We start from the raw sequence: 72,089 nt of genomic DNA, 5'->3' as shown, positions 1-72,089 counted from the left end.
AACAGTGAGGCAGCATTCAGGTCTCAGAGGGTGTGTAACATTGAGTCCATTGTAGTAGCAGCTAGAGAGCATATTCGCCCTTACCTATCTTACTTGCCAGGGCTGACAGACCTACTCGGATGGATAGGCTTATATGTTCCATCTTAGGTCCAGGAGTTCTATGCTACACTTTGGATTGACCCACAACACAGATTTATACACTTTGCATTTAGAGGCAGAGATTACAGGCTGATGAGTTTCAGGGTCAGGGAGATTCTCAGGCTTTAGGAGCAGCTTGTCCAGCTAAATGAGGTTTGCTATGGACAGACAACGCCTCCTAGATGCCCTCATGGTGGTATGGTTCCTCCTATAGATTTGATCCACCATTGCTTCATAGAGCCATTCGGCGAGGGGTCGAGCAGGACACCCAGTGACCTCACTCCTACAGCTAGAGTGTTTGATGCTATCATGAGGACCCTGCTTCCTAGGATGGGATATCGTGAGGGCTTGACTCGCATATAGTTATGGCTACTGAACTCTCTGATGCAGCAGACTGTATTTGATATTTGGGATCTCCTACTATCAGAGATGGAGGATACTATTGCAGAGGGGTTCAGAGGTCACCGATAGTTGCCCTATGCCCACTGGATTACTTTTTTGATTCATAGGGCAGTTACTGTGAGGCCACCTGAGATGCTGGCAGAGTATAGTGGTGCTACTACAGAGTTCCCTACATACAACAGGACTCAGATGCTCCATCATAGTGCACCAAGGGCACCTAGCTAGCCACGCCATCGTCCAGAGGTGCCTGAGACTACAGCCCAGTAGGATGAGACCATTAGGGGTATAGCATCTATAGAGGAGGAGCAGCTTGATGCTCAACAGGAGGGGATGGTCGAGAGCGACCCTAGTGACAGTACTGATGATGACTACCAGGACATTCCTCAGATGCCTCCACGATGACATGATCATGCACCCGGTAGCTCGGGTTCAGCTCCACCTGCACCACAGACAGACCCCGCTCTACTTGTTATCCTTGAGCGGATGAGGCAGGATCAGGCTCGCCAAGCCCAGGAGACCGCTGCTACATTTGCACAGTTTCAGACCAGGCAGGATGAGTTTCAGCGACAATAGCAGGCGTTCCAACAGCAGCAGCAGGCTATACAGTAGCAGCAGCAGGCCATGCATCAGCAGTAGCTCCTCATGCAGCACTAGCTCCTTGGATTTATGCAGCATGTAGTTACTGCTATTGGGGCTCCACCGCCACAGCCTTCACCCTAGATTGGCCAGCCTGCCACCACATCTATGACTCTAGTGTTACAGCCCAGTGGGCTTCAGAGTCAGGGACAGCCAGCGATACAGTTTCCTTCACCTACAGAGTAGGTGTCCCAGTGGTTTGCCTCACCAGTGCTAGCCCCGCAGTTCACACCTCTACAGATGGGCTTCACACCGGCTCAGACTTCCTCGCTGCTAGCACCAGATACCACAGTCTCCAGGAGCCTTGGTGCTACCTTCAGTGAGTTGATAGGGCAGCCTACTCCACCATATCTACATGTCCCTAGTCCTTCCACAGTTGCACCTATTACTAGGACTATAGAGATGCTCCCTTCCTCAGTTGCATCATCAGAGCCGCTTGCTACAGTCGTACCTACAGAGTCTTAGGCCGCACATGTTCCTGATCTAACCCAGACCGCTTCAGCGTCGCTTCCAGCTATAGAGGGTCATACAGCTAAGAGCTCAGGATCAGATGATGATGGCATATAGTTCCAGCTCGCTCCTCGTACCTTAGCGCCTGACTCAACCGACCCTTGGGTTTTGGTGTTTGATGCCAAAGGGAGAGAGAGAGATCAAGTATGTTAGACTTAGGGGGAGTGACTTATCTAGGGGGAGCTTATCTATTACATTTGGTTTTTATGTGTGATACACTATTATGCATTCATGTGTTTACTTTCATGCATAGAACTATATTTATGTGATAGTGATATCTACGTGATCATGATATTTATGTGATATGTGACATGTGTGCTCTCTACTTTGAATGTGTTTACTTTCATGCATCGAACTATATTTATGTGATAGTGATATCTACGTGATCGTGATATTTATGTGATATGTGACATGTGTGCTCTCTACTTTGAATTATTTATATGTCATATCACTTGGTTATGCTCATTTGCTTTGCTTCCGCGTTTTACTCTGATGCAAATGAGCTTTATTTCTTATACCCATGCTTATTTCATATCTTTTGAGTACATTATGTTAGCTTGGGTCATATAAGCTTTCCTAACTCTTTTGTTCTTATTGTCAAAAGCTTATATGAACCAAGCATGTTAAAAACCTTATCTCTTTCATATACTCAAGGTGGTATTGTCATCAATCACCAAAAGGGGGAGATTGAAAGCATCTAGGCCCCTAGTTGGGTTTCGGTGATTAATGACAATACGAGATTACTGTGACTAACATGTGTTTTGCAGATGCAATTAAGTTAGGTCATGGTAATGGCAATTGATTGGGCAATCATAGTTGTCATGCCCCTACGATGAAAATCATTTCGGTTTTCAAAGGATGAACAACAAGGTTAAGGATGGGCTAGTTCTAAGTGTTGTTTGGTGTTGAAGAGACACTTAGAGTAGTTTAGGACTTTGTTTTTTCTTTGGCCATACTATTAAGGGGGTATAGACGGGTAGCTTGACCTAGGTGAGTCTAGTGGGTTAGGTGTGGTGCACACTTGTCAAATCTAGCACTAGGTAGCTCCTAAAAAGCCCTTAGATCAATTGGAGCAAACTTCATTCACATATGATTGTGAGTTGAAAGTGAATGGAGGGTCAAATGTTGACCGAACGCTAACGTAGAGTCTGGTCAGTTCATTTGATCAAGGTGAAATCGTCTGGATATGACTGGACGCTGAGAGGTGAGTGACCAGACGTTGGGTGCCAGAGTCCGGTCGACTCCAGTAAGGTTCCAGAGAGGGAAAATCATGACCAGACGCGTCCGATCAGTGCTGACCAGACGTTGTCCTGCGTCCGGTCACAACTTAAACACTCGGTTTCGGGGAGAACTGACCGGAGCGTCCGGTCAACTTGACCGGAGTGTCCAATCACCCCGCAGAGGCACATAACGGTTCATTTTGAATGAGGGGTTATAAATACTTCCTCTATTCACTCAAGGCATCACTTTTGCTCATTTCAACAGCTGAGAAATACCCTTGAGAGTGCCAAGAAGATCAAGGTCCTAGTGAGGTGATTGAGATTTGAGAATCCAAGAGAGAGACCTCATTAGTGAAAGCAAGAGTAGCAAAGTGTGCATCCACCCTTCTCATTAGGCTTGTTGTGGTCAAGTGAGAGTTCGTGCTTGTTACTCTTGGTGATCGCCATCACCTAGACGGCTTGGTGGTGATTGGGAGCTTGGTGATCATCCGACGGAGCTTGTGGATGACCCAACTCAAGTTGTGAGCGGTTGTGGGTGATTCACCACGATGGAGTGTCAAAGAATCAACCCGTAGAGAGCACTTGATCCTTGCACGGATCAAGGGGGAGCTACACCCTTGCGCGGATGCTCCAACGAGGACTAGTGGGGAGTGGCGACTCTCCGATACCTCGGCAAAACATCGCCGCGTTCCTCCTTCTCTCTTTACTTTGAGCATTTACTTTGAGTAATTCAATTCTTGTCTTTACATTCATAGAATTGCCATGCTAGAGTAGGATTGAAACTTAGGTTGTAAGACTTTTTGTGCGGTAGAATATTAGAAACACTTTTCTAGGCACAAAGGGGTGAAGTGGGCTAAGCATAGGGTTTAATTATTGCAAAGAAATTTAGAATTAGCCTAATTCACCCCCTCTTGGGCATCTTGATCCTTTCATGGATGAATATGGAATTACTACACCGGCTATGGTTACTATTGTATGCTACTAAATGATATACTATATGTTTGGCATAGGTTAATTACTAATCTAGAGATGAATAACTATAATTAACTTGATGACCGAATTATAATTGTATAACTGAGTTAATCGCTTTTTATGCATAATGTTGTCTAAGCTACCTCCACTTATAAAGCCTTACATAATCCTTGGAGTCACTTTATTTTTGGTTTATAACGGGTAAGTCTAGCTGAGTACCTTCTCGTACTCAGGGTTTTATTCCCATTGTTGCAGATGGTACAGTTTATCACGGCTATTGCAAGAACTGCTTCTGTCCCGCCGTGGATGAGGAGTGGGCCCTAGGCAGGCATCTATTATTTAATCCATCTTATATGCTTTTGTGGGAATATGATCACGAACTGGGACTATGTATTTGAACTATGATGGCAGATGTTAGTTTTAAACTTTAATTTGCTTTCGCTACTATTTTATTGAACTTGGTTTGTAATAACCTTAATTGTACTCTGATGAATGAACTGTGTATGTGAACTTTATGTAACATGTGACATGTATGTTGAATCATGTACGATCTTGGTTGTATGTTGATGGATAATCGAGACCCGTCGTGGTACTCGACGGACTACCGAGTTTATATGGGCTCAAGAGACCCATCGTGGTACTCGACGGACTACCGAGTTTATATGGGCTCAAGTACGACAGTGCGACCGCTTGCGAGCTGCCATTGTACTTGTGCTCTTATAAATTGGTCGATTCTGCTACATACACAGGCAAACATGCAAATTCATGGTTTAATATAGAGTGTGTGAGTGGGAGTGATAAAACCTAGATCCACTATTGGAATAGGTAGTAGTAACATGGACTAAGGCTAAAGCTACTACACAATTTTGTACACCTCATATTCACCCGCCCGAACAAATGCTATTTAATATATTATCGAGTCAAACTGTCTTAAATTTAATCGAGTATATAAAAAATATCAACATTTTGTGATAAGAAATAAATGTTATTAGAATCATCATGAAATATTTTTATATTATATCTTTTTTGTGCTATATATATTTATACTTTTTTATAAATTTGATGAAACTTACTAAATATCAGTGCTCCGCCAAACTCTTTTTCTATAACCGCTCGTAGTATTTTACCTATTAAACTAGTAGAGTTTCATTGCTTCGGTTCTTTTTCTTTTTAGTAAAATACCCCGCGTTCCACGGTTTCTAAAGGTTATTTTCTACATACACGTCGCCTATTCGTTCCAAGTTCTCGCATACATTTAGATTTCTCTCTTTTTCTATGAGAGCGTCTATTTTGATTTCTCCTATTTTGTCCAATTATTTCTTCTATTCCAAATCCGTTGAGAACCACCACCGCCGTTCCGATTTCTCATTTTATTTCTTTTCTTTTTTCTTGGAAGCACCAATTCTGATTTCTCTTTGTTCAAATTGTTTTTTATTTATTCCAAATCCGTCGAGCACCATCACCACCATTCTGATTTCTCTTTCTTCATATTTCGCCATATTTAGATAAATAAATCTAGAAATAAAAATAGGAAGGTGAATATTAAAAATAAAGTAAATAATAAAGCCATATCATCACGGGTCTTTGAACTCTAGAATACTTCTATTTCACTTATCTCTAATATAATAAACAAAAAATTCCTACTACCAAGTCATTGATGCAGTTCTATTTTGATTAGAAACAAAACTTATATGTTAGCACTTGATTCAGCCGATAGTTCAACTAATTAAACTATGACATGAGATCTTAAATAGTTTGTGGTGCAGTCTAGTTTAAATAAACATGACTCCAAGCTGCACATGCACCAATGTAACCCCCAAGGAGCACGCACCATGCAAAATCAAAAGAGGTCTCCCGTCATAGCGGACTAATCAATCCTTGATGCATTGGCAACTAACACTTGACGGCTTAAATTAGACATTAGAATTACATATTTTTATTGGGTTTCATAGGAATTTAGAAAACTTGATATTTAACTCTATCAAGTCTTGGAGAATATAAAAACTAAAGTTTCATATATATTGCAAGCAAATATTTCAGTGCTTTGCACCGGGATAATAACAATGAATGTGGTCTGGCCTGAATGCCTGGTGCACAAGGTTGCCGGCCTACTGCTCCAAGCATGATGGTCCTGAGAGTGACAGGGACCGTACGTCATCTTCTGTAGTCGCTGAGCGGCTGATGAAAAACTGCGCTTTGCTGCTACTGGTAGTCATCGCCGGTGGCGGGCTAGTGGCTACAGCAGTCTACAGTCGATCCACTCCTGGTTACCATCAGAGATCACAGTTGTTGCTTGTTTGGATAACTACTATAGGAGAATTGGTCTGAATATGGTAACCGCTGCGCTTATGTCTTGTAAGTCTAGATTATTGAATTGCTGTTGCTTTCGATTGAACGATGACATGGCACTTGCCTCCAGAAGAACTTCTATCGCGGCCTATTTCAGGCCATTATTATTGGAGTGGAAAGAGGATTCATCGTTGTCCATTCTGACAAGTAATAATCGTTAGATCGAGACAGGCTTAGCTGGCCAAGCTCCCCCAAAGAACTTTGAGACAAGTAATAATCGTTAGTTTGGCTTTTTGCAGCCGGCCAAACCAGGCTCACCGGATGCAAGCAGCTCTAGTTTGGTTGCCTGGTTCTTCCAGCAAGCCATGCTGCGGACGTGCAAAACACCTCCCACAACCAGACTCTGGGGAAACGTGACAATCGGCTATTTCTGGCGGGCCTGGATCATCACGTGGTGCGAGTGAGCGATGGAGCAGCGCACGAAGCGTGAGATAGGAGCCGTGGACGCAGTTATTTGCTGGTAACCAAACGGCAGTTCCATGTAGCCAGGCTAAAATGACTCACTGAACCAAACAACAGCTTTCTACATGCGCTGGGCCCGGCCCTAGGTAGCCTTACTCTAGGATACGAGCCTGCCTCCGTCCATACGAGAACCAAACGTGCCCCTAACAATTCTAAGTGCAGGGCCTTTGTGGGCGCTATGGTAATCAAGAAATGACGCGGTCTTCAACAACAAACTCCAGGCGTCCCGGACAACAGCAATACGCAAGACACTAATGCTGCTCAAATTTTGGCGGGTGGCTGCTGTTCAAGCCGACGAGATGGTGGACATGCTAGAGCAGGGTTTATCCTAAACATAGGAGTACTGTTGACATCCAAAAGTTTCCATTGTGTATAATGCTCTCCGCCATCATGTTTCTATCGCCACGACAGTCACATAACTTACTTGGATCATCTCAATTGGAGCCTGGACGAAGAAAACAGCTTTCCAGGGGACTGACCTAGCTGAAACCGGCCAGGCCTGTTTTTCCAACTGTCGACAAAAGATGATCGGCAGTCCACCGAGGGAGCAACCCACGATGGTGATTGATCGGCAGAGGTGCGTGTGATCAGGAACTAGATGGTGACACAAGGCGCAGAGACAGCGATTTAGACAGGTTCAGGCTGTCTGATCGACGTAATACCCTACGTCCTGTGTCTTTGTTGGATTGTATTGATCTGGATGACCATGTACCTGTCGACTAGGGAACCATGCCCCTCCTTATATGTTCTGGAAGGGATAGGGTAACAAGGAAAGTATCCTATTTGATATTATACAATATCACATCTTGTAGCCTTACGGTACAAGCCGACCAGTGCCGAGCACCGCACGCCTTGATCTTGTGGGCTGGACCTCCCCTGGTGGTGTGGCCCATGTCTTGTCCTATGGATACCGGGGATCATATCCCCCACAGCTAGTCCCCGAGCGCCTTGTATCATTTGAGTAACGCTGTCTTCAACAAGTCCGAGCAGTTTGACGTGAAGCCGACCAGTTTAACTGGTGATCCAAGCGGTGGAAGTCGGAGTCGACCAGTTAAACTGGTGTCCTGGGCGGTGAAAGTTGTAGCCGACCAGTTAAACTGGTGACCTGGGCGGTGAAAGTCGTAGACGACCAGTTAAACTGGTGACCTAGGCAGTGAAAGTCGTAGCCGGCCAGTTAAACTGGTGACCTGTGACTTAGCCAAGTAAGGCTTGCCAAAAGGATGTAAGGGGCTCAAGATAAAAATTGAAAAATTCTCCAAGCGAAGTGTAGCCACTTAGACTCCGTTTGCGAGGAATCATCCATGACTTAGTCAATAACGAGGGTAAATCAAGAAAAGAGCACTACATTCACCGCTAGGTGAAGTGTAGCCACTTAGTCCCCGAACCTGCTGGAAGATGAAAAATGAATCTTGTAGCAGGGTCAAAGAAAATAAATTTGAAAGCTTTCCAACGTCATATGTCATGTGCCTATCAAGTCCCCAGACGTGCTACCCAATATCAGCACCCTGTTCTGAACAGCATGGAGCAAGTTGATAGCACACCGATGAGACATAGCAAGCTTCGACCACCAAGGGAGTCCCCAGCTTAGCTGGTGACACTTGCACAAAGAATCCGAACGCCGAGGAGTCCCCAGCGTGGCTGGCGACGCTTGCATAAAGAATCTGAACGCCAAGGAGTCCCCAGCATGGCTGGCGATAAAGCGACGGACAATCCGACCAGTAGGTTGTCGAAGAATCATGCACCGAGCAGCCCAACCAACTGGTCGGCGGCGAAGAATCGGAACGCCGAGGAGTCCCCAGCTTAGCTGGCGAGCCCCAGCGTAGCTAATGATGAAGCGACGGATAATCTAACTAGGTGGTTGGCGAAGAACCGTGCACCGAGCAGCCCAACAAACTGGCCGGCGGCAAAGAATCGGAACGCCGAGGAGTCCCCAGCTTCGCTGGTGAGCCCCAGCGTAGCTGACGATGAAACGACGAACAATTCGACTAGTTGGTTGGCGAAGAACCGTGCACCGAGTAGCCCAACCAACTGGTCGACGGCGAAGAATCGGTACGTCGAGGAATCCTCAGCTTAGCAGGTGAGCCCCAGCGTAGCTGGCGATGAAGCGACGGACAATCCGACCAGTTGGTTGGTGAAGAACCATGCACCAAGCAGCCCAACCAACTGGTCGGCGGCAAAGTGAGCGCTGAGTAGAAGTGAACGCCGAACAGTCTGATCATCTGGTCAGCGACGAAGTCCATGAACCTAGCGGTCCGACCAGTTGATCGGTGGAGAAGTCCGAACACCGAGAAGTCCCCAGCGTGGCTGGCGACGAAGCCCATGCGATGGGCAGTCCAACCAACTGGTCGGCGGCGAAGTGAACGCCGAGCAGGAGTGAGTGCCCGACCAGTTGGTTAGCGGTGAAGTTCGTCCGATAGGTGGTCTGACCACTCAGGCGATGATCATCTTGTCCAGTCCCTGAGCGTAAGCTGGTTGATGTGGCAGAACCGCCCAAAATGACGCACTTACAGAGGCGCTCGTCTTCCACCAGACACTAAGCACCCCGAAAGCAAGCTATATCGGGTGAGTTCCGTCGGGCACACCCCAAGGGAGAGCCCGAAAGACCCACATTTTCCCCAAGGATCCAATAATGAGAACGAGTTACAATACTTAATCCATTTCATACATCTAGAGTTCTTAGAAATCCATTATTACATTGCCAAATTCAGAGTGCGGAATATTAAACAGCAGAATAAAAATAAAACTCGAAAACATCTATCGATACAAAGCAAGGATCCGTCTGTGCCCACCAGAAGAATCCTTCACACAATGGCTACTATTCATGTAGTACCTGCAACAGGGATAAATAAACCCTGAGTATACAATATACTCGCAAGACTTATCCAACTAGTGGGAATACTTTTCCGACTCCAAGGGAGATGATAAGCTTTATGGTTTGTTGGTTTTCCTTTTTGCAGAAAGCAATTCTAATAGTGAGTCCTTATTGTAACAAACCGGATTTTTGGAGAAGCCAAAAATACGAACTTTTTAACACTTTTCATGCAAATGTGTGAAGCATATAGATACTAGGTCAAACAAACAATAATTTATAAATAAATTGTTGCATACATATAGTGTTGCTTGTAGGAGTTTGTTGGGGTTTCTTAGTTGGTTTAGGGTTTTGTGTTGGAGAGCACAAGTCCGTAGCCAATCCTTTTGACTCCTTCTGGAATCTCTCATGAATCCCTTGACCTAATTTCTATAATCAACCAACTATCTTTATCAACTCAATGCCCGTGAGTTGCCAACCCTTGACATGGACCCCACTACCCCTAGTTGACCTCTAGTGGACCCCACTAGGAGGTGTACATGTTGGCGACACATGTATACAATATAGGAGCCTTGGTTTATTTAGAAAATAGGAAATAGAAATAGAAAAAGAAAGGAAATGGAAGAGGAAAATGGAAAAGCCATCTGGCCCAGCTTGTGGCCTGTCCATCTTCTTGGCCCACCAGCGCGCAGCAGGCCTAGCTCGCTTCCCCGTCCTCCTTGGCCTAGCTCGCCAACAGCAATAGCAGCCCAACAACCCCGATTCGCCTCGTGCCCTCCTCTGCTGGCCCACGCGTAGCCGCAAGCAGGCCTGGCCCGACCGCGCGCGGCCCACGTAGCCAGCCCGTATGCCACCACGCCGTCGTCTTTCCCTATTTCGCTGATGGATGGACCCCCGATGTCATCCCCCTCCTTCGGTCCCCCCCCCCTCTCCTCTGTTTTGCGCCCAAAAGCAGAGCATCGGCACATGGGAAGGATCCCAGGCCCCAGCGCCACTCCCCACCGTCCGTGCCAAGCCACCAACCCCGCACACCCCTGGATGGCCGCCACGATAGCGATCGAAGCCACCAACCTCCCCAGCTAGCATCCACCTACTGCCATGATGTGAGCGCAATGGCCCGTGCGCTCTGCAGCGCCCCTGCCACTACCGTGCCTTCCCATGACCGGCCCGATCAAAAACGGGGGCGCCAAGGCACCTTCACGCCCCACCATACCCAAAACCCTAGCTGGAGCCCCCTAATCGCCCTACACGTGTCCTTGCCCTGTTCCCCGCCGTCCGCCGCTTGCCATGATCGTCGCTCCACTATAAAAAACTAGCCCTAGAACCCTAGAGCTCTCCCATCGCCCCGCCGCCACCTTGTGGCCATCCACTGCACACCCGAGCCAAGAGAGAGAGGGGGAAAAGGAAGGGAAGGAGTATGGAGGAAGAAGCAGGGGAAATCGGAGCCGTCGGAGTTGCCAAGCCGCCGAAGAAGAAGACGGCGTGGCACCCATCTTCTTCGTCGTCACGCTCGACCCGGCACTGCGACATCCCGTAGCGGCCTCGCCAACCCCAAGACCAAGCCGAGATAGGAAAAGGAAGAAGAGGAAGAAGAAGAAGCGCTGAAGTCACCCGACATCGCCGGTGTCGCCGAAGCGGAGGACGTTGCCTCGATCAACCACGTCGACGCTGCTGCTCGGCACGGCACGGCATCGTCTCGACATGGCCACGACACTCCACCGCGCCACTAGCCCATCCACCCCACCACCACGGTGAGCCCTGCCTTTTCTGCCATGTTCCGCCCTCGCCATTGAGTGCGTCACGATCGCCGACGCCGCATTCCCGCACCTGGGGGATGCATGGTCGGAACTCTAGCCCCATGGCACACTAATGCACACACGTACAAAGTACCAGAGCCAAGCCAGCCCCCTTTCCTAGCCCTAACGTTCGAGAACGCTAGCATGTCCTTGCCCCGTGCCCGCACGGCCACCATGGCCAAGACCACCCTTGGCCCTACGTCGTTCTAGTCATCTCGGGCCAGTAGAGTTTCTCCAAACTCCACCGACGGACTCGCGTGGCCAGAGAACGTTCCAAGCACCTACCATTTGGTCAAGGAATCCCAAGATGCCCTGGCCCGTGCCCACCTCGCTGCCATGGTCGCTCGTCGGAGCGCAGTCGCGATGTGGCCATTCTCGCTGACCTTGGATACCTCGCATATCGAGGAGTGGCCGCAGAGTTTCGCCCTGTCCACGCACACTTGGTAGTGAAGTTGGATGAGCCCCGGACCAGTGATGCCCCTGTTTTACCATAGCCGTGCGCTGCCGGAGCGCCGCCGCGAGCTGGTGCCGCGGTTGGACTCCGTCGTGCCCCTTTCAGGCACTGCGGTCGAGTCTTTTGACTCGCCTGAAAACCCAATCGAAGGATTAAGGCCTCCTTTGGCCTCAATTGCGGGCGCAAGCACCTCGCCGTCGCTGCCTGGCCGCCGCCGCCATGGCCGACCATGCCACGGCCCCGCCGCTGCCTCCATTGCGATAACCGTGCTCGGCCGAGAACCGGGAAGTCACCCCTGGAGTCTCGCTGGCGACCCGCTGCCACCTCACTGTCTCCCGCCGAGCGCCCTCGGGGCCGCTAACTCGCCCCCGCGCGCGTGAGCCCGTCACCAGCGACGGCCTCCACCATGGGAAGAGGAAGCAGGGGAGCCAAAGTACCCCGTCACCACATGCGCTGGGTGCACGATGCACCGCACTCAGCTGCGCCCGCATGGACGTGGTCCACCACGGACCCGCTCTGCGGTCCATAGACCCACACCGCGTGGTCCACCATGGACCAGCACCACGTGGACCGACCCGCTAAGGGCCCAGACCGAGCCACGTGGCCTCCCTGCGCAACACGTGTCCGGGCCGGCCCAGCCCAGACCGGCCCGTGACCCGGCCCATAAAGCCTGATAAGAGCCCAACCGGCGTTGACCGTTCACCGGTCAACGTTGACCGTTGATCGAGCCCCACATGTCAGTGACCAGTGCCGAGGGCCCACCCGTCAGCCACTGTTACGCTGGACCAATCCTGCGCTGCCACGTGTCAAGCCCTGGTTCACCCCCTTCCTTTTTCTTTTTCAGAAAATGGATTTAACTTCGGAAAATCATAGAAAATTCATACGACCTCAGAAAAATGTGAAACCAGTTCCCACATTTTTCTAAAATCAAGCTCTACGCCATGGACATGTCCTTGTCCACCCGTTTTACGCCGCGCAATGCGAGGCCGATACCCGCCTCTCTTTTAGGCCTACGGTCTGGCCCTACCGTCTTGCGAAACGCCTTCGTCGCCAACCCTAGCTGTGTTTGACAGCAGTAGGCACATCTTAGCCAGCCGCTACCATGCCCGGCCAGCCATAGCCAGCCTTTGGCCAACCATAGCCACTTGTAGCCAGCCGCAGCCAGCCACAGCAAGCCGTAGCAAGCCACAGCTAGCCACAGCAGGCCGTAGCTGACCTCAGCTGGCCAGAAGAAGCCACAACCCTTCAGGATAGGTTACAACCGCCCCTAGCCATCCTCACCTTTGCTGCAAGGACGAATCCTAGTTGGACGCCATTCTCGATGCCGATGAAAGCCCTCCCTTTGCTCTTTCATACACTCGATCTTACACCTGTCATTCATGATCTATGCCTATCTAAATCCACATATGCCATACCCTTATGCAGGTTCCCTCGTTGCTACGGAGATGTGCTACTCCATCCGTGTGGTCGTGTCTTAGCTCTTATGTTGGGTTGTCAGGATTCTTGTTCTTATGTTGTGTTTGTTTGCCTAAGGACCGTGCCTTCAAGCCGATCGAGGGATAGTACCTCGTTCGACCATTTCGGTCGTGGGTTCGCCCCACCGTGGCCGTAATGGCGAGCATAACTCGCTCCCTCGCTTTTAGTTGTCTCCGACGTACTACAATTCTTAGTAATCCAATTCGGCCCTAGGACCTGGCCATTGTGGACTGAACATTGGTGCGGATATCACCCGCACACAATGAGCCCTTTGTGGCCTAACTTAGTGGATGAGTCGGGATATGATGATTGTAGAAGACGGATGCCAACTCGTGTAGGATGAGCTCATGGCCGCGAGTCCCCTCGCCATGACCATCGGGCTCTACCTCTTTTCGCCTGTATTTATCCTAGCCACCTTATATGATTGCACCACCTTGACCATAGCATTCCTTCGGATCTAAGTGGTGACAACCGCACTGCTGCGAACTGAGGGAATAGCATTGTGCCATTAGTTGCATGGCCGTGATGCCCTATGAGTTGGTTTGGATCGTGGGACTGTATCTCTTCTCTCCAACCTTCGTCTGTTCCATGACAAGTTGGTCAAAAGAGTACAGATTCCATTCTTCTCTCTCTTTGGTTCTCAATCCTCGTCAATCCAGTAAGATGTGGATTGAGCCCCTTGCTTGTTTGGTGTTTATTGCGCTCTTGATTCCATTCCTTTGATTCCCGTCGGCTTCTAGGGCGAGTGGATCAAAGGAAGGCAAAACTCGTGTTCTTCTCTTTTGGTTCTTTCGTGCTTAAGCCCTTGTATGTTTGTACCCAATTGGACCGTAGCATTTCTATGGTTCTTGCGGTGACAACCGCACCGCTAAGAACCCTAGGGTGTCTTAGTGCATTTAGTGCACCTAGGTCTTGGTACCCTACCAGTGGATTGGGCACTCGTGTCCTTTTGTGTGTCGCTCCTTTCCGATGCCTTGTCCTTTGCCATGGCGTGTGTATAGGAAGGAGTAGACCTTTGCCATACCTTTCTCTCTTGCCCCACCCTTTCTTGGTCCTCGTCAATTACAATGGCGTACGGATTGAGAGAGACTGGAATTGTATAGCCGCTCCTTTCGATTCACGTCAATCTCTATGACGCCCGGATCGAAAGACCGCGAGCCGTGGTGTTTGCTTAGGATGAGCTGAGGTCTTGGCCATTTATCTTGAAGCTGTACAGTTGGCCCAGGAAGTATAGGCTAGGCCTTGACTTAAGCCCGTGCTTAGTGAACAACCACTCCTGTTTCTTCGGCCCATGGATCGGACATCAGCCGAGAGGGCCAAGTCATTTCCTCTTTGTGTTCCTTCTGGGTCTTGTCGCCTTTTTAGAATATTGTTTGTTCTCTTGCCTTGAGTGTGTTTTGGAGGTAATTGCCTCAAGGACAACATTGGATCGGAACCCGATGGAGAAGGAGAACGTGATCGACGATAGGACCCTAGGAAGAGGAGACCATGCTGATCGACTACATCAACTAACGAAGATTTGTACCACTACTACCTCGACATCACAGGTGTCATGGCAGCACCTTTCTCATATAGAATCCTATTAGGCATCGCAAAGTAGAATTGCTAGCGCTTTACTTATTACAAATGAACTATGATAGGTTGCATGGTAGAATTGCTTGAAAGCCATTACCTTGATTGCAACCCTTACCCCTGCACACCTGCTGATAGGCTAGACTCGCTTGCCTCATGCTACTTACTGCTTACTTCTACTACGCATTATATCTGTGATGTGATGCATGGTGGAGGACTGTTTGTGAGTGGCTATGGAACTTGGTGCCGATAATATGATAAAATGTGATGATAACCGGGGAGAGTGATGTGTGTGTCTTGGGTGTGTGGTGAGGGTTGAGTCAACCGAATAGGAATGCACGACGAGTCTTGGGACGAGTCTTGCCGGGGAATGCGGCCTAGGCATTCCCAACTTGAGATACCTGTGGCGGGCAAATGTGACGTGAGGAGATCCCAGGTTGTGAGCTCTATGGGTGGAGCCCCGGGAAGGAGGTGTTGTGGTGGCATGTACAATGGAAACACTTATGAGAAGATTCCTGTTTGGTCAAACCTAGGAACTGATGGGCTGGTAAACCAGACCATAGGAATCCTTTGCTTTCCACTCGCTCTCTAATGGGGGGAGACGACCTAACTCTTGGTAGAATGGTACCATTACTGCTAGGTTGTAAGCGGACAGTGTAGGGAGGTACGGGCGAGGCACCTAGACCCTCCCGAGACAACATAGTAGCCCTCTTGGCCTAGTGCTATGTCTCACATTCTCGATGGCCGGGGTCGAGAGGCAGGATGGTATCATTCTAGGCTTGTGGCGGTCGGCATCTGCCTAGGTGATCTAGAGCACTGAGGATGGCTATCTAGTGGAATAGTGAAACCTCTGCAGAGTGTTTGGTTGATCGATCGATACATATGCCGACTTGTCGGCTATGGACCTTTCCTGTGTTCTGCTGCACCGGACTAGTGAGATGAGTCTTCTATCTCCCTCTGGGTGTTATTACCTTCCGGTCGTGGGCCGTTGAGACAGGCTCGAGAGGGAGTTGAGCCTACCGACTTGTTTGGTTTAGGAGGTGTTCCTACACTCGAGTTTGGTTCAGGAGATGAAGTCTACGCCCGCTAACATTCTACGCCAACTTTGATGGTACCCGTGAAGGAGGAGCCTTCACCTCGAAGACATCTTGTATACGTTTCCGCTAGATTAACCATGTATTAGGTATGATGTCAAGTGTTGTAAAACCTTGTAAATTGTAATCTCTCGATGTATGACTGTAATATCAACTGATATATGATAATGTGATGGAATGATCTCTTGGGACTATCACATTATAACTCGAATCCGTGGATTTTCCCTTCGTGGAAAATCGGGGTCCTTTCAGCTGGTATTAGAGCCATACTTGACCTTAGGACGAGACCTTTAGGACCAAACACTAGTATAATAGCTAACCATCATGTCTGTTGTAGAGTTATAGTTGCTAACACTTGTTTCCCCTTCTATGCCTTGAATTCTGAAGCTAACTGACCTTCCCTTTTCTGAAAAGTTGACCTTAGGTAATATACCACTTTTTCCGCCCACATTAGAACGATAGATGTGTGAGACTTGAAGGCTTAGGAGTCGCCTCAAGTCAACACTATGCATATAGGAGTTGTAATGCTGCCTGATTGCCTGGATCTTATGTTGTTGAGTTTCTTGTGCTTCTTGCGAATTTTATTATCTGAGTGTAGATTATAGAAGCTATTTTATTTACGTATGACTCCAGGACCCTGGCTAACCTAGCAGGCTATGAACCCAGACCGCCATATGACTAGACAAATGACCTTGACTACCAATTGGGGCTATGAAATCGATGCATCATAACTTCACCAGTCCATTTCAAAATTGTTTTTGGATTTTAACTCAAATGCATTTTTCAAAACGTCCCTCCCCGTTTTTGGTTGAAAAGTCCCCTCTTGAACAAGAGAAATTTCATTTCAAAGTAAAACAATTCCAAAAACTCTTTAAAAGATCTTCCCTTTTACAAAGGAAATAAACTCCTTTTCAACCTGTTTTGAATTCAAATGCTATCTACAAAATGATTTGAAAACCAGCTTCCTTTCAAAATGGACTGCAACTCATTTACCAAACAAAACATTTGTAAAAGGTTTGTTCGCAACTTTTTCCAAGAAAACTTAGCAAAACCAAATAGAGCTTTCCAACACCAAGTTTCAAAAGTGTTTCTTTGAAAAAGGAGGGTTTCAAAAATGATTGCAGAAGCCATACCTTTCAAAATAAGAAATGATTTTAAAACCATTTGAGAACCAACTTTGTTCGATTTTAACAAAAAGGTAATAATGTTTTGTTTTGAAAGCTAAACCAAGATTCAAACCTCTTGATTTGAAATCACCTTAAAAGAAACTTTGTTTTGTGTTTGAAAATGAAGACGTTCAAAAGATTTTGATTTCCAAAATTACAGTGAGCACATAATAATCTAATGAGCCTACTGTAAAAAATTTATGGCTAAAGCTATCACTGATTTGCCACAAAAATTTCTACAAATATTAAGCTAAATAATACTAAGCTTTCTAAATTGAATTTATGAATCTATCATTATCATAGCTCTCTATAAACTAACTACACCAACAGATAGATAGCATTTTTATGAACCTAACAAATTTTGTTTCACTATTTTTGGACACCTATAGATTTTACTACAATTTTACAAAGATCGGCTCCAAACTAAATTGAATAAACATTTATTAATTCACTAGAAAAAGGAAAACCAAATCCACCCACGTGGCCCACTACGCGAGCGGCTCGGCCCACTCCGGTGCCTCGCTCATGCGCACGCACAGCACTCCGGCATGGCCCATGCGGCTCGGCCCACGCACGACAGTGGCCCACGGAGGGGAGACCCGCACGCACACAGTCCTTTCTACCAAGCAAAAGAGACCCCGGCTTTCAACCAAATGAACCCATAGTCCTTTCTATTGTTTCCCTCTCTCTCTGATGCTTTCACTAACCCCCCTGACTTGCTTTGAATTCCTATTCCCAAGTCCCAACCAGAACTAAATAAGGCCACGGCATCACCGGCCAAACACTGGCGAGCACAGACCTCCCCGTCATCAACCATCACCTCCATAGCACTCTATGAGCGAAGCGCAACCGATTGAGGTATCAAACACCAAAAACGGTGCAGTGCGTAGATGTGGCCATGCGTCGTGGCGGGGTCTAGCCGAGGCAACACTGGCGCTGACAAAATCACCTAGCCTAATGCCTCTACCATGACCCTTTTATCCATCTATAGACTACAAGCAGCATGATAGAAGCCCTATTTGAACCACTACTACACCCAAACGCGCTGGCCACGGGAACAGCATCAAACCTAGTTCACCGGTGGTAGCGAACATGTCCCGACGATCCTAGACCTCAACCGGTTCAACCGTCTACCCTAGGAGCGGAGGTGCCTCACCAGAGACATGAAGGACAGCCTAGACGAAGTCACGGGAATCGGCATGGTGGTTGGCCACGAGCGCGGGGTGGCTCTGGTTCACGGCAAGCGTGGCAACGACGTCCCCGATGACCTGTTGCTCCAGCGGTGAAACTGCTACATGGGCGAGGCAACCAAGTCAACATGACACAAAAGCATTGCTCAATTGAAACAACGGAGCATAGAGCGACGCCCTGGCCTAGCACCCGCCTCAACGGCCATGGTGGACCGTCACGAGGAAAATGCCCCGTATTACCTCACTGGAGGATGAAAGCTCATCGGGTTGACTCCAATCACGAGCTAACTACCAGAGCTAGTTGGGTGCATGGTTAATTAGACGGAGGTGGACGGAGCGAGGCCAATTGAGTGGACGATGTCGTTTGGTCTTAAGGGGGTCGACGGCAGGGGAAAAACTCAAATTGATGCCCCGACCTCGTACGGCTGTAATAGTGGCAAGCTTGGCATGAAGCTAGACTCCAAATCAAGCTCCAAACATGCGCAATTACAAGGATGGGGCCAGCTCTACGGGTTGGCGTTGGCGTGGCTCGGCCGGCCGACGCGACGCCAATCAAGGCGATGTGATGGGGAGCATGTGAAAGCTCTAGTTTGGTTTTGGTTAATTGATGAAACCCTAAGTGCTAACCTAGTTTATCAAAGTGATTATGAGATAGGTAGCACTACTCCAAGTGATGAAGCAATGGCGAAGATCATGACGATGGTGATGGCATGGTGATGATCAAATGCTTGAACTTGGAAAAGAAGAAAGAGAAAAACAAAAGGCTCAAGGCAAAGGTATAAATAGTAGGAGCCATTTTGTTTTGGTGATCAAAACACTTAGCGAGTGTGATCACATTTAGGTTAGATAGTCGTACTATTAAGAGGGGTGAAACTCATATTGAAATGTGGTTATCAAAGTGCCACTAGATGCTCTAACTCATTGCATATGCATTCAGGATCTAGTGGAGTGCTAACACCCTTGAAAATGTTTGTGAAAATATGCCAACACATGTGCACAAGGTGATACACTTGGTGGTTGGCACATTTGAGCAAGGGTTAGAAACTTCACCGGTGGAGGAGCGCGGACAGTCCGACGGTGCCACCGGCGCCCTAGACAGAAAAGACAGGGGTTCACAGAGTGACCGGACGCTGGGTTTAGAGTCCGGTCAGTAGCAGCAGTGAGCATGTGTCTCGGTCTTGTGACCGGACGCTGGCACAAAGAGTGACCGGACGCTGGTAGGGTGCGTCCGGTCAGTGCTGACGTACGCTGACATGAGGCACACAGAGGAAATGTTGAGTGACCGAACGCTGGGTGTGTTTGTTCAAGCATGATCGGACGCGTTCGGTCGTGAAACTTTGTGTTTGGAACCTTACTAGAAACGACCAGACGTTGGGGTCCTGCGTCCGGTCACTTTCTAACCGATGCGTCCGGTCATCACTTGACCGTTGAGATCGGGCGATTAGCATTTGAAGCCGATGACACGTGACAAGCATCGGGTGACTGGACGCTGGGGTCCTGCATTCGGTCGATCTGATCGGAGCGTCCAGTCACCCCGTGTTGTGCTCAGTGAAGGGTACAATGGCTCTATTTCGTGGGGCTTCTATTTAAGCCTCATGGCCAGCTCAAGCTCACTCTCTTGGCCATTTGCATTGACATAGCAACCTTGTGAGCTTAGTCAAAGCCCTCCCACTCATCTCCATCATTGTTTCATCATCATTGTGAGATTGGGAGAGAATCCAAGTGCATTGCTTGAGTGATTACATCTAGAGGCACTTGGCATTCGTGTTTCGCTGTGGGATTCACTTGTTACTCTTGGTGGTTGCCGACACCTAGATGGCTTGGAGCATCGAGGATCGTTGAGCGGAGGTTGGTGATTGTCTCCAGCTCCGATCGTGGTGATTGTGAGGGGTCTTGTGCCTTCCCCGGTGGAGAGCCAAAAGGTAACTCTAGTGGATTGCTCGTGTCATTGAGTTACCTCACTTGTGGGTAGGTTCTTGCGGTGTCCAATTGTGTGGACGAGGTTTGTGCAACACCTCTTAGCCATCGAACCACCAAGTGTTGGTCGACACAACGGGGACTAGCGTGCTGGCAAGCACGTGAACCTCGGGAGAAAAATTGGTTGTCTCTTGTCCTTTGGTATTCTCCCGATGATTGATTTAGTATTCATCTTGTGATTGGTTCACTCCTCTACACGGCGGTATAATCACCCTACTCACTCATTTATATTCTTGCAAACTAGTTGTGGTAAGCTCTTTAGTGTAATTAGAATTGAGAGCTTGCTTTGTTATTTTAAGTTCATCTAGTGGAGCTCTTTAGAGTAGCAAGATTGAGAGCTCTTAGTGAGTAGTAACTTTGCAAGTTGTGTGCCTAGTAATCATTGCAACTAGAATTGTTGGATAGGTGGCTTGCAACCCTTGTAGAGCTAGAGCAAGTTTGCATTTCACTATTTGTCATACTAATCAAATTGCTCTAGTTGATTTGTAGATTTTTTAAATAGGCTATTCACCCCCCCTCTAGCCATATTAGAACCTTTCAGCGTGGCGTGGCGCAGTCACTAAATGGGAGAGGATGGCAGCGCAACGGGTGATGGCTCCACGTGCACGTATGAGACCGGCACCACAACATGCGACCACAGCGCCTTGACTCGCAAGACAATGACGGCCATGCCACGTGACAACGCAAGTGACGCGAGCGCAAGCGAGGTGACAACGCGATGCAGAGGCACGCGCGCATGCCAGCGACGATGGCAGCGGACCTACCAGGGCACTGGGCCCACGACAATAGTGGTGCAGGCAGGGCGGCCAGGCGGACGCGACGGTGGTGGCAGGTCGGCTAGGCCCACCGGGCGCGGCATGCGCGTGCGTGCGTCTCATGCCCAAGCATGGCAATGGCGGTGCGGGTGCGCGCCTGGGCAAGCCAGGGCTATGGCACCGAGCCGAACCAAGGCATGGTGACCATGTCCAGACACAGTAGCCGACGGTAATGTGCCAGGGCTTTAGGAAAACGAAGGTCTTTTTTATTATGATTTCTTCTACTTTCTCTGTTGTGACTTCCGCTTGGTCCAAGTCTCTCGAAGGCGGACTTCCTTTGATTTTGATCTTCCTGTTCATGAGATGTTGACCTGTCTGGTAGTCTTGAGCGGGCCCTTCCGTCGTGCGTCCTTAGGACTGTTGATCGGAGGAAGTCCTGAAGCTGTTCTTGTTTTTCATTGGGATGTGAAGTCACCCTGAGTTCTTCTAGTGCTTCTCGGATCTTATCGTAGGGTGTATTCGTTGCTCGTCCTTCTTCGACCTCTCGCTCTGATTCTCTTCTGTTGTACTCGGCTAGATCTGACTCATATTTGATCCAAGTGTCCTTTCGTTGCTTAGCACGGCGTTGACGTCCTTGTTTTAATTTGTTCTTTCTTTCTCTTGCTTGCCTCTGACTCTTAGTCTCACCATCATGCCCCTGGATAAATGGTGATATGTTGGATTCGGATTCATCTGAAGACCTAACATCAGGTACTTCTGGGGGGATCAATGGTGATCGAGGACAGCGAATCATGAGTACTTCTCTAGCATGAGTTGTTCTGTCATCGTCGTTGATTTCCGTACTGCCAGAGCTGTTGATAACTTCAGTAGAGGTTTCAAGGTCACAGATCGAGTCTCCTTCTTGGTAGGGTAGAGATGTTGTTGTCGTATCGTCGACTAGTTGGGTGCCGTCATCCTTGGGAACGGTACCTGGCCAGTGAACGATGCAGTCTTGAGATGTTATAGTTAAAACGAGACCTTCCTAGGCTCCCTTCAGCGGCATTCTAAGCATGGGATAGGTGGATCCTTTGGGCCATGTCTGATAAGATGTTGCCATGTTGTGGAGTCCGAACGGAAGAGGACCCGACTTCTTTGAAGTACTCTGAGTGTACTTCGAGTAGTATTCTTGATAGGTTGACGTCATGTTTCGGAGCTTTGTCAGAAAAGAACTTTGTTTTCCTAAAGAACTCGGATAAGACTTTGTCTCGGAAGCGGAACTTGAGTTTGAATCGGATGCGTGAAGCCACGGAATCCGAGTTGGATTGGACATTACAAGCTGCGTGAATCTTCCGGCAAGCTGATCTGTCGTTGTCGCCAAAATGGAAAAGTCCTGATGATGATCTGAATCTTCGAGGAGACGGCCTTGGAGCTTGCCGTCGTCGCCTACCTCGTAGATCCATGAACCGAAGATGAAGGTTGATCCTATCGAGAAGATCATGTTGTCGAGGTCCATCGAGCTCTCAGATGCAAAGTCGCCGAAAGCCCCTACCTGGTGCGCCAGCTGTCGATGTTTGACCACCGATAGCCTGCCACGGGGGTCCCCAGGGCAGTATGTTTGGGCTTCAGTGTATGCAGAACTCGACGGTAAACACAAGAGACAGTTGCTTTATCCTGGTTCGGACCCTCGATCTCTGATCGAGTAATAGCCCTATGTCCAGTCGGCATTAGCATTTGCGTTGGTTTGATTGTAAAGTGTTGTGTTGTACAATTGTTCTCTCAACCTCCGATCCAAGGAGCCTTGCCCTCCTTTATATAGTGAGGAGGCCAGAGTCCTAGTCGGTTTACAATGAGTTCCTAGTAGGATTATGGAGTAATACTACTACTAAGATTACATGGGAAGAATCCTAGTTAGACTAGTTCTCCCTTCCATGCGGGGTATCCCATGGGTCCCACACCGACAGTCTCCAAGTTTCCATTCTCCAATTATCAGCCGCTACCTTATATTTCTTTTCTTCTCAAACTTATTTCGTCCGATTTCTTAGGAAATGAGGAACGAAATCTTGATTCCATCAGCCGTTTCCTCCAATATCTATTTTCTTGGGCCTATGGGTGATCCCGATCCATCTGATTTCATTCGCCAAGAAACCAACCAAATCCCCTTCAAACAATTTGCAGTGGATTTGTCCTCTTGGAATACCAAAACTCTCTTCAGAAATTGACCAAAGATACCTAAGGGATGGAGAAATTGGTTCCGTAGGATGTCCGAGAAAAAGGGTGGAGATTAGAAACTTTATGATCTAAATCAATGCTTGACTCTTTCATTCTCCGAGATGGAGAGGAACGACTCACTTCTGATTGCTACATCTTATTTCTGGTCCAATGCCCTGAATGCTTTCATCTTTGGTCATGGCCCAATGACCATCACCCTAGCCGATGTTGACATGTTGACTGACCTCAAAATAACTAGATCAATGTAGCCTTATGAGTACTTAAGTGCTGGCTCCAAGAAATTAGCCAAAATAGCAGACTACACAGGATGGGTCGGTTACATTCGGAACCACATTGAAGATGGATCAGCTGTCAGCGAAATGGAATACATGGCTTTTTTGAACATGTGGTTGGAAAATTTTATTTTCTATGGGTCATCTTGTGGTCCAACCTACAATCACAAACTCATGGTGGAGCACCTAGCATTAGGCAAGGATATCCCTCTTGGATAATATCTGCTAGGAGCTGCTTATCATCTAATGTACCAGGTGGCTGCTCAATTACTGAAGAATGAACCAGTGCATACTGTCAGTGGCCCTCGATGGCTAATACAACTGTGGCTTAACTTGTATATGTATAAGTTTGTGAGGTCTGATCTCAAAAGCCTAAGTTTCCCTTCTTCCAATTTTGATGAAGAATATAGAGGTGAAGAAGGAGGAACTCGGTAGTGCATGAGCTATGGTGAGGCTGCATCGGCCATAATAATTGATTTCGATATTGGCCATCTCTTCAAGAAGTTTTACAGAGGATTTGGTGTAGACTTCTTGACTTGGTTACCATATGATGATGAGAATGATGAGCTGGCCTTCCCATTCAAGTTTTGATTTGAGTCGGGTTGTTCGGACAATGTTGCAGCTGCAATCTTTAATTCTTTTGTCAAGCCATGTGTTCTTCCAGCTGAGTTTCATCATGGCCATGGCAAAATGGCCATAGGCTCTTTTATTCTAAGCAATCTTCCAACGTATGAGTTTTACAACCCATCCTTTGTAGCTTGTCAGTTTGGTTTTGGTCAATTGCCTCCTTAGCTATTCTTCAAGGACATACTGAAGTATCGGGAAGATATCAGTGAAGTGCTGGAAGCTGACAGAGTTTTTCAACTAGGATCAGATCTTCCTTCCCTCTGTTTGCATGATTGGATTAGAGTCATCCTTTCTTCTACTCCCTTCGACTCTTGGTGGCAAGAATGGCGCTCGCATCTTTTCTGTGGATCGGTCCATCCTTTGTGTATATCCCTGGATGGAAAATTTACTTCTAATGGAGAGGTAATTTGCTATTTCTCTTCAAGAAAACTACTTGACGAATTCCTCTATTAACCGTCCTAATCGACCTTTTCAGGATGTTGAATTCGATCCTCCGAGCTTGGATAGGAAGGGGCATCCTATAGATTACCAGCCACCGTGCCCGGTTTCGAGAATGGGATCGGCTGCACCTTCACTGAAGAAATTGAAGAAAACCCCTGCTGCCTCGATAATTGTGACATATCAATCTTCAAAGCGCAAGGTGGTCCAAGGGACAACCTAGAAAACCACTATTGGGAAGAGACTCCATAGAACGAGACCATCAGCTGCTCAGGTAAACAATTCATCTCCTTCTCAAAATGATATTCACTTGCTGACTTCGTCCCTTCACAGCTATCGAGCATTGCATCCCAACCTATTCTGGGTGCAGAACTGCCATCCTAGGTGTTCGACTTAGCACCAACTGAACTCCTATCGACTATTCCATGAAGGGAGCTGATCTCAGTTGAAATAACCGATACTTCCACAACAGCAGAAAATGTGAGTTTTATCTTCGATGCTTACCGGGGTATTTTCTTTAACTTCTTTCATTCAGTCTTTTACCCTTCATCTGACTTCCTACTGCGCCAGATACTTCCTGACAAAACACCTATATAAGATCGGGAGCCTGATAGTCTGCTCATCGATCCTGTCGACATTGAAGGTGGTCTTGTTGCCGCCAACACTCAGACTATTGATTCCCCAGTCCGGCAAACAACTGATGGTGAGGAAGTTATTTCTTCAATTTATCTCTCTGCAGTAAACATGAACTAAAAATCTTCTGATGCTTGCAGATGCCGCTGTTGAGATTTTCGAGCCAATTCAACTAGATATTACTAGAGTATCGTCAGCTGTTCCTTCCCTTCAAATAGAGGCTACCACAGAAAAGGTGTTGTACCTCATTTTACTTGTTCATTCTATTATAAATTGATCTAATCCTTCTAATCAAGTTTTCTCTACATAGGCACTCGCTCCTCCAGCCTAGAGCTACTCTTTCAATCTTGAGGAATATTTTGATGAAGATGAGATCAGATCGTCAACCACTTCCTCTAGTGAAGCTCTGCCAGAGGAGACCAGAAATCGGCTAAGAAATATACTACCAATATTTGAGAGGAATATAGCCGATTTGGTCTAAGATATTGATTCAACGCAGAGAGTCTTCTTGGCTATTAAGGGTGATCCATCCCTAGCTCTCAACAGAGTCTTGTCATCTTTGTCTATCATTGAAGATCAGGCTTTGAAGGTGAAAAAGACTCAGAGAAAGTTATCCAACTGCAAAGCTCTATTGCCCAGGGGAACTCCAACAGGCAAGAGGCTAAAGAGCTGGCACAATTGATTGATGACTTGAAGAACTCCTCCCTCAAGACCGATCTAGAGTTGTCCCAATTGGAAATCAAGCGTGCAGAACTTGAGAAGGAGCTGGAAAACATGAAGGCTGCTATTGATCATCGCAAGTCCACTCTAGCCCAAATACCTGATGCAATCAAGCAGAAGAAATAGGCACTGTTGGCCAAGGTGAAAGAAGGCAGAGACATCCAAAGCAACCTTGAGAGCACTCCTAGAACAGCCAAAGAATACGAGCAAACGATTATAGAAGCTGATGCTATCCGGCTAGAAGTACTAAAAGTCATCCAAGATGTCCTAAATCTATAATATGTATGTTAACACGTGTCTCATGTAGGATCAATGAGAACTATATATTTGTTGCCTTGTTGTATTTCTTGTTTTGGCTAAAGAGCCAATTTGAAAACAGCTGACTTCATATTTCCAATCTCAATCCAATTAAGTTTGAAAACATGGCTTTACCAAGAGAGCCCTTTGATTATTTCTACCCTTAGTCGCCCAACGCCGTATTCTCATTAGCATCAGTGAAGTGGCGCTTCGCCTTCTATTAATTGCGGTTGCCTTTTGTGCACCCCAAGGCATCCGCCTCTTCACTTCAGGTCTTCAAATAACAGCCGATGGCCTCGGCCTCAAACACATCTCCACTCGCAACTGTTCCTTTGCTCCTCTCTGCCTGCCAAAACCCTGTAGCAGTTTTCTTTCTCCCTTCCATAGATCCAATCATTCTTCATGATCAGCGAGGACAACCGAGGCAAGCGTGCGGCGGAGGAAATCCCAGAGGAGAACATGCCGATGAACCAGCGTCTCTGACACATGAGGTGAGATTGACATTTCTTGTTTATGATGATGAACTGCTCTGACTCGCCTACAGGTTTGTTGTGAATGATAGTCTCTGTCCTTTTCCTAGGGCCGGTGGGGCCTCTGACACTGCATCTTTCACGCTGGCCTCATCGACGGACTCCTCCGATTCATATAACGGCAACGACGCCCGGCGCTTTCTCCGAGAGTGGAGGGCGGCCTAGAACCGCTGCTCCGAAGCGACTCAGGAGAATGGCCAGCTTGAGATCCGTCTCAGGGTCTCCCAAGCGGTCCTTCACGCTGCCAAAGAGGAGGCCAGTGCCGTTCGGGCACGGCTAGCCGAATCCAACGCCATGGTGGTGGGTAAGATGAACTCCATGAATGCTTTTACTCTGATTTCCACTGTTTTTTATGTTGACATTCCTTCTGTCTTCTGTGATCATCAGCCCTGACAGTGCAGTTGGACTCTCTCCAACTGGCGGTGAACGCGTCCGTGGACGCCGTCAATGCTCGGGGTCCCCTCATTGACGCTTGCCTCCATGACGTTCTGGCCCGCGTTTAGGAGATCGCCCTTCACGGCATTCGTCATGGTGCGGCGGTGGCGCTGACCGTGATGCAGGTCTATACTGGGTACGAGCTCCACTCCATGGAGACTGGCTTCCCAATGGCCAACGGCCATGAGGGACATGAAGACCTGCTCGAAGAATTCATCATGGCAGCAGAAGCCATAGTGGATATCACATCCGCTCAGGATGTGGTGAACAAGGTCTTCGATTAGGTTGTATTTAGGGCAAACTGATGAATGAAATCTTCTAATTTTCCATGATTGTCTTAGTGCAATGCCCTTATGTATGACTGTTTTTGCTTTATGTTTTTGCTTTATAGGCGATACATATCGTATCGGCTTTATTGTCTTCGAAGATTTTCATTTTTTGAACTAGAGGCGATACCCTCCTGGTACCGGATATTAGAGTCGATGACTAAACGAATCGGCTATCAAGTGTTGATCAAATGCTAGGATAACGTCCCTTTAAATATTTTGCTACGGAACTTTTTATACCAAAGGTTAGACGATTGATCAACCCAGGTCAAGTATCCATTAAGCGAAACAAAACTCCTTTAAGAAATCTATTAATTCTGATCCATATTTAGGATTCCAATTTAGCATTCATACGACGGCCTAAACCCATCTCCAGGGCTAATGCTTATTTTTTCTTAATCCAATGGCCGATGTGAAGCCATGACTTTTTACTAAAACAAACTCTCAGAGCCAATCGCTTGCATCGGTTGTTGGCTTTCATTGCTGATTTTAATGAAGCCTCCTTCCCATGACTTGCCAGAAAAACATTCAAAGTCTCCTAGTTCCCAAAAGACTGGATCGGCCATTGCGATGCTCACAGATTCATCAGCGCGAACCACCTCGACATCATCTCCATGCCATTGAATTAAACACTGATGCATGGTCAATGGCACACAATAGTTCGCACGAATCCAATCACGACCGAGGAGCAAACTGTACGACCATTTTTCCATCGATGACGAAGAATGTGGTGAACAGAGTTGAAAGCTCTAGTTTGGTTTTGGTGAATTGATGAAACCCTAAGTGTTAACCTAGTTTATCAAGTGATCATGAGATAGGTAGCACACTCCAAGTGGTGAAGCAAATGAAGATCATAGCATAATGATGATGATGCCATGGTGATGATCAAGTGCTTGGACTTGGAAAGAAGAAAGAGAAAAACAAAAAGCTCAAGGCAAAGGTATAAACCATAGGAGCTACATTGTTTTGGTGATCAAGACACTTAGAGAGTGTGATCACATTTAGGATTGATAGCCGTACTATTAAGAGGGGTGAAACTCGTATCAGAATGCGGTTATCAAAGTGCCACTAGATGCTCTAACACATTGCATATGCATTTAGGATCTAGTGGAATGCTAACACCCTTGAAAATGTTTGTGAAAATATGCTAACACATGTGCACAAGGTGATACACTTGGTGGTTGGCACATTTGAGCAAGGGTGAAGAAGTTAGAGGTGAAAATGAGTTAGTCTTGCTGGTCACAAGGTGACCGGACGCTGGTCCCAGAGGAACCGGCGTGTCCGGTCAATTGTAACAGCAGAGGTGCTGGCGTCGGTCAAACGATCGAACGCTAGGTCGCTCAGCGATAGGACGCTGGTAGGGAGTGTCCGATCCTATTGTCGGGTAGCGCACAGAGGCTAGGGTCTCTGGCCGAATGATGGCAGGGTCCGGTCGTGCTTGACCAGACACGTCCGGTGGGAAAAAGGCGTTTCTGGAACCTTACTGAAAACGACCGAACGCTGGTAGTTCAGCGTCCGGTCAGTTATAGCATAGCGTCTGGTGAACTCAAGTAACCATTGAAGTCAGGACACGTGGCTATCATTGGGCGACCGGACGCTGAGGTCCAGCGTCCGGTCAGCATGACCGGAGCGTCCGGTCAGCCCGTGTTGTGCCCAGTGAAGGGGTACAATGGGTCTATTTCATGGGGGCTTCTATTTAAGCCCCATGGCCGATTGAAGCTCACACCTTTTGGCAATTTTCATTAACATAGCAACCTTGTGAGCTTAGCCAAAGTCCTTCCACTCATCTCTATCATTGATTTATCATCTTTGTGAGATTGGGAGTGAATCCAAGTGCATTGCTTGAGTGTTTGCATCTAGAGGCACTTGGTGTTCCTGTTTCACTATGGATTTCGCTTGTTACTCTTGGTGGTTGCCGCCACCTAGATGGCTTGGAGCAGCGAAGATCGTCAAGCGGAGGTTGGTGATTGTCTCCGGCTTCGATCGTGGTGATTGTGAGGGGTTCTTGACCTTTCCCCGGTGGAGAGCCAAAAGGTACTCTAGTGCATTGCTCGTGGCTTGTGTGATCCTCATCTTGTGTTGGTTGTGCGGCACCCTACTGAGGGTTTGGCGTGTGAAGCCAGTTAGCGCGTGAACATCCAAGTTAGTGAATCGCCACAACGAGGACTAGCTTGCCGGCAAGCAAGTGAACCTCGGTAAAATCATTGTGTTCATCATTGATTCTGAGGTGATTGGTCTTCATTGTTATTCATCCTTGTGATTGATTGGTTCCTTCATCTACATGGCGGTATAACCTTCTTGATCACCCTCTTTACATTACCGCAAACTAGTTGTCAAGCTCTTTAGTGTAGCTAGTTGTGAGAGCTTGCTTGCTTGGTTGGTGTGGCTCTTTAGTTAGCCTTTGAGAGCACACTAACATTGAGTAGTGTCATAGCTATTGTGTGAATAGATACTATCTAAACTAGAATTGTGGTAGGTGGCTTGCATTTTGAGTAGGCTAGCGCAACACTTGCTTTGCCTCATAATTGTCTAACCATTTTGTTAAGTGTTGTTGTAGAAATTTTATTAGGCTATTCACCCCCCCCCTCTAGCCATTAGGACCTTTCAAGTGGTATCAGAGCAGAGGTCACCGTGATTTGAGGCTTAACAACCTTCGGTGTAAAAATGGCTCAAATCAACAACACCAAGAAGCCACCCCAATTTGATGGCACAAATTATCCTTATTGGAAGTCAAAGATGACCACACACATCAAGTCAATCAATAGAAAGGTGTGGAAGGTGGTAGAAACCAAAATTGAGATTGGTGATCCAGAGAATCCCACCGCGACCGAAGAAGTGCTTCTCCAAAACAATGACATTGCTCTAAGTGCTATTCATGATGCAATTGATGAAAGAACATTTGAGCAAATCAAGAATATTGAGATGGCACATGAAGCTTGGAAGAAGTTGGAAGAATCATTTGAGGGCACTCAAGCCATAAAGGGTGCTAAGGCATACATCCTCAAAGAGAAGTTTACAAGCTTCAAGATGAAGGAGGATGAGAGTGTGTCGGAGATGTTTCATAGGCTTCAAGTGCTTATCAATGATCTCAAAGCACTTGGAGAACAGGTGAAGGACAAGGACTTCTCCCATAAGTTCTTGAGATGCTTACCTTCAAGATTTGGCACATTGGTCACCATTCTAGTAAGGAGTGGTTTGGACACCATGACACCAAACCAAGTGTTGCGAGACATCATGACCGATGACACATATAGAGATGAAGATGAGAAGGAAGAAAAGAAGGAGAAGAAAGATGAGAAGAAGGATGACAAGAAGAAGAGCATGGCATTCAAAGCCACTTCATCCAAGGGCAAAGCTAAACAAGAAACATCAAGTGAAGAAGATGAATCTTGGGATGATGATGATGATGAGAAGATGGCTCTCTTTGTCAAGAAGTTTGGCAAGTTCATGATGAAGAAGGGCTACCAGGCTAGAAGAAAGAAGTCTTCATCCAAGAACAAAGAAGAGTCAAGAAGGTGCTTCAAGTGTGGAAGCAAAGATCATCTTGTTGCTCAATGCCCATACAATAGCGACAATGATGATGACAGCAAGAAGAACAAGAAGAAGGACAAGAAGGAAAAGAAAGAGAAGGACAAGATGGCATTCAAGAAGAAGAAGGGTGGTTCATATGTAGTCACTTGGGATAGTGATGCTTCCTCAAGTGATGATGATGATAGTGATGATAACAAGGCCACCAAGAAGAAGGTTCTTGCAAGCATTGCTATCAATGAGAAGCCTTCTCTCTTCGAATCTTCATCATGCTTCATGGCTAAGGCCACTAAGGTACAATCTTGTGATGATGAAAGTGATGAAGAACATGATGATGAAAATGAAAATGAAAATGACCATGATAGTGATAGTGATAATGATGAACCTACTAAGGATAAACTATTTGACATGCTAGAAGATGCTAAAGAACACTTTGACATCAAGAGAAGGGAATGCAAAAGCTTGCGTAAGGAACTAGTAGCCCTTAAGCAAGCCTTTGATGAGCTCAATGCATCTCATGAGAGGCTAGAGGAAGCCCATGAGAAGCTTGGCAAGGCTCATAAAAAGCTTGAAAAGGTTCATTCCTCTTTGCTTGATGAGCAAAATAAAGAGAAGCATGTTGAAACTTGCAATGTAGGCTTAACTTGTGATATAATTGATGAATCACTATCCATGCCTATCATTGTTGCTCCTACTAACCCTTCTTGTAGCACCTCCACCTCCACCTCATCTAGTAGTGATGGTCTCACTTGTGACACCTCACTAGTGGTTGAGAATGAGAACCTCAAGAAGGAGGTCAATAAGCTCATTCACACCTTAGCTAAAGCTTATGGTGGTGAGGACCGCTTGCTTATGTGCTTGGGTAGCCAAAGAGCTTCTCTCTACAAAGAGGGATTGGGCTATACCCCCAAGAAAGGCAAAGCGGCCTTTCCTCCTCACAAGACTAGTTTTGTGAAGAACAATGGTCGGTTTTGCACTAGTTGCAAGCAAGTGGGTCATAAGGAGCATGAATGCAAAAACAAGAGCAAAAATGCTAATGCATCCTCCATTAAGCTTGATTCTTTATATGTGCTTACTAAGGGTACAAATGGTGTGAAGGCTAAGTTCATTGGTAAACCATGGATGGGCTCAAAGAAGAAAGTCATTTGGGTACCAAAGTGCTTAGTGACTAACCTTCAAGGACCCAAGCAAGTTTGGGTACCTAAAAAGAATTGATCTTCTTTTGTAGGTTAATTACAAAGCCGGAGGAAGGCATTGGGTTCATGATAGTGGGTGCACTCAACACATGACCGGTGATGCAAGAATGTTCAACTCAATCAACACCAATGGCAATAGTGGTTATGATAGTATCATATTTGGTGACAATGGCAAAGGCAAGGTCAAAGGGCTTGGTAAGATTGCAATATCCAATGACATGAGCATATCCAATGTGTTGCTAGTAGATAGCTTGAACTTCAATTTGCTATCCGTGGCTCAATTGTGTGATCTTGGATTCAAATGCATATTTGGGTAGATGATGTAGAGATCATAAGTGTAGATGGCTCTAATTTAATCTTCAAAGGATTTAGATATGAGAATCTATACTTGGTTGATTTCAATGCTAGTGAAGCTAAATTATCTACATGCTTGTTCACTAAGTCTAGCATGGGTTGGTTATGGCATAGAAGGCTTGGTCATGTTGGAATGAAACAATTGAATAGATTGGTTAAGCATGACTTGGTTAGAGGCTTGAAAGATGTTGTGCTTGAAAAGGATAAGCTTTGTAGCTCTTGTCAAGCCGGAAAACAAGTTGGAAACACCCATCCCAAGAAAAGTATGATGAGCACTAGCAAAGCATTTGAGTTATTGCACATGGATTTGTTTGGGCCAACACAATACACTAGTATCGGTGGAAACAAATATGGCTTTGTGATAGTGGATGACTACACTAGATACACATGGGTATTCTTTCTAGTGGACAAAAGTGATGTATTTGCAACATTCAAACCATTTGTCAAAGGCATTCACAATGAGTTTGAAACAACCATCAAGAGAGTGAGAAGTGACAATGGTAGTGAGTTCAAAAACACTAGAATTGATGAGTTGTGTGATGAATTTGGAATTAGACATCAATTCTCAGCCAAGTACACTCCACAATCAAATGGGCTTGTTGAGAGGAAAAATAGAACACTCATTGATATGGCAAGGTCTATGCTTAGTGAGTACAATGTGAGTCAATCCTTTTGGGCTGAAGCTATCAACATGGCTTGCTATTGTAGCAACCGCCTCTATTATCACCGATTGAAAGAGAAGACACCATATGAGCTCTTGAATGGTAGAAAGCCCAACATTGCATATTTTTGGGTCTTTGGTTGCAAATGCTATATCTTGAAGAAAGGCACAAGATTGGGCAAGTTTGACAAGAAATGTGATGAAGGATTCCTACTTGGTTATTCCACTACAAGCAAAGCCTATAGAGTTTGGAATTTAGATAGTGGTACTCTTGAGGAAGTTCATGATGTTGAATTTGATGAAACCAAGGGTTCACAAGTAGAGAATGAGAACTTGGAAGATGTTAGATGCATTCAACTTTCAAATGCCATGAAGAATATGGATATTGGTGAATTAAGGCCTAGGCAAGTAAATGATGATGAAGATGATCAAGTGCAAGTGCTCTCCAATGCAAATGCACAAGATGATACAAATCAAGTTAGTGCAAGTGGATCTCATGACAATGAACAAGATCAAGTGGCTAGTACATCATCTCAATCCAATGATCAAGCAAGTGCAAGCAATCAAGTTCCAATACTCCAACCAACAAATGTTGTAAGGGATCATCCATTGGACACTATCATTGGTGATATTTCAAGAGGTGTACAAACAAGATCAAGATTGGCATTATTTTGTGAACACTTCTCATTTGTATCATCCATTGAACCAAAGAAGATAGATGAAGCATTGAATGATGTTGATTGGGTGAATGCTATGCATGAAGAATTGAATAACTTCACAAGAAATCAAGTATGGGAATTGGTAGAAAGACCAAAGGGACACAATATGATTGGAACCAAATGGGTCTTTAGAAACAAGCAAGATCAAGATGGAATAGTAGTAAGGAACAAAGCAAGATTGGTAGCACAAGGCTATACATAAGTTGAAGGTCTTGACTTTGGAGAAACATATGCCCCGGTTGCTAGATTGGAAGCAATTAGAATCTTGCTAGACTATGCTTGTGCCCACAACATAAAGCTCTATCAAATGGATGTCAAGAGTGCATTTCTCAATGGCTACATCAATGAAGAAGTATATGTTGAGCAACCTTCCGGTTTTGAAGATGATAAGAAGCCCAACCATGTGTACAAGTTGAAGAAAGCATTGTATGGTTTGAAGCAAGCACCTAGAGCATGGTATGAGAGACTGAGGGACTTCCTACTCTCTAAAGGGTTCACAATGGGAAAGGTTGACACCACTCTTTTCATCAAGAAGATTGGAAAAGATCTATTTGTGTTGCAAATATATGTTGATGACATCATATTTGGATCAACCAATCAAGACTTTTATGATGAGTTTGGAAAGATGATGGCTAATGAGTTTGAGATGTCCATGATTGGAGAATTGAGTTACTTCCTTGGTCTTCAAATCAAGTAATTGAAGAATGGTACATTTGTAAGTCAAGGCAAGTACATCAAGGACATGATCAAGAAGTTTGGCATGATCGATAGTAAAGTCATTAGCACACCAATGGGAACCAATGACAACTTGGATAGTGATGCAAGTGGAAACATGGTGGATCAAAAGTTGTATCGGTCTATGATTGGAAGCCTACTCTATGTGACAGCATCAAGGCCAGATATCATGTTTAGTGTATGCATGTGTGCAAGATTTCAAGCCTCACCAAGAGAAAGTCATTTGAAGGCTACAAAGAGAATATTGAGGTACTTGAAGCATACACCAAATGTTGGTTTGTGGTATCCAAAGGAGCAAAGTTTGAGTAGTTGGTTACTCTGACTCGGATTATGCAGGATGCAAGGTTGAAAGGAATAGCACCTCGGGCACATGTCAATTATTAGGAAGATCACTTGTTTCATGGTCATCAAAGAAGCAAATAGTGTTGCATTATCAACCGCCGAAGCCGAATACATATCCGCCGGTAGTTGTTGTGCACAAATACTTTGGATGAAGGCCACTTTGAGTGACTTTGGAATCAAGTTCAAGAAAGTGCCATTGCTATGTGACAATGAGAGTGCAATCAAGCTAACCAACAATCCAGTTCAACATGCAAGAACAAAGCACATTGATATCCGCCACCATTTCATAAGAGATCACCAACATAAAGGGGGCATTTGCATTGAGAGTGTAGGCACCGAAGATCAACTTGCCGATATATTCACCAAGCCATTGGATGAGAAACGGTTTTGTAAGCTAAGGAATGAGTTGAACATATTGGATTTCTCAAATATGTGTTGATGCACCCCTCACCTATATGACATGCCTCTCCTTCGAGCTATTTAAGGTAAAAGTTGATTGGCATGACATGCATCCTTGCTAAGGACATGTTTAGTGCATCTAGTCACATTTTCAATCCTTCTAGGACCTTCAAGTGGCTCAATTTTATTAGGCTCATTCATGAAAATTAAATGAATTTGATGTTTATATGGTATCACTATTGCTTCTATGCTCGACTTGATCTAGTGATAGCATATGACATGTTTATGGGCTTGTAAACCTAGTGTTTAATCTAGAAAATGAACTCTAAGTGTTTAACTCAACATGGTACAAGATAACCCTTATTTGGAGGTGTGAAGAAGCTTGTCCTTGGATCAAACCGAGTTAAATATCTTTGGTAAATAATCTAGATTAGACCAAATTTGGAAAAATGATCCTCACCCCATTGATTGACATTGATAAACTCGACCCTACAAGTGGTACTATCTATATTTTAAGTCTTTATGGTCATTGATGACAAAGGGGGAGAGAAACAAAGATATAAGTAAAACAAAGACATAAGTAACAAAGGGAGAGAGATAGTGCACTAAGATAAGTGGAAAGACAACACAAAGGGGAAGAGAAATAAAGATACAAGTGATAGGGAGAGAACTTGACATAAGAGGAGAGATATGATAAAAGGAAAGGGATCAAATGAAATTTTGAGCACACAAGTAGGGGGAGCAAGCTCATGAACTTGTATGGTGTATTTGAATGTGCATTTCATATGTTTGCTTACATGGCACAAGTTTTAAATTTCTATATCCATGCTTGTGTGGTGTATGCTAGTTGTAGGTTTGAATGATAAAATGAAAAACTAGCATGCATAGGATATCTAATGATTTTATTTCCAAGTATTTCCAAGTGGTATCTTTTCAAAGCAATGTGTACAAGTGGTATCAAGCTAACCATGATGCTAAGGATGGTATAATAGTGCACTCCGATTGGTATCACGCTTCAAAGGTCCATCTTTTATACCTTAGCATCATTTGGTAGACAATGTCTCCTATATTTCCTATCTAAGCATATGTGCAAGCTTCAATCCAAACTCTTAGCACATATGCAGGGGGAGAAATTGCTACCATTTAGGATTCATGAAACTTGTCCATATTCTTTTACACATGGTAAATATGCTTGGGCAAGTAACATGGATTCAATTGAATTTTATTTCATATCTTTGTATAAGGGTTGTCATCAATTACCAAAAAGGGGGAGATTGAAAGCTCTAGTTTGGTTTTGGTGAATTGATGAAACCCTAAGTGCTAACCTAGTTTATCAAGTGATCATGAGATAGGTAGCGCACTCCAAGTGGTGAAGCAAATGAAGATCATAGCATAATGATGATGATGCCATGGTGATGATCAAGTGCTTGGACTTGGAAAGAAGAAAGAGAAAAACAAAAAGCTCAAGGCAAAGGTATAAACCATAGGAGCTACTTTGTTTTGGTGATCAAGACACTTAGAGAGTGTGATCACATTTAGGATTGATAGCCGTACTATTAAGAGGGGTGAAACTCGTATCGGAATGCGGTTATCAAAGTGCCACTAGATGCTCTAACACATTGCATATGCATTTAGGATCTAGTGGAATGCTAACACCCTTGAAAATGTTTGTGAAAATATGCTAACACATGTGCACAAGGTGATACACTTGGTGGTTGGCACATTTGAGCAAGGGTGAAGAAGTTAGAGGTGAAAAGGAGTTAGTCTCGCTGGTCACAAGGTGACCGGACGCTGGTCCCAGAGGAACCGGCGTGTCTGGTCAATTGTAACAGCAGAGGTGCTGGCGTCGGTCAAACAACCAAACGCTAGGTCACTCAGTGACAAGACGCTGGCGGGGAGTGTCCGGTACTATTGTCGGGCAGCGCACAGAGGCTAGGGTCTCTGACCGAACGATGGCAGGGTCCGGTCGTGCTTGACCGGACGCGTCCGGTGGGAAAAAGGTGTTTCTAGAACCTTACTGGAAACGACCGAACACTGGTGGTTCAGTGTCCGGTCAGTTATAGCACAGAGTCCGGTGAACTCAAGTAACCATTGAAGTCAGGACACGTGGCTGTCGTCGGGCGACCGGACGCTGAGGTCCAGCGTCCGGTTAGCATAACCGGAGCGTTCGGGCAGCCCGTGTTGTGCCTAGTGAAGGGGTACAATGGCTCTATTTCATGGGGGCTTCTATTTAAGCCCCATGGCCAGTTGAAGCTCACACCTTTTGGCAATTTTCATTAACATAGCAACCTTGTGAGCTTAGCCAAAGTCCTTCCACTCATCTCCATCATTGATTTATCATCTTTGTGAGATTGGGAGTGAATCCAAGTGCATTGCTTGAGTGTTTGCATCTAGAGACACTTGGTGTTTGTGTTTCGCTGCAGATTTTGCTTGTTACTCTTGGTGGTTGCCACTACCTAGATGGCTTGGAGCAGCAAAGATCGTCGAGCGGAGGTTAGTGATTGTCTTCGGCTCCGATCGTGGTGATTGTGAGGGGTTATTGACCTTTCCCCGGTGGAGAGCCAAAAGGTACTCTAGTGGATTGCTCGTGGCTTGTGTGATCCTCATCTTGTGTTGGTTGTGCGGCACCCTATTGAGGGTTTGGCATATGAAGCCAATTAGCGCGTGAACCTCCAAGTGAGTGAATCGCCACAACGAGGACTAGCTTGCCGGTAAGCAAGTGAACCTCGGTAAAATCATTGTGTTCATCATTGATTCCGAGGTGATTGTCTTCATTGTTATTCATCCTTGTGATTGATTGGTTCCTTCATCTACACGGTGGTATAACCTTCTTGATCACTCTCTTTATATTACCGCAAACTAGTTGTCAAGCTCTTTAGTGTAGCTAGTTGTGAGAGCTTGCTTGCTTGGTTGGTGTGGCTCTTTAGTTAGCCTTTGAGAGCACACTAACATTGAGTAGTGTCATAGCTATTGTGTGAATAGATACTATCTAAACTAGAATTGTGGTAGGTGGCTTGCATTTTGAGTAGGCTAGCGCAACACTTGCTTTGCCTCATAATTGTCTAACCATTTTGTTAAGTGTTGTTGTAGAAATTTTATTAGGCTATTCACCCCCCCTCTAGCCATTAGGACCTCTCTTCTTTCAGTTGATGCTGGTATGCTTGATCCTTTAACCAACGTTGATAATCCTTTTCTTTCTGCCGCTGCGATTTATTCAATAGGATCCAAGATGTACCTCGTGGCTTTGTCGTCCCATCTTTTGACGTCTCCCCCTACTCGTATCGGCTCTTCTGCTTGGCGTGACGTCTTCTAAGCTCTCTGTACTCGTCAGCCGATATTTGCATCTTGGGATCGACTGATCCAACTTCTTTTGATTTGGTTGATGTTAGGACCTTAGTCTTTCTTTTGAGTAGCCCAGCATCAACCATGTTTTGGTCTCCTGGGAAAGGATTATCATCGACTTTCATTTTTCGAGGCGTGTCAAATTTGAGCCTCCCTTGCTGAATAGCCCTCTGTATATGCTGTCTGAAAATTCTACATTCGTTGGTGGAATGAGAAGTAGCATTATGGAACTTGCAGAACTTCTTATTCTTCAACTGATCAGGGGGCAACATGACATGACCATCGGGCAACTTGATCTGCCCTTTCTCAAGCAAGAAATTGAAGAGGTTATTTGATTTAGTGACATCAAAGTCATAGCTCTCCTCGACTCCTCTTCCCCAAGGATTTGGCACCACTACTGTCTTCTTGCCCCAATTCCATTCAGCCGCAACAACCTCTTCTTCATCTTCATAACCGTCATCGACTGAGTATGGATTGTAATCCTCGACCACTGTGGTACTTTTCTAAAATCGGGTACCTCTACGCATACTCTGGAATTGGCTATTGAGCGTTGCCACTGGTTGAGCCAATTGACCCAAGTTATCAAATTCTTGTCCCAGCAGCTTTTCTTTCTACATTGGCAGCATTCCTTGAATAACTAAAGCAGCTAGTTGATCATCAGCCAAGTTTAAGGAGAAACACAAGTTCCTGGTTTCTTGGAACCTCTGAAGAAATTCAGTGCCTGATTCATTAGTCTTCTGTCTTATAGTTGTCAGATTGGTAATCTTCTTTTTTTCAGTCCCAGTGTAAAAATATATATGAAACTTCTTCTCTAGGTCAGCCCAATTGGCAATGGAATTGTCTGGTAGTGATGAAAACCAAGTGAAGGCTGGCCTGATAAGGACAAGGAGAAGAAACGAACTCGATGGGCATCCTCAACTGATGGTTTGCCCAATTGTGTAAGATACTGACTGACATGTTCTATCGTGCTTGTACTATCTTGGCCAGTGAACTTAGCAAACTCTGGAAGCCTGTAATTTATGGGAAGAGCAACCAAATCATACCATTCTGGATATGGACGTTTGTACGAAAAAGTCAGCCCTTTTGGCTTCAGACTAAACTGATTCTTCATCATCTCGGTCACCCTCAGCAATAACTCACCAGCTTGTGGATTTGGATTCCTCTGCACCTGCTGACCCAACTGTGGATTGAAATCCCATGTGCCTTGATATCCTGGATTTGGCATCATGTGAAGGGTGTTATAATCTATGCCATAATGATACCCTTGTGGAATCTCGATCTGTTGGGTTCTTTGCTGGCCTACTGCTTGAAGTCTCTGATTGTAGACATAAGGATCTATATCTCTATGGATCCTTTGAATTGATGGTGCTATTTTTTGAGCTGACGACGGTATGTGGCTTGATGTGCCAAAATTGATCACTTGGTTCTGACCTTGCCTCGCCAGCTGTTGCACATGCTGTACTGGCGGTCCAGGATTATACTGTATCTGATTCGCAGTAGTTCCTTGAGCCTATTCAGATGAAGCTTGAACTGCCTAAACATCACTATTACTAGCTGGTGCTACTTTTTGATGGCTGGTACCGACTTGATTAGTCCCTTGGGTCGATGGATCTGGAATGTTGTAATAAGCCGACCCACCTTGACCAACTGGAAACCCATGAATCGCCTCTCTCATGGCGTTGTGGAATATGTCCAAGAAAGCTTCGTTATGGCTTGATATGGCATCACGAATAGATTTTTCTACTACTTTCTTAAAGAAATGCATGTCTTCATCTTCAGTTGTATCCGTCTGCCCGTGTAGTAGAACTCTTGGTAGTGGAAATTTCTAAACAATTGTGTTGGCACGTGTTTTGGTGTAGGACAACAAGCATTTGTTCTGAAACTCTTCTATAGCTTTGCTGATGATACCCTTATCCCCATTAGGTAGATCTTCACAATGCAGCATAAGGATGTCGTTGTTGTTGTGAACCGCCATGACGATTGGGGTCCCACCAGGCGTGCCAGAAACGTGTGTCGACACGGAATTTTCGTCCCGTGCCGAGGACACACGAGCAAGTCGGAAGGGTCTGCTCGATGGAGCTATAGATCCGCCTAGCTTCAGCGCAGGGATGGTCGATCCTGCGCAATCCTTCCGAGACGTGCCAGTCAATTTGACCCTGTAATTGACAAGAAGAGAAAGGTTATCAGTAATTAAGGGCGGAACATGCCGGTGTTGCCAGACAGTCCCGAATGTGCGGCTTTGAGAGCCGATATGAAAGGAGATCGACTAAATAGTCGATTCCAGCATATTCATAAGAATAAATCGGTTAAAGCTCATGGGGTTATATAAGAAGAATTGATTATCATTCGGGATGAATATCATTCTTTAAACAAATATCGGTCAATGGTAATAGGATATTAACAATAATTAGCTCATGTTAAGCCAATGACTGCAAGTAACCGAACTCCTTTATAAAAGAAACAGTTCATCATCATTCAACCATTTAATAGAGATAAATCTAATAAACATATTAGATCTCATCTATCGCTATGACCAGTGGGGCATGAGGTAGAATCATGCAGGCCGTAGAAACAACAATAGACTCGACGACCCTAACTTATTACTAATATCAGTGGGGCATGAGGCAGAATCATGCAGGCCGTAATACAATAATAAGATCATGGGGCTAACACATCTTTTAACCTATCGCTACTTTAATGATCTCGTAATGCGAACTATTTGTAAAAGCGCTCGATATCGGCTAAAACAGCCGATTTAGGCATAGCGCACAGTTAAGGTCATGCCCTCACAGGAACAAATCTACCAAATAACGATGCCCACTCCACGGTGCTAACAGTGGGGTGTGAGGCAGAATCGCACAGACCGTGATAACAGGCCATGGAACAATTTTCGCTAGCCAATAGATCTACTCAAGGTCAAACACGCCTTAACCGCACGCTATGCACGATCAAGATTGATGTAAAACAGCCGATAAAACATAACTTATCGTTTAAAGTACAGATTAGATCAGTTTTAGATTAACAAACGATGGGTTAAAAAGGATATAAGGCCGATCTAGATCAATCTCAATCGGGCGAAGTGATATTGCTGTAATTAAATAAATAATAGAAGCAATAAGCAATATCGGTAACTTAATGAATCTATCCGAAGGAACACCACCCTTAGATAGAGCCGATAACTTGACATTAATCTAGTTTGAGCAGTGGATGTCGATCGGATCGATGCAGCCGTACTTGAATTAGACAAGAGTCGATAACTAACTCATACCAAAGTCACAGTGGAGGTCGACCAGATCAATACAGCCATACGAACAGAGGTATAAGCCATGACGGTACTTACAGACAAGCAGTGGAGGTCGACCGGATCGATGCAGCCGTACTTGCTGAAGAACTCGCCGAGATCTACTCTACTCCTACTCCTAAGGGGTGGCCGAAGCCAAAAAAAGTAAATAACTGGTATTTGATTGATTGTGTGTCTTTTACAATAGCCGAGGTTTGGTATTTATACCCGGAGCCTAAAAACGAATCCTACTCGAGTACGACTCAGTACAATCTTTGGTACGAAGAAAACATTCTTATTTTAAGGTAACTTGGACTCTAATCTTTCCCCTTTTGTAGAGTCCGATATGTATCTTCTCGATGCCAATTATATTTCGTCATCGTTATCTGCTGACGTCATTCGGAGAGAACCGATCCCAGTGTCGCATTCGACCCAGCAGATATCAATCCTTACTCAATCAACTCCTTGATTGGCACAATCTTGAAAGCATGCGAGTTCCCACGCTTTTCTCCTAAATTTTGATGTAAACAATTTCAGGTCTCAAGAGACCTCGGCGCGTGTTTTGCGGTATCGCATTCCTGGTAAGGCTCGTCTGGCGACGTGTCCATGATGCGAGCTAGGCTAGGCTGGGAAGACAGCCAAACACGCAATAAAATTATGTTGGCAAGCAAATCAAATAATCAATTATTCTATGAACCTAGGGACGAAGACAGAACGAATATTTTCTGATATCAGTCTGTCCTAAAAAAAGAAACAATTATTTGTATTCGGTATCCATAAAATCCGTTCGTATCTCTGATTTCATGCCTATATAAACAGACGGTGAGACCTACCTATTATATGATTATATCATTGACATGAGCAAGGTGGGCAACTGTTCATGGCCTCGAAAAATTTAAAGGCCTCCAAATTTATAGTAAGTACTAATAAATAATAGCTAATCTTTTAAATAGAAAAAATGTAGCATATCAAAAAAAAAAGGCTTGCAAGTTGCAATTTCTAGTTTGCTAATTGGATCAACTCACCAACGTAACCACCAGCCTACTTGGCAACTTAGCTTCCCTGGTCTGTTCATTTTTCTCTTTGCCATTTTGCTTTCTCGTGCCACGATACTACTATGCTAGCCGCTAGGGATGCTAGTTTGTTACTTGAGTACTACTACTTACCCTTTTAGCATTTAGATTTGATCTCTTCTTAGTAGTGTAGGACCCATATTTATTCTGGAGCTTTATAATTAAGTGAAAGTATGCTTGATTTTCTTGAATTATAGAGCCCATCGTGTGTATTTTGTTCAGGGGCCTCCAAATCCTAGGTGCGGCCCTGTATCAACCGACGGCACTGTAACTTCCTATGTGCTCAACTGAGCGGGTATATACTACATCAAAATTCAAAAGCTGGAGTGAGCGAAGGAGGGGATGTTTACGCGTCAATCACCACCATGTAAAATTGCTGTTCCCGTTAACTGCGCGTCCACTCCCGCCTCCAACCGATGCCGCACGGCCGCGGCAGCGCCGTGCAACGAAGCGAACGATGGCCCACCTTGCGCCACCGCACTCCGGCACGCGTCCCTCATCGCCGAGGCCCGCTCCCTCGCCCGCCTGCCCTCCTCTTCCTCGTCGCCGCCGCTCACGAGGCACCCCACGGCCCGCGCCACCTCCCCTGCCTCCACAAAATTGCTCCTCTTCCTGTCCACGTCCATCCGGACCGCGACGCCCATGGAGGCCACGAGCTCGAACGCGTTGAGGTGCTGCTCGGCGTACAGCGGCCACGGCGCCATCGGCACGCCCGACCACAAGGCCTCGAGCACCGAGTTCCAGCCGCAGTGCGTCACGAAGCCGGCCACGGCGTGATGGGCCAGGACCTCCCTCTGCGGCGCCCACGACGTCCAGACGAGCCCCTGGTCCTTTGTCCGGTCCAAGAACCCTGGTGGGAGATGCTCGGCCAGCGGGTGGGCAGACGCCGTCGCCGCGGCTGGCGGCGACGAGCGAAGAACCCACAGGAAGCGCTGCCCGCTGCGCTCGAGGCCAGCAGCGGCTTCCCTCACCTGCTCCGCGTTCAGGAACCCCAGGCTCCCGAAGCAGAGGAACACAACAGAGGCCCGTGGTTGCCCGTCGAGCCACCTGAGGCACTCGTGATCACTACTCGTAGCATCGGACAAGGGGATCACCGGGCCGATTGGGTATACCGGCGGCGCGGGGCGTCCACCCGTGCACCGGCCGTCGTTGATTGCCGCCAGCACCGCCGGCTCGAGCTCCTCCGAGGTGTTGACGATGATGCCACCAGCCTCCGCGAGGCGCGTGCCGTGGTACACGGTGTCCGCGTAGCTCGGGCTCTTCCTACTCATCACGGACGCCGGCATGCACGACGCCGGAACCGGCGGCAAGCCTTGGACGTGCACGTGCTGGCCTTCCATCTCCCCGAACTCCTCTGGCATCATCACGTCGTGGATTGCCGGCAGCTGCAGCATGAGGGCGAGCATAGCGGCGGACGACGCGAAGTAGACGTACGCCGGGACGCCGAGCTCCCGGGCGACGTCGAACATGGTTGTCGACGTGAACTCGAAGACGAGCGCGGCGGCGGGCACCGGTAGCGCGGCCACGGCGGCCCTGACGTACGGCGCGTGGAGGTGGATGTACTGCGAGGTGAAATACTCCACGCTGGTGCAGCCCGTGGGCGGGTCTACCGCGGGGAGGTGATGGAAGCTCACCTCGCAGCCGATGGGCTCGGCAGCGGCGGCCCCGCGCGCAACGTGCGCGGCGACCTGGGACGCGGACTCGGGCGTCGGGGGCCGCATGACCAAGACGGTGAGGGAGAAGTCGGCGGTGCCGAGGGCGGCAACGAGGCGCTTGCCGGCCTCGAGCGCAGCGATGAAATGCCCGGATGCCCAGACCGGCAGGAGTACGACGGTCGGCTTCGCCATGGCCATCCAGAAAGACCAGAACGCGCGCTCTGCTCTCCTGGTCCTGTGCCGCACCACCGAAGTGGCCTAATTATTACTTGTGTATTCTGTCATATTTGTTTGCTCTATCTATCGTGGGCCTATTTGAGACCATATAACAATTCAAAGAGTGAGCCGACGCCACGTCGGCTAAATCATTCCGGCATTATTGCTTGATTTATGCTTCAGGGGTAGAGGCAGAGGAAAGAAACAGTCTTGCACCGTCGCTTACCTCGCAACTTGATCCGGCTTGCACGGCTTAGCTTTACTTGGGAAGTTTTTTTTGTTAGCTTCACGAGCAGTTTTTTCGGTGAAATTAAAGCTGTTTTGGTAAACTGCTGTTTAAAAAACAGTTCCGTACGTAGATTTTCTTAAAATATACTCTCACAGAATCCCACATAAGACCCACCTATGTGAAAGCTATGAAAAACTAATATTTTCAGCTCCATCCCACCCCATTCTTTAGTAAGAGCATGATTTAAGGAGCTTTATTCATGAAGCTGTTTGCAAAAAGAGTGTTTAGCAAAAATAAAACACTTCGCAATAACTTATGAAGCGGTTGGCGAAGCTGTGTCGAGTGAGGCATAAATGATTTATTCAAATAACACTTTCATGGATTGCTCACCCTAAAAGAAGTTTAAAATCCTAAAGGATTTGAGTTTCCAAACTAGGCCTTAGTGAGAATTAGACGGAAGGGATGATATGGGTGGGCGGCCTCGTGATACGTCTGAGTCTTGCGTGCGATGAAGAGATAGTGCTTTTCTCTTTTCTTCTCTTTTAGGCAAAATGACATTGTGGATTTCTATGAGCCAACAGATCTATCATTGTTTGTGGTGCCCCCTTACCAACTTGTCCTAAAAATCAATTTGTAGGGATAGGTATATACTTTCCTTTGCTAATAATACTTGATTTTTAGATATGTGTGGGTACCAAGGGTTGCAAAAACCACCTCTATAAAATCTATTTTGACCACAACACTCGTTGTTAGTTGCAGTCATTTTATGCTATGTTTGTTTTTACAGGTTTAGACCAACAATGCTGATATATGTTCACATATAAACAATATAGGTGGCAATAAAGAGAGCATGGTAAAAGATATAGGTAAATTATTTGACATATGTGCGATTGTAGATATTTTACCTACTAGAATTTTATCTTATGAGTATAGGGACCTCTCTGACCAGAATAGCAGATATTTTAGGATCTATCATAGATACCAATGTTCAAGATAAAAAAACCTTAGTACTCCTACAAATAGAATTAGAGATGCAGGGTCTATTTAGAACCCATGAATTTTACGGGATTTACACATAGGAATTTCACAAGAATCAATTCAATTTCATAGAAGCAGAACAGAAAAAGAATCTTGTATTTCAAACAAGAAAAGAAAAAAGTGTATTGGAAAATAACAATGACAATTATTTTAAATCTCATAGAGGTAGGGTTTGCGTACATGTGTTGATAGAGGTGAGTGTACGTGAGTGTTGTAAGCGTCTACGTTACACTGTGTAATTCTAAAAAATAATTTAAATAATATAAGGTTAGGAGAGAAATTATACGAGATGACGCTACCTAACCCTATACGTTAGGATACCCGTTGCTACCTCTGTACATGGACGGTCCCGCACCGCACGTGTCATGAAGGCGCTACTCAAAGATAGTGACACTGCCAATTATCTTTGGGATGCCCGATCAAAAAAAATTATCTTTGGGATGCTCCGATGTGACATGTTGAGCAAGAAATAAGATGTTCTTTGGTTTCACAAGCCGTACGTATAGACAACGCAAAGGAACAGATATCTACGGAAACGGGAACAGATATCTCTAATTACTTCTTGTGTTTGGTTGAGCAGCTAGGTGTCCAAATCCTCTTGCGATCTGTTATCACCAAAAATGGAGCGCAACCAGATTTGTAAAGCCACAGATCCGTTGCATCAGGTTACGTCACATATTAAACAAACGCAAACTAAACGCGATTGATTCACGGTGTTATCTGATCACGCCGATAAACGACCAAACCAAACAGCACCTAGGGCCTTGAAGCTAGAGAGAGAATATAGAACACACATAGGCTATTCACAGTTTTTTTTTTTTGGTCAACGTTAAATCACGGGAAAAGAAAACTCGATTTGCTCGAAATTTGTTAATCATATCTGGGAATTTCTAACCTGCAAACATATATAACAACTAAAAACATATACACAGCAGTCAATACAGGCAATTTGCAGCCTGCACTATTACATACGTATCGCATCTATCCACCCAGCCGGTTGGCTCGAGAGTCTAGCGAATGGAATGGAAAACAGATCCACGCACGGCGAGCAACCAAAACACTGCGAGGTGTAAAAGAGAAGCAGTAGAATTACGCCGCGTCCAGTAGACCAGTACAGCAGGCAGCAGCCATCAAGAAGCTACTACTTCACAGCAGATCAGCGGGTAAAGACGGCGACGGCGACGACGGCATGGGGCGGCGGCGCAGCAACCGGTGGGGCTGTGAGGGGAGGCTCCGGAGGACGAGGAACCGGACCCGGCGCGGCAGGACGCTGCGCGGCGCCGCGGCAGAGAGCAGTCGCTCCACGGCGCGCGCCACCGCCGCCGTGTACGTCTCCAGCAGCTCCGCCATGATCGACACGAGTATCATGTCTCTCCTTTGGATGGCGGTGGATATGGATTCTTTCTCCTTTCTCCACGGTGACTTTTGCGAGTGTACGTGGGGTTTTAGGCTGGGTTCGGTCCTCTTTCGTTGCTTCCTTTATTCACTGATGATGTTCTGTCACTCTCTTCTTTTGAAAAATCGAACGGAGGGTCTTGCTGTATGGATTCCTTCTTCACAGTAGTCCATTGCAGTTAATTACGGGGAGCCTATCCGGTTTTCAGGAGGTGTGACGTGGGATGGGGTCCGCCTTGCTGCGGAAGAGACCTCTGTCCGTCCGGTGGTAAAAGGGCGCGCTACAGCCACGGACCCACACATCTCTATCTAGCCATAGCAACTCCCCCTAGTAGCACCTTGAGCTAATGTCTCTCTTTTTTTAGGGACTAAGGTCTCTATTTTTTTTAAAAAAAATTATCTCTCATCTTAAGTACAGTTGTAGAATCTGTTCGGATACAGACACACACCATTACACCCACGCACACCTCATATACACACGGTATACGAACAAACATACACTACTAGAGAACAGACTTTAGAACGATGTCCCAATTTAGCATTAGCCTCGGTATTTTTTACCCCCGGGACTGAAGGATCTTTAGTCCCGGTTGGTAATACCAATCGGGACTAAATGTTTCTTTACTCCCGGTTGGAGCCACCAACCGGGACTAAAAAGTCATCCAACCTTTAGTCCCGGTTGATAATACCAACCCAGACTAAAGGTAGACCCTTTAGTCCCGGTTGGTAACACCAACCCCGACTAAAGGACCCTTTAGTCCCGGTTGGTAACACCAACCGGGACTAAAGGTCCCCCGATGGGTTAGTTCAAAAGGAAAGCATCACATCCATTGTCAGATGTGTTGTGTAGGTGGGGTGGTAAGCTTCGCGCGAGGCAGTGCATGAGGTCTTGGGTTCGAATCTCACGGGGCGCAGCGGTGGAAGGCATTATTTTTTTTTAAGCTGGGAGGATCTTTAGTCCCGGTTGTGGCAAACCGGGACTAAAGATCCCCACCTTTAATCCCGGAATGCTGGTCCCGGTTGGGAAACCGGGACAAAAGGCCTTTCCCAACCGGGACTAAAGCCACATTGTGTAGTAGTGATATAACTATACATAGACAACGAACGCAACTGAGAGATACTCGAAGATCACCGGACTCCGAGTGTGGCGGGCACGTCACTTGACCATCGTGGCACGTCTACGTCAGAGGCAACTAAAATTGTTAACGGAGAATAAATCTCCGAGGTGAGAGATGAGCGCATAGTCCAGGACTCAAACGCTGGTTGGCACCGAGCAAGCCTAAGGGGATCAGGTTGCTGCTAGTTTTGAGAGTCAAGTTTTATTAACATAATAACTCCAAGAGCCGTGTTTTTTAGCCTCCAAATTCATTCTGATACCTGGGACCCACTTGTTATGTGAGACCCCGCTGATGGGCTTAGCTGCGCCAGTCTGATGGGCCGGGCCGAATTGCGAGTACTGTAGCAACAAGCTGGTGTGAGTTACTGTAGCTACCGAAAGTTTAGTACCGTATCGGTAGTTCATAGTTCGTCGAACCAGCTTAAATAGCCAGGCCAAGGACGCATAGAAACCTTCGGTTAACCGTTTTACGCGAAGCGAGGACGAAAGCGTAAACAGGTTGCTACGTAGGTGGGGCCCATCCCTCGGTAGAGTGGGCCTGTACCGTGTGCCGGGTCTGGGGCGTTACAAATGGTATTCAGAGCCAACTCTCGTGGTTTCACGGACATATGGCTCGGGAGCTCGGACAGGTTGCGCATGGCTCTACAAGAGCATGGCAGTTGGGCCGGGGAGCTGGGAATATGGACGTAGGCCAAGAGAGTCTCGCGGTTTCACGGATATATGACTCGGGAGCTCGGACAGGTTGGCACTTGGGCCGAGGAGCTGGGAATATAAACGTGGGCCAAGAGAATCGGAGCTGGGAATATAAACGTGGGCCAAGAGAATCGGTCCTGGACATTTGCCCCGTTTGGTAGGTTGGTTCGGCCCTCGACGAGGACGTCGAATCCTAAAGGGTGGGTGTATGTGAGACCCCGCTGATGGGCCTAGCTGGGCCAGTCTGATGGGGCGGGCCGAATTGTGAGTACTGTAGCGACAAGGTGATGTGAGTTACTGTAGCTAACGAAGTTTAGTACCGTATCTGTAGTTCAGAGTTCGCCGAACCAGCTTAAATAGCCAGGCCAAGGACGCGTAGAAACCTTCGGTTAACCGTTTTACGCGAAGTGAGGACAAAAGCGTAAACGGTTTGCTACGTAGGTGGGGCCCATCCCTCGGTAGAGTGGGCCTGTACCGTGTGGCGGGCCTGGGGCGTTACATGTTATTAGATGCTACATAGTATGTTTTTTTCCTTTTTTTCCCTTTCCCTTTTTGTCTCCTCACATATATGGTAATGTTTGGTTCGGTCATTTTGGCCAGTAATTGGTTCCCAGCGCTAATGGAACCCCTTCCCCTTGCTTCTCGTTTGGTTTGCAATCAATTACACCATGAATAGATACGGGCCCATACAATTTCGTTACCCCTTTGCTCCAGACGTTATCTGATGTTGTTCTCGCCCGATCAGCCCCTACTCGTGCAGTAGCTAGCGGTTCCCTTCCACGAGGCATCATGCTGCATGGAACGTTGTTGCGGCTAGCCAAACTAGATTAAGGAAATGGAAGAGATTAAAAAATCCAACCAACAAATGTCGTTTTTTCTTACCCTGCAATGGATCACGGCGCTACTGATTTACCGTTGCCATTGCCTTGCCTAAGCCCGAACCAAACAGTCCACGGTCAACAAGAAGGGCGGTTGGTGGCAGACGTGGAAGGGAGGACAAGCTCGAGATCAAGACCAGGGCGGCTAAGTAACCAACTCGCGGGCGTCAAAAAAACTCAGGGTGGGGTGGCTATAGAGCTTGGAGTTGGGATAGTATGGAGCTCGGGGTAGGAGAGGGTGGTGGCTGACTAAAGTTGGTGAAGATGGCCAGAGCTTGAGGACTGCTAGGGTTCCGACTAGGAGGCCGAATTCGGTGCGAAAAGCAGGAGAGGCCAGGAATCTGATTTCGGTTGACGAGGAGGGTGGATCTTACGTATACGTACAAAATCAAAGGTTGTGCGATTGGGGTGGCACACAGGAGAGTGTCTGTGCAAATACTGGTGGGTGAATCGTGAAGACAGAGCAGGAGTCTTGGTGAGCCATAAGAACAAAGGTGTTTGAGGAGGAGATTAAACTTTTGAGGGGTGTCCTACTTTGGGTCAAAATTTCCTGTCCTGTTTCCATCTCTAGATTTGAGGGTGTCCGACTTTTATGGGTCCAAATAAAAACTCTGCTAAGCTTAAATTTTATCAATGGTCCAAAAAAGTAAGGTTAATAAGGCCTACTTCTTTTGCCGTTAAATAAACATTTTAGCATTTTTTCCACGAGAGGAAATCCTATTTCCATTATGTCACTAATGGAAATATAGGTGTTTTCAGAGCAAGTAAGAAACCTGCGGCTATACCACTAACCAACACGAGCTAGAGTTCTGACTCTGAATTGATTCTAGCGAACCAACATCAAGCAACCAACATGGACTGCCCCTACCAAGACAGTTTTTTTTTTTTGATACATTCCTGCCAAGGCTGTTAAGATATTTTTACAAATCAGAAAGTACTCGAAACACTAGCACATTTAAACTGCCACGTTACTACCCCACAGCAGCTCTACCTCGTCACTTCAGGCACACTTGACTTCGTCATCCTGCTGTTCAAATACAGAAATGCTCCGCGTCTGAACGGACGGACCGGGCCGTCCCACCCCGCCCGCGCTGCCCACCACACGCCACGCCTCAGCCCGCACAGCCCACCGCCCCCCCCCCACCCACCCCCCACACACACACCTGGAGTCACGCCTCCTGCAGCGGATGCGCTTCATCCGCCGGCGAGATGCCCACGGCGTACCTCCGCACCACCGCGAGCTTCATGCGCCGCCACCGACCTCCGGGCCACCGCGAGCCCCCGCCTGGAGTCGCACCTCCTACCGCGGCTACACTCCATCCGACAGTGAGATGCCCCGCTGGACCTCCGTGCCACCACGAGCTCCCATGCGTCGTCGCAGACCTTCGCGCCGTCGCGAGCTCCATGCGCCGACGACGACCTCCGCGCCAGCGTCGAGCTCCTCAATGATGAGCCTCCATTCGTCCAGGCAGCAAGGTGACATTGCACTGAAAGCACATGTTGCAAGCGTATGTTTCAAGTGTTTCAGATGTTTTCGAGGTACGTTGCAAATGTTTCATATTCATGTTGCAAAAGTAGATCGGGATGTTGCACATGATGCAATTGCTATAATATGTTTGAAGTGTATGTTCCAAATGTTTCATCTGTTTCAGACGTATGTTGCAAGTGTTTTATTTGGATATTGCATATATATGCAAGTGTTTCAAGTGTTTTCATACGTATACATTGCAAGTATTCTCATCCAGATCTTACAATGTTTGCAATGGCTAACACACATGTTTTCAAGTTTTTCCTGGTGTTTTTCAAGTGTTTCAGACATATGTTGCAAGGTTTTAGTTATTTTGGACATATATTGTAAATGTTTCATTTGAATGTTACAAAAATAAATCGGATGTTGCACATGTTGAATGGGACCACTTTGCCGCAGCAGCCGGTGCAGCTGCTGGGTGCTGCCGAGCGGGCAGACGATCCTCACGTGGGGTTGGGTGACACGGGAGACATCGGGGCAGCGCGGGCCACACATGGGCATGCGAAATGAGAAGACGTCCGTGCCTAAGCATCTCCGTTCAAATATTTTAGCGTTTTGAAGAGAAAAGGTCGTTCATTAATAATTAAGATGATAAAAACGGAGCGACACGGGAGCGAAAAAGCAACAGGGCCGCCGGCCTAGGCTGCCAAATATCTTGAGCAACAATCACCAACTCGTTGCTAAAGTGAAAGTAGCGAATCTAATAATCATGGAAGATGAGCATGTAACTAGAGTAATAATCCCTCTATTCCATAAAAAAGAATCGCTATAGGACTCGTGCTAGTCAAACTTAGATTTATAGAAAATATTAGCATCATTTGTATCTTCATATATTATGAAAATATATTCAATGATCTATCAATGATACTAATTATGTACAACAAAATTAATATTTTGCTATATGTATTTGATCAAAATTAAAGATTGTTGACTTCTTGGAAGCGAGAATAACTTTTTTTTATGGGATGGAGGAAGTACAATTCTTGTTGTCGTACAAATGAGACACATTTTTTTTTCAGGATACTCATTTTTTTCATAGTCATGAATGAAACAATTCATCCTAGTCATGAATCATTGAATTGTTTCATTGAATTGTTTCATTCAGGGTTCAGATTATTCGCTATAGATTTTCAATAAATCTGATATTTCAAGTTTTACTGGTCAGGCCTAATAGAACTGGGCTATCACCTAAAAGTATTCATCTTTTGAATTCAGCCCACTAGGTAGCACTACTACGAATTTCATTTTTTTACATGTTTTTCACCTTTTCAACTCCAATTTGGTCCGAACCGGTGGTGAAAATTTATCACTCCCAGTTCAAAAGCTGGTGAGGCGCAGTAACAACTAAGACCAATCCTGGCCTGGAACATGCACTACCAAAAAAATAATTTTAGGAGCCGGCCAGTCAGAGGCGGGCACATCTAGAGATCATCTCCGTAAATCGTCAAACGGCTTCTAGGCACATGACCGCCTCTAAAAATCATTTATAAAGTCGGGAGTTCTCAGGTGCCTGCCTCTGAAAATCATCAATTAGTAGAGGAGAGCGACTTAGGATGCCATCTCTAGAACTTAATTTTCAGCGACAGGTATCTTAAGATGCTCGTCTGATAATCACTATTAATAGAGATGCGTCGGTCTCTAAAAATAAATCTTCAAAGACAGACATCTCAAGATGTCCGTCTCTATAATTAGTTGAATCCAAAAATAATTTTTTTTTCATATGAACTCGGATGAAGATAAACTTTATACCAAAATTATAGTTCTCGACACGGTCTACAACTTGAGAAGTTTTTGGTTTCAAACAGTTTGGAGTTCTAAAATATTGTTTTAAGTTCATTATTTTAAAATTTGAAATTTAAAATTTAAAGTTTTCAGACAACCTTAGATATTGACCTCTAGAGCTTTATAGTTAATTTTTTTTATTTGAAATCATTTAGAGTCCTAAATATGTGCTTTAAGTTCATAGATTATGAAATTTAAAAATTTTAAATTTCTAAACGACCTTAAATGTTTACACATTTAATACCAAAGTTGTAGTCGCTGATCTACATCTTTGTTGTTAATAAGTTTTTTATTTCAAGATTTTTAGTGTCTGAAATATTCAACTATTTAAACTCACATGTTTTGATATTCAAATTTCTGGAATTTTCAAACAATCTCAGATAGAGTAACACACTCTTTACCAGAACTATAAAGCTCAATGAGACCTAAAACTTTGTAGTTGAAACTTTTTTTATTTGAAATCATTTAAGACTGAAATATTCAATACAATATTTTTGGTTGGTGGAATGGTATTATGTGCGTATCTTCCTCTCCTTATTGAGTTAGGTACGGTCTCATGACCAGAACAATAATTTTGTGTAATGGGAAGTAAGTTATACTGAAAATTAGAGTTTATTGAGCGCGTGTTTAGATGGCACCCAAAATCCAAAAAAGTGCTACAGTACCCATCACATCGAATCTCATGATACGTGCATGGAGCATTAAATGTAGACGAAAAAAAATAATTGCACAGTTTGATTGGAAATTACGAGACTAACGTTTTGAGCCTAATTAGTCCATGATTGAACACTATTTACTAAATAAAAACGAAAGTGCTATAGTAGCCCAAATTTCAACTTTCACCTAACTAAACACACCCTGATTTAAGGTTGTATACTGGATTCACATGCTAGATTTCTTCCCTATTTTGCGATTCTCTAGCCTAGATAAGTAATCAAGTTATGATGTCGTACAACTGTCACACTACTAATGCAAGTATTGATTTCTTTTTACATTTATAGGGTTGCTTACATCTCTTCTAGCACACCAGCTATCCTAATGCAAAGAGGTCGTGTACATTCCTTGAATGGCACGGTTTGAATGCTAGAGATATGAAAATTACAAATAGCATGGAACTGTTTCGCAATAGCAACCTGTAATGCAACACAGATGCTTATTAAACTAATTATAGCAATAGCAATATGCCAATGAAAACCAGCATATTATTGGTACAAATTCAAAGGTTAGCTATGTTCCAAAAAAGATTGTGAGTACTTCTCATTCCTAAAACAATCATGATGGATTACAAAAGAAATGGTTCAGTTTGGTGTTCTATAATGCTGTTGGGGGAAGGCGCCCCTAGCAGGACCCCCGCCTGACACTTGACCTCCCTCGACCTCGCGTCGATACTTCGTCTGCTCATCGACGCCCTCGTAGTCGAAGGTTTCTTTCCCATTTCTCCCTTTAGGTACCTGCGATAGAGACCTTCGAAGGTCACGAATGGCGGAGAGAATCCGGAGCCGGCAGAAGGACGGGAGAACCCTCGCCTGGTGCGGCGAAGGAGAGAAGCGGAGGAGAGCAAGAGGCTAGCCGCGGCGCTGTTAGGGCTTGGGGTAGTTTGGCCACGGGTGCAAGAAGTTACTCCTATGCAATCGGGCGATGTATTGGCTCTGCAAGGCATTTGTTAACCCTCTTGTAATTTCACCGATACCCGGGTATGGGCCTATAAATACCCGACAGTGCTGATGTTCAGACAGGGTGATTTTGGCAATTTAATGGGCAAATAATCCGCATTTATTGCCTGCTCTCCCTTTGGGTTACCTTTGCTTAAACCCGCTTTCGTTTATTCATACCACTACGGGAAACCCTCGGCCTCCCCTGCCTAGCCTTTAGCGAGGTGGGAGGCTAGGAGTGACCCCACAAATGCTTAACCATTTTTAGTTTGTTGAGTAATTTTTTTAGAAAGGACGGCAAAAGCTTTGCCGCTATTTATATTAGGCGATGAAAAAGAAAAACAAGTGTCGGCCAAGTTTTTTGAGTGGATACAAAGCCCAAAAACCACACAACTGGGCAGAGTATGCTACTCATCCCATATAATTAACTTGGTACTCCAACCAAACAACTAACAATTGCATACTATTGAATGCTCCAGTGAACTTCACCGAGCCAACTTGGTCAAGACTATAACACCCTCGGTGTTACACCATAAATCATTTACTAAAATATGTCATGAGCATCATGTTTATGCGTTAATGGATGTAATAGAGTGTACAGATCAATTTCTGTAACTCGAAACGATTAATAGAAATGCGAAACGAAAGTTGATTCTATAGTCGTATTATATCACTTAGGGTTTAAAACATATTTTTATTAAGCAAAAATGCTATAGAACATGTATGTGATACTTAAATAAAGTTTGAAGTACAAACTTTGTAGATGACAATGAAATACTTGCGGTTGAAAAAAAACTTAGAAATTTTCACTAGCTTTGAAATCGCAAATGAAAATCAAATTCAGCTCAAAAACTTAGAAATTTTCAAGTCTGCCAATAGTTAGACACTGCTATGTTTAGCAATTTATCGTGAGAGATTGGGTTAAGGAGTGGTATAGTGTTATAGCTCTATTTGGTAGTCTCATGTGCCATCTTGAGCATGGTGAAGACGGTTTAGGTTTAGGAGCAACCGTTTGGACGTGTTGAGCGCTTTAAAATTCGTGTGCATTACCGGTTTCGGGCTGGTTGGTCGCGTGGCCGCGATCACCGCGCTCGGGCGTTCGGCGTCGCTGTGATGGTTGCACGTGCACGCACTGCCGCGCGCGACCAGCCGTGGCTCGGCTGTCGCTAGCCACAGCGCGGAGCCGCTGCTGTTGCCACCTGCCCCGTCTCGCGCTGCGCTGCCATCGCGTCCGCCACTGCTCCTCGCATCGTGACGCTGCCGCTGTTGTTGCATCATCATCATGTCCGCGTTGGTCTGCTGCACCTCTATAATGTTGCCGCCCCTGTGCGTGTCGCCTCTACCGCACGCATGTGGGCGAGCCACCATCGCCATGCCATTTAAGGCGCTGCGACCGTGCGCACCATGTCGGTCTGGCACGTGTGCCTGTCGGCTAGCGTCGGCGCGTGGGCCTCCTGTTCCTGCCGCTCGCGTCCCGCCAGGGCAAGGATGAGCCGAGCCCACCTGTCGCGTCGTCTCTCTCTTTCCCTCTATTTTCTACCGCTGTCGCGTTGCGTCACGGTGAAGCCAGAGAGCGAGCACCTCTCATCAATTCCTCGTGCTCGCGTCTCTACCTTTATGCCCCTCTCCAGCCGACCCCACCACGCCTTGACTCGCGTCACGCCGAGCTCCAATTTTGGAGCTTTGCCCGCAGCCGTGCCGTTAAGGCCCGTCACCGCCCGCACCGTGGCCAGCATCCCCCACTTCACCTGTGCTAATCCCTCTGCGCCACTAGCTCGCCTTAGCTCTCTCTTCGTCATGCGCACACTAGTTGCAACTCTAGTGTCACTACCGCAGCCGTGCCTTTGTGGTCCACCATTTACCTCGCAGCGCGTGCATGGCCAGCCTCGCTCGGGTCGTCTCCGGCCGAGCCAGCTTCTCGGTAAGGTCACTAGTGAGTTGTCGTTTCTCACCCGCTACCCCTACTGCCTTGTTGTTGCTGCGTCATCACCATTGTCGTAGGGTGCCCACCGTCGTGGAGAGGTCCTTCTACGGTGTCCCGGCTCGTGCAACCGCTGCCCATCGTCTCGTGTCGAACCCTAGGTGAGCGTCGGCCTCGTAGATAGGTCAACGTGGGTCCCGTGTGGCCGGCGCAAGCGCCAGTGCCACCGCTCGCCACGCCGGAGCGTGCGGGGAAGGCCGGGGGCCTTGCCGTTGTAAAGAGGAGAAATATCTGAGGGTTTCGTTGCAAAGTCGTTGTCTATAGAAATAGTAACGTGGACAACGGGTTATTTTGCTCGAAGTCCAGGGGCGTTTTTGCTAATGTGCCAGCGCGTGCGGGATTTCCCCACCGTGAGCCGCCTCACGCTACAGGCCGGCCTCACGTGGGCCGCAGCGCGCTCGCGCATGCACGCTGCCCTGCGTGGGCCGCGTTGGGCTGAAAGCGGTTTACCTTTTTCGTGGAAAAATAGAAATAGCTTTTCATTTCAATTCTGAGCTGAAATTTGATAATTAATATAAAATAATGTAGATGTCCAAAAATTATAAAATAAATTTTATTAAGTTCCTAAAATTGTGCTCTATCTGTTAGTTTATTTAGTTCATATATATACTTGTTGATACAAGGAGCTATTAAATCAATTGAGAGTGCTTAATATTATTAGGTTAAATATTGTAGGAATTTTTTTGGCAAAATGGTGATAGCTTTAGCTTTAAAATTTTTATAGTAGATTCATGGTATTATTATGTGCTCATTGTAATTTTTGTAGCCCAAAAATAGACTATTTAATATGGTAGCTAAATACCCATTAAGGCTAAATGGATAATGACATGATATGGGTTTATAAAAATTAAGCACTCGTAGAGTGAGCTTGGAATCTATTTGATAGAGATAATGATTAGCTTAGTATTTTAGTCATTAGAGCTAGCTTAGTAGCTTAGCATGTGTATTCTTATTTTAAGAGTTGTTGTTGCCAAAATACTAAGTGTTGCATCATCATCGCATGTATATAGAGAACGAGTTGGCGGAGATCGTGACCATCAGAGATCACGAGTTCGAGGAGGAGATTCTCATGCAGGAGGAGATCCCAGAGCCACCACTGACTGACTGAGCTGACACCCCACCTACCCAAGGCAAGCCCCGATGCATAACCCTTATTTTGAATGATCACTGGATATATATATGTGATGTGCATTTATGTTATAGGAATTATATTGAAACTACATGCATAGATAACCTACCTATGAGTCCTACTAGCATAGGTCGAGTAGCTGCTATGCTTAGGCTATCGGTAGCGTGAGTAACCTATCGTTACTCACAATAGGTGATTATTATTATCACTCTCATGATAAAATGATGACAAGAAATGGAGATCGGGCAGTGATATGGTACGGGTATTGGTGTGTGTAAGAGGTTATATCCCGCGGCCAATGGGTCATAGCTTGATTACACTGTTTTTTCTGTCCATGTCAGTTAAGGACCGGTCGTTGCATTGGATTCTAGTCAGGTCACAGACTTATTATCCTGAGTATATACTTACTTATGGGAGCGGGAAGGCTCGTTGCTCTCTTGTCGTGGGTTCTGGCTCTTTTTGGACTAACTAATTGGAGGTGGGGATGGTGGAGGTCTAAGCATCACGCTGAGTCCGGGACTCATATGTGGGGGCTTGGAGTCCAAGTTTGGATGGGGACCTAGACCCCTTGACAGGAGAGTGGTGGGTTGATCCTGCTTGTGCCTGAGGTACAAGCGGGGCATGTGTTTCGATGTACCCAGCTGGGCTACATTGGTTCATGAATCGCCGTGTAATACGGTATGACTTGTCTATGTTCTAGCACCGTAGTAAGAATGGAAAGATAAAAGGTGGTGAAATGGATCTGATTGCTCAACTCTTGCTTGAAATTAGAACATGTGCTTACATAGAATGGTTAGCTAATGAACTAATCATGACTGCTAATAAAATACATACATAAGGATTCACTGCTAGTAATGCTTTTGCAAAAAGGAACCCCAGCAAACCATAAAGCCTATCATATCCTTTGGAGTCGGGAAACTATTCCCACTAGTCGGGTAAGTCTTGCGAGTACATTGTGTGCTCATGATTTATTTAGCCCTGTTACAGGTGTAGCTTGAGGAGTAGCTATTGTGTGGAGGATTCTTCTAGTGGGCACAGACGGATCCTTGTATCTTATCGTTAGATGTTTATTTTAATTCTGCTGTTGAAATTCCGCACTCTAAACTTGGTGGTGTAATAATGTATTTCTGAGAACTCTCGTTGTATGAAATGGACTAAGTATTGTAAACTCGTTCTCATTATTGTATCCTGGAGGAAAAACATGGATTGTTCGAGTTCTCCCTTGGGGTGTGCCCGACAGAACCATCCAATGTAGCTTGCTTTTGGAGTGCTTAGTGTCTAGTGGAAGACAAGCGCCTCCGAAGATGTGGTATTTCGGGCGGTTCTGCCACAAAGACAACCCAACTAGCAACTCAACTTGGTCGAAATGAAACGATCCAACTAGCAACTCCACAACTAAAGCAACTGAGGACGCCACAACTAGCCAAAAATAAAAACTCGAGCAACCAAAACAAAACAATTGTGCCAAGCACCACCAGCGAGGCCAACTGAAGCACCACCAAGGCCAAACAGTTGGAATGGAGCGCCTCGCGACGCCTTCAAGAAGGAAATGACGCCAAATGGCCCATGAGGGAAGGTTTTTATCTGCAAAACCCAGCTCAGCGCGAGAATAGGTGCGAGAAGGACGCCTCCAAGGAGGAAAATGACGTCCGTGGATGTCGCCGTCCAGGCTTTCGCCATGAACTCTCACATCCATCCAATGCCGCCCGCCATTGGCCACCACAAAGGAGACAATCACGAAAGAAGATGCTAGTGCCAATCGCGAGCGTCCCTACGCCACCATGCGTACCGTGAGCGTTCTCACAGTAGCGTAGCCGCATGACGACGCCCCCGACCCATCACAAAGATGGGACATAGAGAACCAAAGGGGCTACTCTTTGACCCGAGCTGCCACAGAGAGCTACAAGATGGACTAAGCCCCCTGCCGGAACCAGCCAAACTGGTTAGCAACAAGGGAGAGGATGATGATGGGGAGAAGGAGGGGGCTAGGGGAAGGGGAGGTAGAAGCCTAGCTGGCCTGCCCGACAGCAACCGATCCCCGGCCACACGCCCAACCGCCCTCCTCGCAGCCCAGAGCTAGCGCCAGACTCACAGAACCAGCCGCCACCAACCCAGAACAGGCCGCCCCAAGGATCCAGCCAAAGGAGGACCACCGCCACAGGAAGCACGCCGGAGCCACAGGCAGCATGCGGATCCGGTCACCCCCTTCATGGATCTAGCCATCCTCTGAGTAGAGCATGCGCTAGACCACGAGGAGATCCCACATGCCGCCAGCCACAACCTCTGAGCCGCCACCATGAGCTCCACCGTCGCATCCTAGGTTAGCAGGGCCAAAAACAGGGCCTAACCCATCAGATCCAGTGGTCCTTTGAAGATCTGGCCATGGGGATGTTGCTTCGCCCGCCGGAGTTGAGAGAGTCTCAACCATTGTTGCTTGGGGATGCTAGAACCACAACCGAGCTTGAGAGAAACCCCGCCGCCACCTTCCTCGCGTTCGCACGGACCTCCGGCGACCCGCTCGGGCGTTGGCGAGAGGCAGGGTAGGGAGGAGATGGGGCGGCAGCGCTAGGGTTGGTGGTTCCGCCCGAGCTGCCCCAGGAGGAGTGACACGGGAGAGGGGAGGAGTGGCGTGCTGCCACTACAAGAAAACCTAACATAAACGATAGTTCATAAGTCCATATTTGTGCAGGTCCTCACAATGCAACGGGGCAGGTATGGAAATCTCACAGTCGCAGCATTGAAAAGATCACAGTTCATAAGTCATGGATTGCTTCGTCAACAGCAAGTGAGGCGAACCTACCCAAACATTAGTAGTGACACAACAATCCACAATAGTCTAAATGAAGACACCAATAATGTTCATACATCAGTCAGGAAAACTACTCAAGTACCAGAAGCAGGTTAAGGATGTTATATCTAAGTTATCTCTATTTAACTGAAAGTTCATTACAATGTATGTCTAAGAAATAGTTTACATAACCTATTGTTCCACTTAACATTGTATTTCTGTAGATGACTCGGAACATGGAGGAGATACTTTGTCTGATAGGATAGTAAAAGCAAAGAAATCCAAATATGCAAGTCAGCCATGTTCTTCATATGCTAGCGAAAATTCAGATGATGAAGAAGCAACAGATGAATGGCATCAATGGAACTGGAAAACAAAGAAGTTCAAATGTTAGACTCTGGCATCTTAAATGAGTAGAAAATCTATATCGAACTAATTTTCATTATTTACAGTTAGCACTTATGTGTTGCAGCCACCTTCAGTAGAGATGACTGTAGGGCTATTGATCAAGATAGGATGCTTGCTGGAAGGAGCAGAGATGGCAACAGGCCTATTGATCAGTACAGGGCACATGCTGCAAGGAGTAGCGATGATCACAGGGCCATTGATCAACAAAACACGCATGCTGAAAGGAGACGGATTCCACAGAGTTCTACATGTTCAATGCAGGATGGTATGGAAAAAAATACTTATGTTGAACACTTTGTAGATGAACATTTATTTTTTGACAGTGCATGTTGCGACAAAAATTACCAATCATAGATGAAGAAAAATCATAATGTGGTGCTAATAACATATTCAGGAATAAGAGTTTAGTGCACATGTTACAATACTCATTTAGTGATAGATACTCCATTTGGACCATTTACTTTAAGATGAATTATCAGATAATGACAACATGGAAACTGAGGAAGTACAAGAGCAGCAGCGACCTGCAGATACATCAAATGGTCTGGACACTAAACCAAGTAAAAATACTTTTCTTTACCAAAATGAGTTTGACTCTTCTTTTGTATATGTTTTAGGTGGCAAAACAGTACAGAAACGGCAAGGCCGTGGAAGAAATAAATGTAAGAAGGTTGCAAAACTAAAGGCAGGCGAGAAAATTAAAGTAATGTTCTACAACAATCGGGCTTTATCTAAAACATTCCCAAGACAGTTGGGTAGAATAGTCCGTGATTCTAACATTACTCCAATCAGAGTGAAGAAATGGACTGATATAAGTGCAGCAGCTCAAAAACACATTTTTGATGCAATTAAGGTACACGCTTCCTTACATATATAAGTCAGTATACTTAGTTTTTTCCTTCAAGAATCTTGTACTCATATTGAAACATTGGTTTAATATCTATGCAGGACAAGTTTGAAAATGCAAATCCAGACATTGAAATTGATGTATACAAAGCTGAGATCATGGAGCACGCTAGAGATCTATGGAATAATTGGCGTGGAGACTTGAATCGGCAATTTGTGAAGCCAGCAAGGAATATGCAGCAAGCTATTAAGAACTGCCCTAAAGGGATTAAAAAACCTGATTGGGAGTGGCTTGTCAAGGAACATTTCTACAGCAAGGATTTCATAGTAAGTGTTAATCTTCTCACTTACATAGTAACAACTTGTGTGTTGCACATTTTATCACTTGTGACTATGGTTAGTAAAATTATTTCATGGAACTGTAGGATAAGAGCAAGAGAAACTCTAAAAACAGATCCAACTTGAAAATTCTTCATCACAGTGGTAGCAAACCATACAGACAGATCATATGGGACAATGTATGTATAGTATTCTGCGCTCACTTTTTCAGTTATTAGCTCTCGTTACTTGTGTTTTGATGTTCTGCCTGTAATAGGGTGGCAAGGAAAACAATCCTCCAACTTTGGATAAATTATTTTCTCTCACTCGCATGAAGGATGGCACCTTTGTGGATTCTGAAACCTCTACCAAGCACGTAAGTTTATAGTTGCCTTTGGATTCATTTTGCTAGGCATTATTGTAGATTAGTTACAAATGTATTCGGATATATCCCTCTTACACAAGAATAAATACACATGTGTTGGTAGAAGCACCTAATTCTAATTGCTTTGTTCACAGGCAGAGATTGAGGTGGAAAGGCTACTGAACCCTTCCCTTTCTAATGTGGAACTTATGGATAAGTGCTTTGAATCAAATAGGCGTGACCATGTTGTTGGTTATGGTGGTGGAATAAAAGCAAGAGACTTACGGAGTCCGATTGTTACCAAAGCTGAACTGATATAAAAGCTTACACAGTCTGAACAGGAAAAGAAAGAACTTCAAGAAGATAATCGAGCACTTCATGAGGAAAATCGAATGATTACCAATCGTGTTAGCCGAATGGAAGAAGAATGGGCAGAATTAAAGCGTAATATGAGTGCTAGTTCAGCTCATGAATAAAAGTGATTATCTGTAAGTATCTACACCTAGAAAAATTATTTATACCAGATCTCTTTATTTGATTTTATTTGTTTGTTGTTGATATGAAATTTGCATATTGCAGGGAGCAAGATGAAGAGCAACATTAGCAGCATGACCTCACAGTTGTTCATGAGAAGGCATTTGATGGGTGGATCCCTTCAAGCATAGCTTAGTGCTACCTTGTTATTTGTAGTCTTAAGTCAGCTAGTATTTGTTTCATGTTTTGGATTGTATTTACCCCCTTGGTCACATGAACCATCGAGGACCATTGTGAAGTTGAGTTTGTGGAATGTTGCAAATTAATTCATCTATAAATTGCCTATTGTGAAAGCATGCCATTGTTTATGTCGCATATTGGTTGCTGATGCTATTGCCATTCCAATATAAAATTATTAGTCATAAATGTGTGGTTGTTAATGCTATAAAAGTGGTCACTGCTACCCTCCATATAGTACCTTGTACAAACAACTAGCGACCACAAATGTGGTTGTTAATGCATTATGGTAGATGGCACTATGATATTAACGATGACGCATGTGGTTGTTGTTAATATAAATGTTGTCGTTAATGCTATAGTATCAACGACCACATATTATCCCGTCGTTGAAAAGTTAACGACGGGAAATTGTGTGTGGTCGTTAATAGTATTAACGACGGAGCCTTTAACGACCATGGACGACCACATTTTTGTGGTCGTTAAAACGACCACATATCAAGTTTTAATGACCACATATCCCATCGTTAATAACACTTTTTCTTGTAGTGTGCCCTGCTGCAATGCGTGGGGTTCCTGCTACTAGTTTGGTGATGCTTGGATCACTTCACTGTAATTTAAAGTTGATCCAAACAGAATCTTGGCATTATCGACCACCAATGTTGTTCCACATTTCATAATGAGTGCTTGATGTTGTCTATTGAAGCGAGTAAATGACGATTGACAGTGACACGTTGTACATAGGAGTAATTCATTTCCAGAAGTCGTTTTCGCACAAGAATAAAGTTTACACGCCACACGCGAGGTGCCGTGGATTATTATTTACAACAAGTGTACTAGTACACGTAATAGCAGGAAGAAAAAAAGTTTGACTCGATCATATGCTGACTATTTAATTAAAATAAAAAAGGAAAAAAAGGATGTACATCATGTCGTCACATTAGTGGGAAGGACGGGCGGATGGCGATGCCACAGAGCCCCTCCAGCTTGCCCGCGACGTCCTTCCTCATCCTGATGTATCCGCCGTCGCCCCAGCTCTCCCCCCACGAGTTCTTGATGATCCAGTACTTGTCTCCGCCGGCGCCGGCCACCTCCTGGCCGTAGCCTACGACGGTGACGCCGTGGTTCAGGTTGGTCCCGCAGGGCCCGTTGTACACTCCCTTCTTGTAGTGCTGGAAGTTGTCCCCGCCGGCCTCGATGGACACGGCCACGGGCTGCCCCGCCACGGCGTTCGCCAGCGACGCCTCGCTCCGGGTGGCCACGCGCCGGAGCCCCGCGATGCTGACCGTGTTGTGGGAGAGCTTGGCCCTGTTGCAGGCATCCGTGGTGCCCGTGTACGGGTAGTCGTCCTCCGTGGTGAGCCCGCCGTTGGAGGTGATCCACCGCAGCGCGCGGTAGCTGATGCCGCCGTCGCAGCCGGCGTCCAGCGTGTCGCAGTCCACCAGCTCCTGCTCCGACAGCGACACCAGCTTCCCCGTCCGGATCTGGTAGATCCCTTCAACCACCGCCACCGTCGAGAACGCCCAGCACGACCCTGCACACGCAGATGCAGGCAAAAGCATGTGTTTTGGGCAGTGACAAGCATGCATGCATGTGGTTAGGGACAGGTGAGAGCAATAATAGGTGGCAAATGACAGGTGCCAGGACGGAATGACATGATGATGCTCTTTACGGGTTGTGACTTGTGCGTACCACATCTGCCTTGGTTCTTCACAGGCGTCACGGCGCCGCTGGCCCGCCAGTCCACGCTCGCCGGCGCGGCGGTGGACAGGTTCACGTACACCGGCAGCTGGCCCGGCGCGCCCCGGCCGACGGCGTCAACGGGCCCAGCGCGCGTGGTGATCACCGCCTGGTCGTCCTCGTCGTCGTCCGCAGGCAGCTGCGCCGGCGCGGGCGCCGTGTACATGGCCATGAACTCCTGGTTGGTGAGGTCGGTGTAGGCCGTCTCGCCGAGCTCGTACGTGAGCCCCGCCGCCTCGGCCTTGGCGTTGGTGGCCTCGATGTACGCCATGTTGCGCGCGTACACCCGGAACCGCCGCCGCTCCTCGGCGACCGTGGCGTAGGACTTGTTGTACGCCGCCTTCCACCGCTGGAACCGCTCCATCATCGGGCTGCCGCCGGAGTACGGTCTGTGGGCCATCGCCGACGAGCAGCCATGATGGAAGACAGCGATGAGGAGGAAGAGGACCACGCATGGCAGCGACCGCTTGGAGGAGGACGCCATGGGATGATGATCGGGACTGGTTGGCCTAGCCCGCGGTTGGTCTACGCTAATGGAAACAGGATGAGACAAAATGATTTGATGGAGGTGCATATATATAAACAACGAGTGGTGCTGAGATGGATATACGTACACTACTGTGATTGGAGAGGGGACGGACAAGTCAAAGTCTTGGCTTCACGCCGGCCTTCACGGCTTCACCTCGGCCCTTGTGCTGACAAAGCTAGCCAGTCAGACAGACACACCACACAGGAGTTCAATCTTGTAATGCTCTGGAAATTATTGGTGATGCAAATCACCTCTTCTATGGAATCATGAAAACCCCATTAGAAAAACATACCTAGAAGTTTGAAAAACAATGAAATGATGCACATGCATAGAACATCTTTAGATGTACATTATCACAAAAATTTGAGATTCAAACTCCATCTGGACAAACTAATATGAAAAGAACAAATTTCAGGTACATATGCACTACAAGACAATTTTTTCTTATGAAATTTTACAATATACATTTATAGATTATAGATGCACATCTTTTTTATATTTGTTCTATATATGTGATGGCTTATTTATTTATTTTTCATATATCGTTTGACAGCTTTAGATCGCTAGTCTGTTACAATCTCGTTGTATAGGATTAATGTGGTAGGTTTAGCCACTAAAAACGAAACACTAACTTCTTTGAGCTTATACTAATACTAAGTTTTTATTTACTTGTCTTTCAAAATTTGAAAATCAAGCTACTACTTTTTTCTAATTTGCAATTTTAAATTTAGACTTTTACTAATTCTAATTTATATGCACTATATTCATTTATATATTCTCTTTCCAATTATCTTAGAGACAAAACATTAATTTTATATTTTAATCAAATTTATTACCTTACTGTCGATGCGGGACCCACAGGATACCCCGCAAGGGAAAGAGAAGATCTAGTCTAACTAGGATTCTTCCTATGTAATCTTAGTAGTAGTACTATTCAGTAATCTTACTAGGAACTCTCATTGTAAACCGACTAGGACTCTGGCCTCCTGGCTATATAAAGGAGGGCAGGGCTCCTGAAAAAGGAGAGAACAACAATTGTACACGATACTTCATAATCAATCCAACGCAGAGGCTAACGTCGGCTGGACGTAGGGTTGTTACTCGACCATAGTCGAGGGCCTGAACCAGGATAAATCGACTGTCTCTCGCATTCACCGTCGAGTTCCGCATACGCTGAAGCCCGAACATACTGCCTCGGGTATCCCCGTGGCAGGCTATCGGTGGTGAAACATCGACAGCTGGCGCGCCAGGTAGGGGCCTTTCGGCGACTTTGCATCCGAGAGCTCGATGGACCTCGATAACATGATCTTCCCGACGGGATCAATTTTCATCTTTGGCTCATGGATCTGCGAGACAGACAACTACGGCAAGCTTCAAGGCCATTTCCTCAAAGATCCGGATCATCATGAAGAATTTCCTATTTCGACAACTACGACGGATCAGCTCACCAGAAGATTCGCGCAGCTCATGATATCCGATTCAAATCAGATTTCACGGCTACGTGCATCCGACTCGAATTCAAGTTCCATGTCCAAGGTGGAGTTTTATTCGAGTTCTTTCAAGAAACCGAGTTCTTCTTCGGCAGGATTCCAGAGCACAACCCAAAATAACTCGGATTACATTTAGAGTTCTTTCAAGAAGTTGAGTTCTTTTCCGTTTGGGCTCGACAACATGGCAAAATCCTATCAGGGACAGTTCGAAAGGTCTTTCAATCCAATGCTTGGGATACCACTAACAGGAGCCCAGGAGGGTCTCGTACTAACGATAACATCGCAAGACTGTATCATCCACTGGCCAGGTTCCGTTCCTGAAGATAGCGGAACCCAACTAGTCAGCACAACAACAACAGCTATTCTACCTTACCAAGAAGGAGACTTGATCTACGACATCGAAGCATCTACTGAAGTCATCAGCAACTCCGACAGTATGAAAACTAACACCAATAACAGAACGACGCACGCACGGGAAGTACTCATGGTTCAACGTCCTCGGTCACCATTAAATCCCCCAGAAGCACCCGATGTCAGGTCATCGGATGAATCAGAATCCAACATATCACCCTTTGCCCAGGGCTACGATGGAGAAACTGAGAGTCAGAAACAAGCTAGAGAAAGAAAAAACAAGTTGAAGCAAGGGCGCCAACACCGTGCTAGGCAGCGCAGGGAAGCCTGGATCAGATATGAGTCAGAGTTGGCTGAATACGATAGAAGAAAATCACAACGAGAAGTCGAAGGAAGACGCACGGCGAATACGCCTTACGATAAGATTCAAGAAGCATTAGAAGAACTCAGGGCAACTTCATATCCTGGTGAGAAGTATGAACAGCTCCAAGACTTGCTCCAGACGACGATCCCGAGAACGCATGAAGAGAGAGACCAATCAAGACTACCCGCCAGATCAACAACCCACAGGCAAGAAGATCAAAATCAACGGAAGTCTACTTTTGAATGACTTGAGCCAGGTGGAAGCCATAACGGAGAAAGTAGGAAGGAACATAATCAAGGCCACCAATTTGAACAACCAAGAAAGACCAGGAGTAGGGTGCCTACCCAGACAGCCTCGCAGACTTATTCCCATCAAAACAACAGTGGGCCAGAAGGAGGTGCCGAATCCGAATTCAAAGAAGCCAAAACACACGACAGATTCCCCTGTTTTGCAAACAGGCTTGCATCAGTACGATTACCTCACAAGTTCAAACCGTCTAACCACTCCAAGTATGATGGCAAAATTGAACCAAGGCAATGGCTCAGAATATATTCACAATCAATTGAACTCGCCGGAGGAGACAACGATATCAAAACCCTGTTCTTTCCCATGGCACTAGAAACTATGCCCCTCCAATGGTTTGATAAATTGAACCCAGGATCGATCAGAAATTGGGAGGACTTGCAAAGAGCTTTTTGTGAAAATTTCGCGGGTATCATCACACACCCGATCACTCATGTAGAACTGAAAGGACTCAAGCAAAAGGGAGGCGAAAGTCTCAGAAATTACTATCGACGATTCGGCGAACTATGGGCTCAAGTGCATGACATCACCGAACGAGAAGTAATTGAAGCTTTCTCTCACGGAATCATGGCTAGGTGGCAATTTCAAGACTTCTGCAAAGAAAATCCGAGAAACAATGAAGAATTCAGACGAATGGTGGAAAAGATGATTACTACAGAAGAAAAAACACGAGAGAGGTTCCCGGATAGAAGCAACCAGGACAACCCGGACAAGCAAAATCATCGAAATAGCAGACATCAAGAAAGAAAACGTAGACCAGACAATACCATAGCAATGGCCGACAAATCAAAGAAGTTTTCCAAACCCAGAAGATATGATGACATTGAAAACATACGTTGCCCATTGCACCCCAATGGGAGACACACCATCGGAAATTGCTACACTTTCAATGATCGATACACAAGAAAAGATAGTAAGGAGAACACCAAAGAGGACAATCATAAAAAAGATGAAGACAACCATGAGGACAAAGGATTCCAAAAACCTAGGGGAACGGTAGCAGTGATCTTCTCGGGGCTCCAGATTGCAGAAGCAAATATCAAGAAAAACTAGCACTACGGACTATCATGACGGCAGAACCGGCTACACCAAGATATCTCAATTGGTCACAATATCCAATCCAATTTTCAAGAGAAGACCAATGGACTAGCGTGGGAAACGCAGGCCATTATCCACTGGTTCTAGATCCAACTATTGCTGGTATGACTGTCACCAAAGTACTAATCGATGGGGGAGCCGGACTCAACATCATCTTTTCAGAAAACACTAAGGAAGATGGGGCTACAATTCGCCGGGATGATTACACCAACAAGTACACCTTTTTACGGCATAGTACCAGGCAAGGCAGCCATGCCACTCGGACAAATTACTTTACCCGTTACTTTTGGAACTCCTTCGAACTACTGAATAGAGTTTATCAAATTTGAAGTCGTGGACTTCGATTCATCATATCATGCAATCCTCGGACGCCCAGCACTGGCAAAATTTATGACAATACCACATTATCCATACTTACTGCTTAAGATGCCAGGACCCAACGGTATCCTTTCTCTTCGAGGTGATTTGAAGCGTGCTTTTGACTGCGACGTTCAGGCGATCCAAATTGCAGCCAAAGCACAAGCCGACAATGGAAGAAAAGAAATAGCCACAATTGTTGCAGAAATGAGCCAAGAAGAATTACAAATACCGGCTAAAAAGCCCAGCATCATCGCACCACCAAAAGAAGCCGACGTCAAGCAAATCGACTTGGGCACTGGCGATACCTCCAAGACAGCAACCATCAGTGCTCACCTCTCGGCAAAATAGGAACTCGCGCTCACCAACTTTCTTCGGGACAACAAAGATATCTTCGCTTGGAAGCCGGCCGACATGCCAGGTGTCCCAAGAGAGTTGGCTGAGCACAGAATTGATGTTAATGAAAGCTCCAAGCCTGTAAAGCAACGGCTACGACGATTCTCACCCGACAAAAAGGCAGCGATTAAAAAGGAAATCACAAAACTGATAGCAGCCAGATTCATCAGAGAAATCCTTCACCCAGACTGGCTAGCAAACCCGGTCCTTGTGCAGAAGAAGAACACGAACGAGTGGCGCATGTGCGTTGACTACACAGACCTCAACAAACATTGCCCAAAAGATCCGTTCGGGCTACCACGCATTGACCAGATAGTCGACTCAACAGCAGGGTCTGCGCTATTATCCTTTCTCAATTGCTATTCAGGGTACCACCAGATCACATTAAAAGAACAAGACCAGAGCAAGACGTCTTTCATTACTCCGTTCGATGCTTACTGTTACAAGACCATGTCATTTGGACTAAAGAACGCTGGCGCCACATACCAAAGAGCTATCCAAACTTGCCTTAGGGATCAAATCGGTGAAAATGTGGAGGCATACGTGGATGATGTAGTGGTGAAAACAAAGAACCCAGACACTCTGATTGAAGATTTAAAGCAAACCTTCGAAAACTTGAAGAGATGGAGATGGAAGTTGAACCCAAATAAATGTGTATTCGGAGTTCCCTCAGGACAACTACTCAGATTTTTGGCCAGTCAGCGCGGGATTGAAGCCAGCACCAAGCAAATTCGAGCTATAATAGAAATGGGCCCACCTAGAAGTATCAAAGATGTGCAGAAACTAACAGGATGCATGGCGGCCCTCAACCGTTTCATATCAAGACTCGGCGAGAAGGGGTTACCTTTCTTTAAACTACTAAAGAAAACAGACAAGTTTGAGTGGGCAAAAGAGGCCGACGAAGCTTTCAAGAAACTTAAGGCATACCTCACATCCTCACCAATTCTCACACCCCCAAGGAGAGACGAAGATATGATGCTATACATTGCAGCGACTACTGCTGTGGTCAGCACGGCAATAGTCATAGAAAGGGAAGAAGAAGGACGCGTGTATAAAGTACAACGGCCCGTATACTACATCAGCGAAGTGTTATCTGAATCAAAAATATGGTACCCGCATGTACAAAAACTACTCTACACCCTATTGATCACTTCACGCAAGCTTCGCCACTATTTTGAAAGCCACCAGATCATAGTGGTGACAGACTTCCCGCTCGGAGACATCTTACACAACAAAGATGCGACGGGACGCATATCAAAGTGGGCAGTTGAACTCGGAGCTCTTAACATCGATTTCACCCCACGAAAAGCAATCAAATCTCAAGCCCTTGCTGATTTTGTGGTCGAGTGGACAGAGATTCAACAGCCTTTATCAGATACAATCCTTGACCACTAGAAGATGTACTTTGATGGGTCACTCAAACTAGGCAGAGCCGGTGCAGGCGTTCTCCTCATTTCTCCAGAAGGAAAACAACTCAAGTACGTCCTTCAGATATTATGGCAAGCTACAAATAACAAAGCAGAATATGAAGCCCTCATCCACGGGCTACGAGTGGCAATTACCCTCGGAATAAAGAGATTACTCGTATACGGCGATTCAGCAGTAGTCATCAACCAAGTCAACAAAGATTGGGATTGCAC

At 46.0% G+C, this 72,089-nt stretch overlaps 3 protein-coding genes across 3 annotated transcripts; 1 reads left to right on the top strand and 2 right to left on the bottom strand.

Moving 5' to 3' along the window:
- Nucleotides 1-42,655: 42,655 nt before the first annotated feature.
- On the bottom strand, nt 42,656-45,038 carry LOC136541661 (anthocyanidin 3-O-glucosyltransferase 2-like). Its single transcript, XM_066533662.1, has one exon. The coding sequence runs from the start codon at nt 44,944-44,946 to the stop codon at nt 43,447-43,449; it is 1,500 nt and encodes a 499-aa protein (XP_066389759.1). The 5' UTR covers nt 44,947-45,038; the 3' UTR covers nt 42,656-43,446.
- A 17,496-nt stretch (nt 45,039-62,534) lies between these two features.
- Nucleotides 62,535-63,567, top strand: LOC136545739 (uncharacterized). The gene is made up of 4 exons (XM_066537723.1): nt 62,535-62,755; nt 62,854-62,946; nt 63,024-63,122; nt 63,266-63,567. The coding sequence occupies exons 1-4, from the start codon at nt 62,588-62,590 to the stop codon at nt 63,428-63,430; spliced, it is 525 nt and encodes a 174-aa protein (XP_066393820.1). The 5' UTR covers nt 62,535-62,587; the 3' UTR covers nt 63,431-63,567.
- A 981-nt stretch (nt 63,568-64,548) lies between these two features.
- Nucleotides 64,549-66,112, bottom strand: LOC136545738 (senescence-specific cysteine protease SAG12-like). The gene is made up of 2 exons (XM_066537722.1): nt 65,514-66,112; nt 64,549-65,355 (listed from the first exon to the last, which is right to left on the bottom strand). Exons 1-2 carry the CDS (start codon nt 66,043-66,045, stop codon nt 64,757-64,759), a joined length of 1,131 nt encoding a protein of 376 aa, XP_066393819.1. The 5' UTR covers nt 66,046-66,112; the 3' UTR covers nt 64,549-64,756.
- Nucleotides 66,113-72,089: the final 5,977 nt, after the last annotated feature.

The sequence above is a fragment of the Miscanthus floridulus genome, chromosome 3, assembly GCF_019320115.1.
Source record: "Miscanthus floridulus cultivar M001 chromosome 3, ASM1932011v1, whole genome shotgun sequence".
Classification (NCBI taxonomy): Eukaryota; Viridiplantae; Streptophyta; class Magnoliopsida; order Poales; family Poaceae; genus Miscanthus; species Miscanthus floridulus.
The sequence above is the reverse complement of the archived record's forward strand: the minus strand, read 5'-3'. Positions and strand labels throughout refer to the sequence as shown.

Bases quoted from the DNA above. Each gene is read 5' to 3' on its own strand.
- LOC136541661 (XM_066533662.1), bottom strand. From the start codon at position 44,946: ATGGCCATGGCGAAGCCGACCGTCGTACTCCTGCCGGTCTGGGCATCC.
- LOC136545739 (XM_066537723.1), top strand. From the start codon at position 62,588: ATGGAGCACGCTAGAGATCTATGGAATAATTGGCGTGGAGACTTGAAT. The intron at 62,756-62,853 runs GTAAGTGTTAAT...ATGGAACTGTAG, and splicing joins TCTACAGCAAGGATTTCATA to GATAAGAGCAAGAGAAACTC. The intron at 63,123-63,265 runs GTAAGTTTATAG...CTTTGTTCACAG, and splicing joins CTGAAACCTCTACCAAGCAC to GCAGAGATTGAGGTGGAAAG.
- LOC136545738 (XM_066537722.1), bottom strand. From the start codon at position 66,045: ATGGCGTCCTCCTCCAAGCGGTCGCTGCCATGCGTGGTCCTCTTCCTC. The intron at 65,356-65,513 runs GTACGCACAAGT...CTGCGTGTGCAG, and splicing joins GAAGAACCAAGGCAGATGTG to GGTCGTGCTGGGCGTTCTCG.